The following is a 72,089-nucleotide window of genomic DNA, read 5'->3' as shown; positions in this document are numbered from 1 at the left end:
TGATACTATGCAAGTGCTAGCCTAGACCAAGTCAACCAGGTTCTGCTATCATATAACATATACTAAAACCGTGATACATAGATATCTTATATCATTTATTTTCACATCAATCATATCATTTTGCATATATACATGTATCATGAAAATCATCGGCCCGTACACCGGTATTACACATTTTATCATAGCTCGGCTTGTACGCCGGCAAATCACATCATAGCATAGCCTGTACGTTGGCAAATCACATCATAGCACAGCCCGTACGCTGACAAATCACATCATAGCACGGCCCATACGTCGGCAAACATATCATAGAACAGCCTGTACGCTGGCAAATCACATCATAGCACAACCCGTACGTCGGCAAACATATATAAAAATCTCGGCTCGTACGCCGATTTTCCCATCATAAAAATCAATATCATAATCCCATTCTAGAAAACAGTATTCCTCAACATTTTATACTCATGTCACACAGAACAGATTTTTCACGTATTCAACATATCATCATTTAAACAGTATTTTCCCAAATATAAATTATATATATATGTATATAAATAACATTTTTACTTTCCAGAAATCAAATACTATATATATACATACATTTTCTCAAAAGAACTAGCTTAGTTTATCCCCTTACCTGATTCCTGCAAAGCCCCTAAGAAAATCTTCCCTGCACCCGTAGGGTTCCCAACTCAACAACCCTGGAAATGAAAATCCCCAGTATTAAACTTCAATATTTCTACGTGCATAACACTTCTTATAACTATCGTTAAGTCAAATTCGGCTTAAAACGCCCTACCTTAACTTAGGGATGATTTCCAACGTTCCCAATTCAACTCCCCTGGAAATGAAAACTCTCAGTATTAAAGTTTAGTATTTCTAAGCGTATAACTCTTTTCTTAACTATCAAAAATCCAAATATTGAGTAAAAAACCTTACCCTGGATTTAGGATGGTTTCCACCTAACTTTCACCAACGATCCGCTCTAACAAATTTGGAGAGAACTTCCCCAGGAGCATCGTGGTGACTTCGGATTGTCGATCAGGCGAAGATCTGGCCAAAAATCGACGAAAGAAAGAGGGAGAACCGAAGGCGAGAGAGAGAAAAAGAGGTGGCTTCCTCTGTAAGTCAAAAATTCGGATTTCTTGTATTTATAAAACAGGATTCGTCAACGAGCGACGTCTTTCATCGTTGAATTCTCATTAATTTGAGGATAGAATTTCTAAGTTGTGTTTGTTGTTTCCAGGATGGATTTAGGAGGAAATAGTGCCCATGCTAGTGGCAGTGATGGAGCAGGACCATCAGGTGCAGTTGGGACCGACTCTGATGCGGTATTACGTAGCGTGGCTCAGCAGGTTATGGATGAGATCGCTAGGAGCTCGAGGGAGTAGAGTGGTCCATCTACGGGCTATGGGTGCACCATAGAGAAGTTTATGAAGATGAATCCTCCAGTGTTCTCAGGTGGAGTTGATCCTGTAGCTGCTGAGAACTAGATGCAGGAGACTGAGAAAATCTTGGATGTAATGCAGTGTACTAAGGAACAGAGGGTCCTTTTCGCCACCTATAGACTGACAAGAGAGGCCGAGAGGTGGTGGACTGCGGTGAGACTATTGGAGCAGCAGAGGGTGACTCCGATAACCATGACATGGGACCGATTTAAAGGTTTTTTCTTTGATAGGTATTTTCCAGCTACTGTTTGAGAGGCTAAGGTAGAAGAGTTCCTGAGTCTGAAGCAGGGACTTCTATCTGTCTAGCAGTATGTAATACATTTTATCAAGCTTTCTCGTTTTGCCCCATATATTATTCCTGATGAAGTAAAGAAGGTGAGGCATTTTGAGAGAGGCTTGAAACGGAGCATATTCAAGCAGGTGGTGGTGCTGCGGATCCAAGATTTTGCTAAGTTAGTCGACAGGGCGGCCTTGGCAGAGATTTGTGAGCATTTTGATGCAAAGGAACGGGGACAAAGGAAGAGATCTGCATCTACCGGCTACCAGCAGGGTCATAGACCGGGCCAGTGGAGGAGAGGAAATCATGGCAGAGGACGGAGACAGGAGACGGGAGGACGTGAGGTGCAGACAGGACAGACAGGGTCCTCCAGTCTATCAGACTTGTGGTAGGAGGCACTGGGGAGAGTGTCGAGCTAGTGGTGTAGTGTGCTATCGCTGCGGTAGATCGGGGCACATGGTACGAGACTGCCCTACCCCACCAGATGCAGTTCCAACTCCCAGACCACATCGAGGAGGTTATCAGGTGCCACGTGTGGGCCAGTAGAGGAATACAGCACCAGCTAGGGTGTTTACTTCGACGCCGAGTGAGGCTGAGACGTTAGGTGATGTGGTGACAGGTATGGTCATTATGCTTTCTTTTAAAGTTATTGCATTATTTGATTCAGGAGCTACACACTCGTTCATGTCTTCGGGGTGTGTTAAATTATGTGAGGCTGAAACACAATCACTGGATGTTGAATTGTTGGTATCTACACCGACTGGGTCGGTAGTGAGGTGTAGTAGGGTGCTCTGAGGTTGTCCAGTTGATATTCAAGGAAAGACTTTGTCTGCTAATCTGATAGTGTTAGATATGCACGAGTTCGATGTTATATTTGACATGGATTGGCTAGCAGCTAATTTTTCCAGCATATATTGTCGTGCACGAGAAGTGATATTCAAATCTCCAGGGAAAGCAGAGTTTAAGTTCGTAGGGTTGCGAGTACAATCCCCGCCTCAGCTAGTTTTAGCTATTCAGGCCAGGAGACTACTATTGAGTGTGTGTCAAGGGTTTGTGGTTGTGGTGAAAGAGATGTCCGAAAATGAATCGAAAATTGCTAGCACGTCTGTAGTAAAGGGGTATACATATGTCTTTCCAGACGAGTTACCAGGTTTGCCACTTGATCGAGAGGTAGATTTTTCCATAGATCTACTTCCAGGTACAACATCTATTTCCAAAGTACCTTATCGAATGGCACCAGTAGAGTTGGTAGAATTGAAAAATCAGTTGCAAAATCTGCTTGATAAGGGCTTCATACGACCCAGTGTATCTCCGTGGGGAGCCTCGGTTTTATTTGTGAAGAAGAAAGACGGGACTATGAGGATGTGTATAGACTATAGAGAAATTAATAAAGTAACAATCAAGAACAAGTATCCTCTACCCCGTATCAACGATTTGTTTGACCAGCTCCAGGGTACACGGGTGTATTCGAAGATTGACCTTAGATCCGGCTACCATTAGGTAAAGGTGAAAGTAAAAGACGTCTCGAAGACGGCCTTCGGGACCTGGTACGGGCATTACGAGTTTCTCGTTATGCCGTTTGGATTGACGAATGCTCCTGCGGTATTTATGGACTTGATGAACAGAGTCTTCCACCGATACCTAGACCAATTTGCTGTTATTTTTATTGATGATGTACTAGTCTATTCGAGGAGCTATGAGGAGCATGAGATGCACCTGAGGCAGGTTTTACAGACACTTCGGGAAAAGAAGTTGCACGCCAAGTTCAGTAAATATGAATTTTGGCTTGAGAAGGTCGTGTTCTTGGGGCATGTTATATCTGGAGACGGTTATTCTGTGGATCCTAGCAAGATTGAGGCGGTAGTGAATTGGGCTAGACCGAGAAATGTCCAAGAGATCAGGAGTTTCTTGGGGCTAGCTGATATTACCGTCGTTTCGTTGAGGGATTCTCAGCTTTGTCAGGACCCTTGACACGACTGACAAGGAAGAATGTCAGATTTGAGTGGGACGACTGCTATGAATAGAGTTTTCAAGAACTGAAGCAAAGGTTAGTTACAACACCAATATTGGTTATCCCATCTGGGGGTGAGGGGTACGTCATTTATAGTGATGCGTCCTTGAAGGGACTTGGCTGTGTATTGATGCAGTATGGTAGGGTAGTTGCGTATGCGTCCAGGCAGTTGAAAGAATATGAAAAGAACTACCCTACCCACGATCTTAAATTGGCTGCAATGGTACACGTGTTGAAAATTTGGAGGCATTACATGTACGGTGAGCAATGTGAGATTTTCTCCGACCACAAGAGCTTAAAGTATTTCTTCACACAGAAGGAACTGAACATGAGGCAGAGAACGTGGTTGGAGCTGATAAAGGATTTTGATTGTACCATTAGTTATAACCCAGGGAAAGCAAACGTGGTAGTTGATGCGTTGAGTAGGAAATCCAGGGAACTAGTGTTGACGGCTATGGAGATCCAATATCCGATCATGATGGATCTGGAGAGACTCGGCATAGAGTTGGTGGAGAGTGATCTCCCAGTGTGTATTGCCAGCCTAGTAGTACAACCTACTCTGCAAGAAAGAATTAAAGCCGCCTAGAACGAAGACCCAGAATTAGTAGAGGTGATAGACAGAGTACAGATGGGTTAGGGAGAGAATTTCAGTATTGCAGATGACGAAGCTTTGCAGTTACGTTCTAGATTATGCGTTCCTACTAATACTGAGATCAGGAAGACTATTTTAGAGGAAGCTCACAGATGTTTGTATACAGTTCATCCCGTAGTACGAAGATGTATAGAGATCTGCGAGAGTCATACTGGTGGAGTGGTATGAAGAGAGAGATCGCCGAGTATGTAGCCTAGTGTTTGACGTGCTAGCAAGTAAAGGTTGAGCACCAGAGGTCGGCAGGACAGTTGCAGCCGTTATTTATCCCAGAGTGGAAGTGAGATCATATATCTATAGACTTCGTGTCAGGACTACCGACGACGTTACATGGCCAGAATGTCATCTGGGTGATTGTTGACCGTTTGACGAAGACCGCCCACTCTATTCCTATCAAGATCAACTACTCCCTTAGCCGTTTAGCTGAGATTTACATTTAGGAGATAGTTCATTCTCATGGGGTGCCTGTATATAGTGTGTCAGATCGAGACCCACGATTCACATTACGATTTTGGAGAAGTTTGCAGGAGGCTATGGGATCTTAGTTATCGTTTAGTACAACATTCCATCGTCAATCAGATGGGCAGACTGAGAGGATGATACAGATATTAGAGGATATGCTCCGAGTGTGTGTATTAGACTGTGGGGGTAGTTGGACTCAGTTCATGCCGCTGGTAAAGTTTGCGTATAATAACAGTTATCAGTCCAGCATTGGCATGACACCATTTGAGGCTCTGTACGGTAGGAGATGTCGATCTCCTTTATTTTGGGATGAAGTGGGTAAGCGGCGAGTAGTGGGGCCAGAGCTTGTGCAGCAAGCGTGTGATAAAGTTCGGCTTATCAGGGACAGGATCAGTGTAACTCAGAGCCAACAAAAGAGTTATGCCGACCATTGCCGTAGGAATCTGGAATTTGATGTGGGTAATCATGTGTTTCTGAAGATAGCTCCGATGAAAAGGGTTATGCGATTTGGGGAAAAAAAGGGTAAACTTAGTCTTAGGTTTATCGGTCTATTTGAGATTCTAGATAAAGTAGGCCTCGTAGCCTACAGGCTAGCTTTGCCACCTGTGTTATCCAGGATCCACGACGTATTCCATGTTGCTATGTTGAGGAAATACATCTCAGATCCTTCTCATATCATCAGTTATGATGAGTTGGAGCTTAGTGATTCACTGGTATATGAAGAGGTACTAGTACAGATTCTGGATAGGAAGGTGCAGGAGTTACGTAACAAGAAGATTCCTCAGGTAAAAGTTTTGGGGAGGAATCATGTAGTAGAAGAGGCTTTTTGGGAGTCTGAGGAGCAGATGAGGCAGAAGTATCCACATTTGTTCCAAGAAGTTTAATTGGGTAAAATGTAAGTGGTTAGGTAGTTTTCTTTTGCAGGTACATGTAATGGTTTAATTAGCGTAGCATTTTAGTTTTGGGAGAAATTTTCTTTTATATATGTAATTTCCTAGGACTCGGAATGTAACCACGGTATTCCTCCGCCATAAGTGAGGGTAGGTAATAAAATAAGTAGACCATTTTCTTGTTAAGGGATGACGAATTATGTGAATAGTAAATTTTGAGGACGAAATTTTATAAGGAGGGGAGAATGTAACGATCTAAATTTAAAATGGTATTTAAATAATAGAAGAAAGGGGAATGGAAACCGGAAACAGAAGGAGGTAGTTGACGACATTGCATTTTGGAAGGAATAACGGAAAAGGGGATCATTAGGGCTTCGTCGACGAATACAAGGGATTCGTCGACGAAGGCTTAAGAAGATTCGTCGACGAACACAAGGGATTCGTCAACGAAGCCCTGATGATCTCTTTTTCTGTTATTCCTTTCAAAATGCAATGTCGTCGACTGCCTCCTTCTATTTCTGGTTTCCATTCCCCTTTCTTCTATTATTTAAATACCCTTTTAAATTCAGGTCATTACAATAAAGGTTGAACATTTTCAAAAAGGGATTTACGCACACACACTCACATAAGGTGAGCATGGTAACCATTCATGAGAATGGATGTTTTAGGGCATAATTGTACTCCTGAATCTAATCTCTTTTAAAAAGATTTTTCTTTATTTTACCTTTCAAAAAATTAAAATAAAGTGGCGACTCCATTTCCAAAGATAAAAAAGGACAAGTTAGACTAACAATAGTTTGGTGGTCTATATTTATTTTGATTTCAAAACGATTACCAAATGTTGGCAACCTAAACGGGTCCTCAAAACCAGATGTTGATTGTATGTAAATCCAAATGGAGGATAAAAGAGTGAGATCAGTTATGTAGATTAGTTTGATAATTTGAATACCCAATGTTTACCTCTATCGTTTGCTTGAAAATTGAAAAAAAAAATTAGAAAAGAAAGAAAGAAAGAAAGAAAATATGACATAATCTTTTTTTTCCATTTAATTATTAAGAAAAATAAAAAATAAATATACTAGTAAGCCTATAAACAAATTTTTTATTTTGAACATTATTAACTTTTGATTTCTTTTAGTTTTAATTCGATTAAAATAAATTTTTATTATTAATAATATTTGATGGAAAGAGGAAAATACCATAAAAAAGTATTTATTTATTTTCAAACAAATTATTTAAATTAAAAAAATTTAAAAAAATTAAAAACAAAATGAGAGAGGGGAGATAGAGAGAGACACCCAAATGGGCACTCAGGAGAGAGAGAGAGAGAATTTTTAAAAAAGATGAGAAAAGATAGAAGGGAAAAAAAATTGATGAGCCAGGCACAACAGACCACCTTGACAAAAGAAAAAAAAACCTGAAAAATCCTGATGGCGAAATATGTCCCACCAAAGTTTTAATGGCTATTGAGTCTAGGGATCCATTTGGGTAAAAGGTTTGAGAAAAAAAAAAAAGGAAAGGAAAGTAAGAAAATTAATTTTTTATATTTTCTCTCTATCTCAAATATTACTAGAAATTAAAATTTTTTCTATATGATTAAAAAGGAAAACTCAAATGTTAATAATGTGTCTAAATATTATATTTTCCTTCTCACTTTTCTTCATAACTAAGTATGAAAAATGGATCCCTTCATATTTTTATTCCTTTCTTTAATATTTTTCAAATTCCAAATAAAACCTAAGGGCTTGTTTAGTATTGTTGCTATTTTCTATTTTTTATTCCCATTTTTGTATAGTAAAAAAATAGGTTATAAAAATGCATTTGTCTATGGTATTAGTTTTCTGTTACCATTGTCGGATTTTAGCAATTTGCGAAAAAACTGAAACCAAATTTTATGATTTTCAGTTGTTTTGGTAAACTTATTACTAAATATTTTAATATTTGAGAATAGCTCTTTTAGAATAAACCATTCATTTTTTACATTTTAAAATAAAAATAAAAATAAAATGATCATACAAATTTAAATATAATTAAAATAAAAATGCACATAAATTTAATAAATTAATAATAAAACTAATTACAAACTATTTTTACTATTTTTCAATTGTCATGTCCAAAATTTTTTATTATAAAGTAACTTTTGAAATTATAACAATTAAGTAAAATAATTATAATAAATTTTATTTTTACTATCATTTTTTTAATGTATTATTTGTAATTTTATTATTTTAATCATATTTTTATAATATTAGACAAAAATTGCATTTTAATTAAGTTTTTAAATTGTTTTAGTCTTATAAATATTAACCAAACAGATTGTTGGTTATTGGTTTGTGTTTCTATTTCCGGCTTTTTATATTCATTTTTAATTTTCATTCCTATAATATTTTACAGGAATACCAAATGGGTACTAAATATTTGTTAAGTCTCTGATTGCATTGACATGCATGTTTCATAAGCTAAGGAGTATAAGATTGCACTAAAGAGTACCATATAGTTTTGCTCCTAATACATAATGACTTGTTTGGTTTAGTAGAATACTTATTCCAAATTCTTGGAATAAGATAAAAATATATTCTAAATTTTAAGAATCGAGAGAATAGTTATTCCTATATATTCATAATTTTTTTATTTAAGATGTAATATGAAAGAAATAGACATCTTCTTATTCCTTGTATATACCTTGTTATAAATTTATAAAAAATTGTACATTGTTATTTATTGTATAGTAATAACCTATTAAAATTAATCTATTCTTAAAAATAGACATTCTGCAAATCAAACAACATAAATTTAACCATGAAAATACTTTTTCTTGTCTTCTTTCATGTGAGGAGAAACAACACAAATTTTGAATGAATGAATTGTTTCTGAATTAATTAATTTCAATTTAAATTTAACATTTCTAAATTATTCTTTTTGTATATAAATTTATTACATTCTCATTACATTACATCCGGAACAAATATTACTCAAAAGGAAATATATATATATAAATGTTGTGTTTGTAAAATGAATTTAGAATTTGTTAAATATTGTATTCATTTTTCAATTGGCCAAATTGGTGGAAAATCTTCATAGTTGAGATCCGCACTAGAACATTACCCTTTCACTTGTTTGAATTCAAATGCTAACAAAGTTTTTTAGAGCATTTGTCAACCCGAATCTTATATTGACAAACCATCCTTTACAAGTTTTTCCTCCCACAAAAATTAAAAATAATGAGGCATTTAGGACGTCTGCTAATGTGCATAGCACTTCCCATTTTCAAAAAAATTAGAGAAGAATTTAAAAAATCTAAATTTATTTTATAAAATTTGAAAATTAAAAAAAAAATTGTTAATTTTGTGATTTTTAAACTGAAAATAAAAAATAAAACTATTTCTTTCAAGTGAATAGGCCTTCAAGTTGCATTGGACCATGGGCTAGTGGGCTTGTCCTCTGTCAATGGCCTCAGCCCCACAAATAGGTGGAGTAGGCTTGTTCACATCAAGCCCATTAGGTTGGGCTACACTGGCGCAAGTAGAGTTTTTTCTGATTTTAACTTTTTTTTAAAAAAAATATATTAAATAATACCTCATTTTGGGAAGTATTTCCCAGAATGACTCTGACGTAATCTCGCTATTTCAAATAGCGAGATTTACTTTTGACTGAAGGACTAGTGCTGATGCGTGGCAAATCTCGCTACTCCAAGTAGTGAGATTTTATTCGGATTATTAATGCTCCTCCAACCGCTTTTCGACGCGTGGTAAATCTCTGCCAACCGCCTTTTGACACGTGATAAATCTCGCTACTCCAAGTAGCGAGATTTTCTTGGGATAATTAATGCTCTGCCAACCGCCTTTCGACGCGTGGTAAATCTCGCTACTCGAAGTAGCGAGACTTAAATGACCATCCACCCGGCTTTCCACGCGTGGCAAATCTCGCTACTTGGAGTAGTGAGATTTGCTTCAGAATAATCTCGCCCGTTTTTCCTCCTTTCTTGCACGAACAGACAATACCTTTGTTTTGTTGCAGAGTCGAGCAGGTTACCGTTGAAGGAAAGGAGACTCCGGAGCAGGTGACCGTTGCAGGCTTCATCAAATCGAGAGTTATATAACGATATGGGGTAAGTTATGTTTTCCATGTTCGGTGCATAGATTTTAAAATTATTTTTATTTCATCCAAAGCTTTGATAATCGGAGAGACAGAGTTTGTGATTTGTGTTGAAAGATTCGTGGATAAACACTTTTCTTAAGGTTTGTATTTCATTTTTTTGGTATTTGAATTTAATTTTTTGCCAAGAATATTTTATTTTTTCCATTTAAACTGTTGTTCAATTTTTATTTTTATTTTTTGGATTGTTGTTTCATTGTAAAATGCATTATCATTCCTGCCCTAGAATTTGTTGAAGTTTCCTCCACTCACTAAATTTGTTGAATTTCCTTTTGCTCTTTTTAATATAATTGTGCAATTATAATTAGATCATATGGTTTACCTTCAAAATGGGAAAATTTTTTATTCAATCTTTGAATTTCCTTCTGCTGTTTTTAATATAATTGGGCACATCCACTAAAGTTTTTCAAGAACATGTAAATTGTATGGTTTTAATTGATGCTTTGAGTTAATGTGAGTACACATTGTAATTATAAATTGTATTGTCATTTATCGTATTAAGTGCATATACTTTTCTATGAGTTAACGAAATTTAGAATTTTAATTTTCACTTATTTTATTTCCTACACAATCGTTAATAATTTCAGCTCATTTAAGAATGTAACGCATAGAGTATATATATATACGTGCCTTTGATGTTTCTTATATTTAATTTCAAGCTTTAGTTTTCCTTGAATTTTAGTTTCAATTCCTAATGAATCAAGCTCATACCTTGAACTAACCACATAATAAAGTTCAAGTTGAGCCGCATGTTTGAAACATTTGGAATAGATTAGAATAAAACTTTATAATTATAATATAAGGAGTATCATTTGTGAATTTTTTATTCTCAAATAAGAGGTCCTAGTGACGGGATTAAGTCCCCTCTCCCTCTCTTATGATTACTAGAATACAATAATTAATAGGATAAAAGATATTCATTTTTTTTAAGTTTGCTTAAAAGACAAATATCTTTCCTGAAATTTCAAAAATGTCACAGACGTCTCCTAAAGTATAAAAAATGTTAAAAACCTCATTTGATGTTTGTCAAAAGAAAATGAACTTTCTCTTGAAAAAAAAACTTGTCTTTTTGCAAAATTTAAAGTGAGATTTGTGTATTTTTAACAAATCTCAAGAGAGCTCCTTGAAATTCTTGAAATGTCAGCGGACGTTTTACAAATTCTTAAAACCCCTGGTATCATATTTAAAATTCTTGAAACCTTAGGAAATGTGATTGTTTTTTTATCAAATTTTTGGGAAGATTAGTGTCTTTGCCTAAATTAATATACTTTATTAAAATTACCTAATAATTTAGTTTACCAATCACACTAAAAAATTGAAACTTGCAAAAATTATATTTAAAATAAATAAAAATATCCAAAGGAAGTAAGAGCAAATAAGGTGGGGAATTCATCATGAGACAAGCCCCATATGTATAAGATCCTAGGGGGGGGGGTGCCTGAGGAGGCCACAGTCCACAGAGCACCATTAAAGATCCAACAGTACGAGGGCGAAGCCGGCCTCGACTAGTCACCGTCGATGACGCTGACTGGAAACACCGTAGAGATGATAGCTAAAAGGTCACATTATTATAGGAGAGTAGTAATGAGTTTTTTCCTCCCCGAACTTGTGTATTTTTCACCAATATATCGATATAAATGTAGTGTTCACATTTTAAAGCACTTGCCATAAGACGATCCCATTCCCATTTCATGAATCGGGATGTTATGCGTCCTAAGTAACATTTTTCCAAAAGATCCCTTCAACTCCTTTGAGTATGGCTGTTCGGATTAGCAATGAATCCTCAAAAGGCTACTGAACAAAATTGAATTTCAAATTAAGTGGCAACCCAACCCATAATGAGGCAAAGTATGAAGTACCATTTTGGAAAAATTACTCTTAAGAGCACCATTTCATAGTTCTTTGAATTCTAAGTTGAATTACAATTTTGGGAAAATCCGAAGTATATGTTATATGGGGCAAATCAATACATATTCATGTTGTTTATTCCTAGACATTGAATTCATCTATTTATTTTCTTGGTGGGAAAGTTAGGTCTAAATTCTAAGTTCATTCATTCATTAGAATTTGTATACATCTATTTGGTTTATAGTTATTAGTTATTCGTCTCATTTACACATATCACTTATGCATACAATTTTGTCTTGCGTAGGTTTTTTTTATTTCCCGATCGCCAATCTAAATGGCAGGAAGCTCAAGCAGTGTTCCGGTGACGGTATTTTTATATATAGGGGGGAACATTATAACCGCATTAGATGATGTTAGGTATAGTAGTTGACCAGTTAGACTTATTCGAATTGGCCGTAGGTGTAAATTAAGTAAATTATATACGAAGATATATAAATATTTGCATATTGATTCAGATCAATATGCATTGCGGGTGACCGCAAGATACCCTGCGCGAGAGTTAAATAATTCAGCCTTCTACGAGGCTGTTCCAATATCAGATGATTATGGGTTGCGCATTGTATTGGACGCACACTGTGTCGGTGAGACATATTTAACGATGCAATTGTATGTCGAGACCATTCCTCAAGTGGGTGTAATCACAGTTAGGCAGCCAGACGCGCCCGAGGCCCGCGGAGCAATTGGATGAAGTCGGTGAAGACACCGAACAAACACATCAGGTCGATGTTGGTGGGGAGGTTCGTGCTATGTCCACGGTCGATTTTAACGAATATCCGGGATCGTCATTCTAGCCGTTGGAGTACGAAGCACCTATTCCTCACACGTTTTCGCAGGGAGGTTGCGAAGACATCCCAAGTACGGGACCAGCATCGTTGTTCGCCATTGCGAATGACACATTGGATGAGGGCATGAACATTACAAACGATGTTCATATTGAAGACGAACACATGCACGAGCAGGAAATGGGTGAAGGGTTAAATGATGTCCCCGATGATGTGAACTTACCTCACCATGACACGGACGACGCAACGTTTGACGCGCAATTCATGGGCGAGCTTCCGATGTACAGTCATATTGACCTAGCTGCTGCAGATTTAACTGCGGTCAATGAGCTTCCTATACGCGTCACTCGTTGGGAAGAATCCTTTGAGTTGAGTAAGGGGATGCTCTTCGGATCGAAGGATCAGCTGATCGCCGCAGTGCAAATATATCACGCTCGCACCCACCATGACTTCCACGTGGTGCGATCTACTCCTGAGTTGTGGGTTGCTAGGTGTAAGGACCACGATTGCGCATGGAGATTGCATGCCATGTATTGGATGATACACCATTTTTTCGAAACCACCCAATTTGGTGGTCCGCATACGTGTTTGAATGAACTTATATCGCAAGACCATAACCAAATCACGTCGTCCCTCATTGCTGGGGAGATAGTGAATATGATCGGGGGAGATGCGTATCGCTACATTGAAGGAGTTCATTGATCGTCAATTTGGGTATTCAATCTCTTATAAGAAGGTTTGGTTGGGCAAACAGAAGGCAATAGCCCAAGTATTCAGTGATTGGGAGAAATCATATGAAACGTTACCGAAGTGGATGGAAGCGATGCGCGCGTACAATCCTGTGACTATAGTCAGGTGGAGGTCAACTCCTATTCCAGGTAGCACTAACAGCGCAACCTTTATATCTTTATTTTGGTCATTTGCAGCATCTATTCAGGGTTTTCATCACTGTCCTCCCGTTATATGTGTGGACGGGACACACTTGTATAGTAAGTACAAGGGCAAACTCCTTATTGCGACGTGCCCCGATGCAAATAGGCAAATATTTCCCCTTGCATTCTCTATTGTGTAAGAGGAAAGCCTCGACACATGGAATTGGTTTCTGTGTTCTCTGCGTTTGATTACCGACAGGGACGACATTTGCCTCATATCAGATCGACATCCAGGGATTATCGCTGCGGTGTAGTACAATCCTGATTGGCAACCACCGCGTACGCACCACCAATTCTGCCTTCGACATGTCGTGAGCAACTTTAATACGAAAGTGCGGAGTGTCAATATGAAGCGAATGGCTGAGCGAGCGGGAAGGGAGCATCAGGTGAGAAAATTTGACACATGGATGGAAAGGATATTCGATGAGGGTGGAGAGCCTGCCAAATCGTTCTTTGATCAGATCCCTCCTCATATGTGGACTTAGTGCCACGATGGTGGAAAAAGGTATGGAAACATGACCACCAACCTGGTCGAATGTTTCAACATCGTCCTAAAAGGCGCACGTAGCCTTCCCATAACGATTCTCGTGTAACTAACATTTTATCGCGTTGCACATTACTTTAATAGCTGACGGGAGGCTGCTCGTAACGCAATATCTGGAGGAAATACGTTAACTTCGCATATATTGCTAGCGATGGAAAGAAGGAAGCTGAAGGCGACCGGACAATGAGTCACGACGTTTAAGCGGTCTAGGGGTACTTTTAGCATCACGATTGCGCAGCGGGGATCCCATAAAGGAAACAATGTCCAAACTTTGAGCATCCAGAGGCGCAAATGCTCCTGCGGGAAGTGGCAATCTTTACACTATCCCTGCTCTCACTTGCTTGCAGCCTGTGCCGAGACACGGCTAAATGCGAGCCAGTATGTTGAGCCATATTGGAGCACTGCCGAGCACTATGCAACATATGCTGCCGAATTTTATCCAATCATGCATGAGGCATATTGGCCAACTTGCTCGTTGCCAAAATTGCAGGCAAATCCTGCATACGCTCGACATAAAGGTCGGTCTAGGAGGTCACGTATACAAAACGAGATGGAAGCTTGGGAAGTTCAGAAACATATCACGTGTAGCATATACCGTCAAGAAGGACATAATCACACAAGATGTCCGAGAAGGACACAACTTGGGGATGCAGCTGGATCTTCGCACTGACCTATAACTTATAGGTTAACGCGATTTGCATACTCGTACTCCTCGCATCACGACAAGTTTTCAGTTGCCATTCTACTCCCTCCTTCTGAACAAGGCGATTGTAAATAAGTCAGCCGCATCCATCTACGTGAAGATTCATGAACTTGGGCATGGGTTAGGAGAGTCTTCTTCCTATATTCCAAATGTAAGATCCTCAGATCGCTTTCATTTTTCTGTGAACACGCGAATGCTCTCATGCTCAATTTGGCTCTAAGCAATTGAGTCACTGTGTTCATCAATCGAGAATAGTGCATGTTCAGATGAAAACTTGGTGAGATATTTTCATCTGTACACATATAGGACAAACCCTGAGATTTTTGTTCGGTTCCACCATACAAAGCACTCGTGACAGATACTCAATTCTGATGATTTCTATGTTAATGCTTTCAATATTCTGGCTTGTTTGCAGGATCAATCCAGGGTCGTCCGATACTAGTGTACTGAGTATGGGCGATCGGCACCGGTCCAGTTGGGCATGGACCGATTCGCATGCTGACGTGTGATATTGCCAAGGGGGCAGTCAGAGCGTACAGGATAGGATAGGCGCAGACCCTCGCATTATTGATTGGATACGTGACACGGGTTTTTATGAGATATATCAGATTGGTCATATCCAGTTAGATTGGCATCTTGTGACCACGTTGGTAGAGCGATGAAGGCCAGAGACACACACTTTCCACTTGCCGCACAGGGAGGCGACTATCATATTATAGGATGTCGCGGTGTTGTTCGGGCTACCGATTGATGGGTTGCCCGTCACTAGTCGTACAACTGGACCAGTATAGGATGGAGGCGCCATTCCGGGGGGAGGACTTTGCCATATGTGTGAGAGATTTTTAGGAGTGGTGCCTCCAGATGGTGAGCTTGTTGGTGCCCGCATTCGCATACGGTTTCTATAGGGGGAGATGTTTCGCCAGCTTCCGATTGATGCCGATGATCACACGATAGCGTGTCACGCACGTGCCCACATGCTGCGATTGATATGTGGGATGCTGTTCTGTGACCTATCGAGGAGTTACGCACACTTGATGTTCCTTCCACGAGCAGAAATACACCATTATAGTTGGGGCTCTGCGACGTTAGCTTGGCTGTACCGGGAGATATGCCGCGCCACTGACGTTTCGCACTCACAGATCGAAGGAGCACTCCGCTTATTGCAGGTTTGGGGGTGGGAGAGATTCACGTCGTTAGCTCCTACGCGCCGCGGTCTCCGACGTCTTATTCAGAGGGACGAGGACGGACGGTCGATTGACCCAGCTCCACTCACGTGGAGGTTAGTAACTTTACTTACAATCATTTCCTTCAGTTGTACTACGTACTAGTGGTTACACCTTGTTAACTTATGTTTCATTGTGTACAGGTGGAGGGATCAATTATTGGCGCCTAATGTTGCGCAACACACGCTGCCCTGGTACATATTCGAGCTGGACATGCACCGGGAGCATGAGGTAGTGTCGGTTATGTGTATTGATAGTATTTTTCAATATTTGTATATATTCCCGTCCCACCTCTTACATTTACTATATGTATACGCGCAGTTCGTATAGGTGCCCTACACTGATGACATTGTTGCCGACCTACCTACTATCTATGCAGTTGGGTCGGACCTCTGGGTTGCCCGAGTGCCACTCATATGTTTTCATATTGTCGAGTGGCATCTCTTAGACCGAGTGATGCGCCAGTTTGGATTTCGACAAGGCATCCCTAGTCGCTTTTGTACTTCGGGGGTCGATGTACGTGGGGAGGACTTGCACGAGATTGATGGTCGCGGTCGAGGGAACACAGATTGGGCTGCGGAGCACGTGATGTATGTGAGTATGTGGGGACATAGGTGGGAGTACATCGTCGAGGGAGTGCGGGCAGATGTCCCAATGCGTCTGGAGGATCCGTATTACACGTGGTACAGGTCGATCACACGTCGCTTCGTAGATAGGACTGTGGCGGTCTACATGAGCCTCGTACGCTTACTTAAATGTATACCTAATTTGTTACCGTTTACATTAGCAGTTCAATGTTGTAAGCACTATTTTCGTATGCTCTAGGCTGACGTATTACACCAGGTCGACTTGCTATCATCAGACCCCGCTGTGAGAGATTTAGTGAGAGCTGGTTTGGATATTGTCTACGAGGACGGGCGACGGATCCCTACCCCACGCCGGCCCCTGGCCCCACGAAGTGGTCGAGCAGCTCCAGTACGAGGGGGTCGAGCAGCTACCTCCAGCCATCCATTGAGTTCGACCTTATCACCGCCCATTGTACATGAGGAGTATGTGTTTGGGCCATCTGCACTGTATGCCCCATCGACAACTGTTGATTTTGTAGGACCCTCCAGTAGATCGACGGATTATCGATCTGACTCTGCCGCGACGCCGTCGATGTCGTACTTACTAGATGACCCTCTCGATGCGGAGGAGGTGGACGCATCCGGGTTGCCACCTCGGACTCGTCCAGAGACTACATACGACATAGCTCCTCGTCCGCTTCACCTAGAGATGGATTATCCAGTACGTATGGGCGGAGATGACAGACATGTAGCCCCTCGACGTGACCGGACGCTAGACACGGACGAGCAACCAGGTGAGGGTAGACGCAGACGGCAGCCACCCCGACACCGAAGACGACCTCCATGCGGTACCGAGTAGGCGATATATGTATTTGTTAATTAGTTCATACTTTCATTTGTACATCAGATATATGTTTACAACTTCATTTGTACATAATGTATTTATTCATTATTCATTTGGGCATAATGTATTTATTCATAACTTCATTTGTACAGCATCTATTTGTATAGAATATCATTTGTACATAATGTATTTGTTTGGAGTATCATTTGTACATAATGTAATTGTTTGGAGTATCATTTGTACATAATGTAATTTTCTTAATTCTGAATCTATAGAGCAGCACTAGGTAAAGTGCCAAGCAGGTATCATTTAGTGTAGTAATTTGATACGTTGAATGTATACGAATCTTATGAATGTAACGTTGTGAACATACTGGTATCAATTGTATTTGAATAATGTTTTCTTTGAACAGGTGCGTGGATGGATATTGTCAATTTGTAAACAGGACTCTACCGAAATTAGTATAGTATTTTGATAGGTTTAATGTATATGAATCTTGTGAATGAAACGTCGTAAACATACTGGTATCAATTGTATTTGAATAATGTTTTCTTTGCATAGGTGCATCGATGGAAATGCTCAATTTGTAAACAGGCCTCTGCTGAAATTAGTATAGTAATTTGATAGGTTGAATGTATACAAATCTCGTGAATGTAACGTTGTGAACATAATGGTATCAATTGTATTTGAATAATGTTTTCTTTGCACAGGTGCATGGATGGATATGGTCAATTTGTAAGCAAGACTCTGCCGAAATTAGTATAGTATTTTGATAGGTTTAATGTATACGAATCTCTTGTAACGTTGTGAACATACTGGTATCAATTGTATTTGAATAATGTTTTCTTTGCACAGGTGCATGGATGGATATGCTCAATTTCTAAACAGCACTCTGCCGAAATTAGTATAGTAATTTGATAGGTTGAATGTATACAAATCTCGTGAATGTAACGTTGTGATATATAATTTAGTCTCTCTATGTATGCTTCTTAGGTTTTATTTCTACTTTTATTTTCACAATATTGAAAGTAACACCAAACGGCCCCGAGGAAAAAGGAAAGAATTCAATTAGGTGCAGTTCAACTTGAATAGGGTTGAAATGTATACTCAGTAAAAGAACTGTATGATATGATGATTTATCTTTAGAACTACCCAAAAAAAATAAAATCCTAAAAAGTGTATACCGAGCCTTTTGTATTTCTACAACAGTTGGTTCGTGGCATCATTGTATCCTTTCACTTTCGGATCCTTCAGAATTGTGTTACTCAAGATACAAAATTTTCATGAACATAAGAATTTTAATGTTTTGACCACAAACATATTGCTAATAGATTCTTTGGCATGGAGCATTAATCTTTTGTTCATAATAAGATTGATATGGAAAGGAGGGTATGTCTTATTTTTTTAAATATAAATTAATATTTTTTGTTAATTAATACCAAGTTGCGAATTTAGATATGAATGAACAGCTTCAATGAAAAATCTTTATTCTCGATAATGGAAATCGAACTAAACGAGGGAAAACATTGGAATACTTTGGAATCATTGAATGCACAAACCAAATGCCAAGCAAAGGCACAATAGAACCAATCATTAAATCAGAAATGTAATGACAATCCAAAATGTAGAAAGTTAAACATGAGCCAGACGGAAATAATAACCTATGATCTGTAAAGGAGGAAGTTCTATTAACTCCTATCGATAATGGATACATATATGATGAAGAAGTCAAAGTTAAAAAACATTAAATGCAGGACAGTGTTGTCCCAACTCTATATGCTAGAACATGTTAATAACATAGAAGAAGGAAATAATTTACAAATCTCTAAATTTTGTAGGATTCATGAAGGGTGAAACCGTTTTAACATTCGAAAATGTAAAGACAATCCAAAGGGGGATTGTCGTCTGAAGGAGAAGCATAATCAAAATTCATCTTCTCTCTGCAACTCGCTGCCTTCTCTTCATTACCACCTACCGAACACTGAACTACTCTTCTTTTCTGGTGAAATCCATGGATTCTCTGCAGGCTTCAAAATGTCCGTCAGCAGCTTCTGGCCTACTAGCTGAGGTTGTTGCTTATTATCTTGTCCTATTTTCTTTCATGCAGCTGTTGCGGCCGATTTGGCATTTGTTGCTGCTTGTTTTCTTCTACCCTCAATCTTTCCAAATTTTGGGCCAGCAGCTACCACATCCACCTTAAAATCTTCATCGCTGAAAACATTGTTTTCATCTTCCCCATCAGATATCTTTGTAATAGTTAATGACTTTTCTGTGCTGCATCCTTTGATACTTTCTTCCTCGCTGGCACTTGGGGAATTTCATGTTAATTCCCAACATCAAGATCAATAAGTTTTGAAATGAGCAGAAGACTCGTGAATATAATTGTAGTAGTCATTGGAGGAGTAATGACTAGTCTATCTGATCTGAGATCATCAGGGTGTTCCCTTACTTGGACAAATGGTACGGTTTGGAGCAAATTGGCCAGGGTGATTGCTAATCAGAGATGGAGTCTGGGGGATCTAAGGGCTAAGGTTGAATTCCTTTTCCCTATGATTCTCCCTAATCACTCGTTGTGCCTAATTTCCCTATTTGAAGAGGGGTGTTTGGGAAGACGATCTTTAAATATTTTCAACATGTGGACTCTAAACCATAACTTTCTCGACATTATCAGACAAGGTTGGGATGCGCAGGTCCAGGGCTTTAACCAATTCAAATTGGTGAGGAGAATTCAGGGTCTGAAAAAACCTGTAAAGGCTCTTAATGCATCCCATTTCTCCCAACAAAAACTGCACGACAATCCCTCGGATGGTGACCTGCAACTACTACTGAATAAAAGGAGAGGGACTGTGAAATGATAGATGGGAAAGGAGAGGGAATGTGAAATGATAGGTGGTCTGGGTGTGCTGGATCTGAAAGCCTGGAATCTTTCCTTACTCACAAAAACACTCAGGAATATCCACTCTAAAAAAGACTTTGTCTGGTCCAAATGCATCAATCAAATCTACCTGAAAGGTTCAAGTTTGTGGGAGGCTAGGATAACAAATGATGAATTCTCACTATACAAAAAGTTCATTAGAATTAAGAATCAGATTATGTGAAGATGTGTGAACCACCTGGATGCATTACTTCAGCTTTTTGAGGAATGTGACCTCGATCATTTTAGCTCTTTCATTTGCTATAACTTCTGGATAACTAAAGGAACTACGGTTCCTTGGTCCATGGTGGTTTGGCAGAGTGGAAGTACCCCTATACATGCTTTCATTCTTTCGCTGAGAATTATAAGGAAACTACCTACTTGTGATAGGCTTATTGGGTTTGAAGGAAACTTGTATTGTTCCTTTTGGTTGGTAAAAGAGTTGGTCTGGCCTCTACTGTTTATCTCATATGGAATGCCAGAAATAGGAAAAGGTTTGAAGGGAAATTCATATCCTTAATGGAGTTGATTGTAACCATTCAGAAATATATATATATATATACAGTATTAGGCCAAAAGGCCCCTAGATTTGCTCAGGCTCTCTTAAGATCCTGAGTGTTAACTTTATTGCTTGTAATTTTGATGGGGCTTATTTTCCCCCTATATCTGCCCAATGTTCCGTGTAAATACTCATTTTGATCAATATATTTACTTTTCGATCAAAAAAATAGTATGATAAATTGATAGATCATTGATTCTCTTTGTGCTACAGATAGTGGTAATAAATGGAATATAACATTTAAATATTTCCTACTCAATAATAAAATATATAAAGATTTTCCTATTTAATTAAATATAATTAATGTATATATATTTATAGTGTATGATAATTATATATTACATTTTAACTAAATCACAAAATTATAAATTAAGCAAATCTCGCTGCTTGGAGTAGTGAAATTTAAAGGTGAGACCCTATTCTTGTGGAGACGCGTGGCAGCGAAATCTCGCTACTCCAAATAGTGAGATTTGCTTAATTTATAATTTGTAATTTACAATTTCCAGTCTTAATACACGTGACAAAATCTCGCTACTTGGAGTAGCGAGAGTACGTCAGAGTCATTCTGGGAAATATTTCCGAGAAAGAGGTATTATGTAAAATATTTAAAAAAAAAAAAAAAAAGATAATCCGAGAAAAAACTCGGCGCAAGTTTCATCGGTGTGCTATTGTGTACCATTTGCAGGGAGCAGTCGGAGCAATGGCTGCAGCAATCCCTTCGAGAACAACCGGCGGTGGCGGTGGAAGGAGTTCGAGCAGAGAAGGTGCGGCGAAAGCTACGGTGTCCGATCAGATTTCCCAGGCTGTTCAATCCACATCCAATCTCCTCCATCTCATGCAACAATCGTCTTCTTCTCAGGTATTAGTATTCTCTAATTTATGTGTTTCTTGAAGTTATTGCGTGGCAATTATCTCATCTGACGATGCTTATAGTGATTTTTGCTCGATTAAGAGGCGATTTTGTATGTTTCTGTTTGTGGCTTTGTTTTTTTTTATATTCAGTGGTAGTTCTTCATTTTCCTGGAATTCATGTTACTGTTAGGGACCAGCGTGAGTCATTCATGGTCAATTTAGAGTCTTTTGGGAGCTTTCATGGCTTCAATTTAGTTATTTCTTTTGCACCTTTTTATTTTCCTGAATTCTTTGGAGGATTTGCTGAAGCGTGAGTCATTCATGGTCAATTTAGAGACTTTTTGGAGCTTTCATGGCTTTAATTTAGCTATTTCTTTTGCACCTTTTTGTTTTCCTGAAATTCTTTGGAGGATTTGCTGTTAGGGATCTTAAGGTCCAGCATTTGGTGAGGCACCTCTCTCTCTCTCTCTGCGTGCGTTTGTGTGCTAGGAAAAGAGCGCTAATTTAGGTTATTTTTTGTCAGTAAGATCCTTGCAAGCTCATTTTTGTAAGGAATTGATATTTTCTCTATCATTTTCGATCTTCCTTTCTGGGGGTGCTAACGAGGAAGAAAGTCTGCTCTGCTTGTAGTGTCTTAATAAATTATTAAATTTGTTGTTCCCTAGAATACAAATGGTCAATCTATTTTTACATGACCTTTTTTTTTTTTTTTCAAATAAAAGGCGCTTAATCATTCAAGAGGAGGCCATTTATGTTAGTGGGATTGGGCTTTTGTGATGTCTCCGTTTTTGACATAGCCTCATTCGAGATCACCGATTTCTAGCTCTTAATGTTATGCAAATACGAAAGGGTAACTCAATTTCAATGAACTTCCAAACATGGTCTCGTGATGCATATTGCCTGTATTTACCCAATGCTAATGATATTTTGGGGCATGTTGGACATTTTGTGGAAATAGGATATTGAATGGCTCATTGTATTTATGTGGCATTCAAAGGGACAAATTGTCTTTTAAAATGGAGCCCAACTAAAATATGGTCCGTCAATTGATGATATAGATATTAGGATCCTATGAAATGTCGCTATTGTAGTTTTCAGGTCACCTTTCTTACGATGACTATTGGTGAGTAAATTGGGTTGACTTAAAAATGTGGGTATCTTAGGGATCTACATTGGCCTCATCCATTTCCTATGCATTTCTTATACGACAACAGTTGATGCTCAATTTTGTTGATGTCGGAGAGTAGCCACATTGCTAAAGAAGGTGGCCTCTCTTTTATAGAATTCATTGATGGTTACCTTGAGTTGGTTGAATGAATTATGGAGTTGGGTTGCAATTTGTTGAACAAGGGTTTGATCGTTTTTTACAATCTCAACATCTTTCTTCATGGAAACATGGACCTCTTTTAAATTTTCATTGGTTATGAGGCAAGAAATTAATGCAAGTAGGCAAGGTGGATTGATATTAGACTCCAGAAAACTTCAAGTACTAATAATGTTCATTGCTATAGGTGTGTCCATAAGTATAACAAAAACAACAACAATAATAACAACAACAACGAACTTGGCCTTAAGTCCAACTATGCGGGGTCGCCTGCACTAATCCTTTTACGCCAATTTACATAATCATGAACAATTTCTTCTGACAAATTCAAAGCTATTAAATTTTTACTACCTTATTCCAAGTTATATTAGGTCCACCCTACCCATTCTACTACCTCTTACAATAACTAGCTTAATCATGCTAACTGGTGCACTATTTGGCATACATTGCAGATGCCTAAACCACTTGAGTCATTTCTCCCTTATCTTCTATAGGAGCTATATATAACTTGCCATAAATATGTTCACTCGTAGTTTATCTTTTAATGTTATACCACTTATCCACCTTAGCATCCTCATTTCTACAACTTTTACTTTTTGGATATGTCTTTTCTTAATTGTCAAATATTCTGATCCATATAGCTTAGTTGGTTTTACAACCATCCTGTAGAACTTCATTTTTAATTTTAAGGGTATTCTATGATTACACAGCACACTCGAAGCACTTCCTTTAATTCTATGCATTACATCTTCTTCAATTTCTCCTTCAGCTTGGATTCTAAAGCTTCCCTCCATACTTCTAAATTAAATTCTATTCCACCCCTAGTTTCATCAATCAAGACAATATCATTTGCAAACAACATACGCCATGGAACCTCATTTTAGATACTCCTAGTAAGTTCATCCATCACTAGAGCAAAAAGATAAGGGTTCAAAGTAGATTCTTGATGTAATTGTGATTAGAAATTCCCTAGCCTCTCCACTTGTAGTCTTAATGCTAGTCATAACTCCTTTGTACATATCCGTAATGACATTAGTATATTTACTACATATTTCCCTTTTTTTCAAAACCCATGTAGAATTTTCCTAGATACCCTATCATACACTTTCTCCGAGTCAATAAAAACCATTTGCAAGTCTATTTTATTCTTTCTAAACTTTTCCGTTAATCTTCTTAAAAGATATGTAGATTCTGTAGTGGATCTCTAGCCTAAAAATCAAATTGATTTTCTAAGACCCTCATTTCTATCCTTAATCTTCGTTCAACTATTTATTCCCACAGCTTCATTGTATGACTAATAACTTTAATTCCATGATTGCTATTACAATTTTGTATATCTCTATTATTTTTGTATATAGGCATTAAAGTGCCTTTGAGGATAGACTTTGGATTAACGGTAAGGTTGCTCCTTTGTGACCGGTTGGCCACAAGTTTGAGTCCAAGGAAATAATCTCTTTGCGTAAAAGCAGGGGTAAGACTGCGTACATTGTACCCTACCATCGCAAAGCGGGGAACCTTGTGATTGTTGATGCAAGCATGGTATATTAGATGAGAATTCTTCTGTCATGGCATGGAAGCCTTGGGGCACATTTTGAGAAAGAGAATGGAGAGATTGTTTAAGAAGGGTTTTATCCATGTCTTATATTTTTCTAGTTTCGAGACTTGTGTTGACTATGTAAAAAGGGAAACTTACAGGTAAAGCTAAGTCCAAAGAGACTAAAAGAAGTTAAGAGTATTCTGAAATTAATTTATATTGATATTTGTGGTTTTCTCACTCTTGCTGCGATGAGTGATTATAGATGTTTCATCACTTTATTGATGATTTTTCCCATTGTTGTCTTGTTGAGCTCATTCATGAAAATTTATCTCATTAAAGGCATTCAAGGCATCAGCTAAGCTCAATGCGTGAAAGAGAATAAAAAAAGTGAGATTGAAAGGTATAAGGCTAGATTGTTAACTAATGGCTGAAATCAGCAGAAGGACATTGATCGTAAACAAAGTTTCTCTTTGGTTTCAAAGAATGATTCATTATGTGTTTTGATGGCCCTAATGGCTCATTTTTATTTAAAACTTCACTAGAATGATGTTAAAACAGATTTCCTCAATGGAGATCTATTGGAGGATATGCATATATATATATATATATATATATATAGAGAGAGAGAGAGAGAGAGAGAGAGAGAGAGAGAGAGAGAGAGAACAATTGATTGGTTTTATGGAATCCAGGAAAGAACACTTGGTATGTAAAAAGTTGAAGAATATCTTTTGGTATTAACTGGGGGACCGTAAACTGGGTGACCTGCAGCATGATTGGTTTTTTTGAAAGGAAAAGGATATATGAGATGGGAGCTGCATAGTGTGTGTGTGTGTGTGTGAATACATATTAATGTACAATTTAGGTAAGAGTGTGGTGCCAAATTAAAGGCACCTAAGTCGCCCCTCCCTTATCTTCTACAGGAGTTATGCATAACTTGCCATGAATATGTTAATTTGTGGTTTATCTTTTAATGATATTCCACTCATCCACCTTAGCATTCTCATGTCAATAACTTTTATTTTTTGATATGTTTATTAATTGTTAGCCTTTGATCCATATAGCATAGCTGGTCTTCAACCATCCTATAGAACTTTCTTTTTAATTTTAAGTGTATTCTACGATCACACTACACACTCGAAGCACTTCTCCATTTTACCCAACTTGCTTGAACTCTATGCATTATATCTTCAATTTCTCCTTCAACTTGGATTCTACAACTTCGTTTCATAATTCTAACTTAGATTCTATTCCATCCTTAGTTTCATCAATCAAGACCATATCACTTGCAAACAACATACACCATGGAACCCCATTTTCGATACTCCTAGTAAGTTCATCCATCACTAGAGTAAAAAGATAAGGGTTCTAAGTAGATAGTTGATGTACACCTATTGTGATTGGAACTCCTTAGCCTCTCCACCTATAGTCTTAATGCTTGTCATAACTCCAGTATACATATCCTTAATGACATCAATACACCTACTACATATGCCATTTTTTTTCCATGATCCACATAAAATTTCCATTGATATCCTATCATACACTTTCTTGAAGTCAATAAAAACAATATGCAAGTCTCTTCTTTCCCCTAGACTTTTCCATCAATCTTCTTAAAAGATATATATCTTTTGTAGTAGACCCCTAGGCATACAACCAAATTGATTTTTTGGAATCCTCGTTTCTAACCTTAACTTTTTTTCAACTCCCTTTCCCATAGTTTCATTGTATGACTCATAAGTTTAATTCCACGATAATTATTACAATTTTGAAAATCTCCTTTATTTTTGTGTATGGCTATTAAACTACTTTTGATGATGGACCTCAGATAAACGGTAAGGTTGCTTCTTTGTGACCGGTTGGTCGTGAGTTCGAGTCCAAGGAAATAACTTCTTTGCATAAAAGCAGGGGCAAGGTTGCTACACTATCATGACCCTCCCCCTACCATTGCAAAGTGGGGAACCTTGTGGCCTGGGGATGCATTTTTTTTTTTTTAAGGTATTGAAGTGCTTTGCATTTATTTTTCTGGCATTTTTTTAGTTTTTATAATTGTGTAAATAAATTAGTTAATCATATAATTTTGCTATCACGTAGGCATTTCCAAACTTCAATTGGTATGTTATCCAGTTCTATAGATTTTTCCATTTTTCATCTTTTTTAATACAAGCTTAACTTCATTAACTCTAATTTTGCAAATAAATCTCATATTTTTAGTTTTTTTTCCTAACTTATCAACTCTAATTTAGGTCTTCTACTTGGTTTTCATGAAATAGCTTGCTAAAGTAACTTTGCCACCTTTCTTTTATGTCTTCTTCCTTAACCAAGACAAGATCATCCTCACTTTTAATACATTTTACATTACCTAAGACCTAAGTCCTTGCGCTTTCTTTCTCTAGCTTTAGCAAGTTTAAATATGTCTCTTTATAAATTATTACATGATCCATGTTTAGCTTTAATAACGACCTTTTTTGCATTTTTTCTCGTCTCTGTATATTTTTCAAAGTTTTCCATGTTCTACATTTTTGCCATATTTTATACCACATTCTTTTTGTATTACAGGTTTTTGAACATCTTGATCTAACCATCAATTTTCTTTGCTATCTAAGAATCTTCTTCTTGTTTCATCTAAAACTTCTTTTGCTGTCCTTTTAATAAAACTTATACTACTCCAAAGAGGGTTTTTGTCTACGCCATCTTCTATTGCCGTCACCATCTTTGATCATTTTATCTTTAAATCTTATTGTATTTTCTCCCTTTTGGTTTCGCCATTTAGTTCCCTGACATTAATTTATATTATCCTTTCTCTTCCATCTTTTAATATATATATCTAACACTAAAACTCTATGTTGTGTAGTGAAGCTTTCACCTGGATAACTTTACAATCCTTACATGATAAGCAATCTACGCTCCTAGTTAAAAAAAAAAAATCTGTTGGACTTTACTTTGTCCAATGACTTGACTCTAAAAACACCTTAGAGAATAACTCTCAAGTATAAGAGTGTCAGCAAGTAGTAATTAAGGAAGTCCCTAAGTCATTTCCACAAGGAACGGTATGGTTGAATTCCAAATTTAACTGTTATCCAAAAATGAAGGAAATTAAACCCTATGATCAACTAACATGTTATTAACAATGGAATGGGGTTTCGGAGATGATCCAAAGATGGTTCTTTTTCTTGGTTTTGTGTGAGATTTGTAAGTTATCTACTCAATAGACTAAATGAAATTAAAATGCAGCATGTTTATAAACTCAAGTAAGACGCAAAACTTAGTTACGTAACAAGTTTAAAATTCACGTGTCGACGTCCTTGTCACCAACACTACTTTTGTACCTAAATTATAATAAATTGAGGACGTGTGTTCAATGAATAATGATTATCCTTGCTTCGAGGAGCTAAACCACATTCAACAGCATCATCTAATCCACTATTTCTGACATGGCCAAATTTAATGTTCATGCTCTAAAGGACATTCTATCAAACACCTTGTGTGCAGCCTTGTTACTTAACTAAATCTTAATCTCCTTGTGTTTTAAAACATCTCATAAACACAAATTAAGCTTAACACACTACGCAAACCCAACGCAACAAAGATAACTCATTCAATGATCCACTCAAACAATAAAATAAACGATAACAAAATTAAACGAACAAAATGACCCTACATTTAAACATTCAAACAAAGAATCAAAGATAAGAACTTCATTAATCAAATAAAACATTCAACCATAAAGAGTACTCAATCCAACATTAACTTAAACAAAACAAACTCAATCCAACAATAACTTAAACAAAACAAAGTATTGAAATTAACATTTAAGTAAAGAACACAAAGAACAAAAGCTAGAAGAGTGAAAAGAGAAGAGAAAAGAGAAAGTAGTCTATGGCAGAATGGAGGGGATTCCTCTCTAGGTTCGGCAGCTCCAACTCCTCAATCTGCAGCTGTTCCAACTTCCAACACTTGCGCTCAAAATAAACGTCAAAAGTGAAGAAACAAAGAACAAAAACTAGAAGTGAAGAGAGAAGAGGAGAGAAGAGTAGAAGAGAAGAGTCTATGGCCATGTGGATACACAAGGCTGCTCCCAAATCCCAGCATGCGCTGCCCTCAAGCCCATGGCCTCCAAACCTCCACAAACATAGTGCCATACCTAGCTTAAAACAATCCTTCTCCTTTGCCACAAGCTGCCCTAGCCGTGTTAGACTCCTCCATGCGCATGGGCCTTCTTTGCAAGGCCCATGTGACTTATTTTACTTCTTGCACAGCTGCTCCCTTGCAGCCCACACACATATGCATGGCTAGCACTAAGTTAAAACATGTTTTTCTTCCTTCAAATCTGCCCTAGCTATGTGGACTTCTCCAAGTAGGCGCATGGGCCTACTTTGCTTTGGCCCATGCCTTCTTTTCTCTCAAGCACGGCTGCCCTTGCAGCCCACACACATGCATGCCAGCCCTTGCAACCTTTAAAGCTCTAAATCAACCAATAATTGCCACATGGGCCTTCTTTGCGTGGCCCATGCTCTTGTTTCTCTCTAATCTTCATGGTCCATCAAGTGTGTCCTCCTTATGCATGCCACTTTCCTTGCTTTAAAATGTTTGGGCCTTCACCTTTTATTCCTGAAAATTGCCCTGCAATAATTAAACAAGAATGTTCGTAAATTTACGAGCAAAGAAGGGATAATTATCTTAGTATCACCAATTGTGCACATAACTAGGCATTTAAGTAAAATTGCAATACTTAATTAATGCATTTAAACACCTAATTATACAACTTTGACGGGTAATCATCCACTCGTGAAGGTTATTAAGTGTTCTTCTCTTTTCTTAAAACAGGTATTCATTGTAATAAAATCATATGATAATGCGAAATCTAGGATCATATCCCTAGACTCATTTTTATCTCCATATTTGTTTCCTCTATGTATACTTTCATAGCCTTTAGTATCCTTTCCCATGTATCCATTCAAAGTAGCTCCTATAAATATTTTCTTAATCCCTTATATGCCTTGTATAATAGTATCATTATCTTCACAAAATTGTCTCTTGAGGTCTTCTGCTAAGCTTATTTGAGTAGTATAAATACTAATGACGTTTTTATCTTTTCACCTAAGATCATCTTGATTTTATGACTTTATTCCCTACTCTTTTGACATCTACAATACTATCTTTTAAGTTTTTGTCTATAATGATTCCTACCCATTCTTATGTTTTTCTTTTCTAGTGTATTACCAGGGTTTGAATCCTGATATTTCAATTTCTCTGTTCATTCTGGTTCTTTTCCTTCTTATCTTTCTCTGGTTCTGATCCTATATTCTATTTCAAATCCCTGCTGCCCAGCAGTATCTGCTCTCTTCTTCTTCCGTACCTTTCCTCCTCCTCTTCTTTTGTCTTCTCCTCCTAATTCTCTCCCACAATTCTCTCAAATGTCCCTCTAATTTCTAATTTTCTCCCTTTATTCTCTTTCTTTCTCCTCTGTTCTGTCTAAAACCTGCTTCTGTTTTCTCCTCGTCTACCATTTTACTTTCTTCTTCTTCTTCCTAATTCTTTCCATCTCTTGCTCTCTATTAAAAAAGAAAAAAAATTTAAAAGCATTTCTGAACTTTTCCCAAAATTTCAGGCCCATCCTTGCACCATTAGAAGCAGACACCACCAAAAGGCCTACTAAGAAAATTTCAACATTGTCCAACTAAGAAGCACTAATATATGACACGATACTGACACAATGATACAACAATTTTGAAAAAAAGAGGATGTGACACATTAGGGATACTTTAATTAATTAATATAAAAGTATATATATATAGGCATGTCTTCCTTTTAGATGACAAATATTGTAGTAATTTTGATTTTAAATGAAATAGAAGCACCATTTATGCAAAATTATTAATTACACGTTTTAAAAACTATACTTATACAATCATCAACTACATTCATATTGTTGAGTATTGGTCCAACAACAAAAACACAACTCAAGGGCATGGCTAACAGGGGCAATGAGCATGTCTTATCAAGAAATTAAATATATATATATATATATATATATATATATATATATGAACAGAGAGCGGCAAAAAAACGATGGTTTTATTTTATTTTTTGGAAGAGGGTAGGGGGTTCTAGGGGTCAGGAGGTCTAGCGGCGCTCTACAAGGCTGGCACAGGCACTAGTGCTTCAAATCCTAACCACTCAAATGTCAAAGAACCTCTCGACTCTCAATCTTTCAACTTCTCAATTTTGTTGTGAGATTTTATTTACAGAATTAAAGAGGGCAACCAAACACAGCATTTCAGTGCAAGAAATGTCTTGGAGGTGTCCTAGTTGTATGACAGAGTGTTGGAAAGTGTTTTCGTTGTGTCCAATAACAAAAATAAATAAATAAATTCCTGACACGTGTTGGATACGTCTCGGGGGATGTCGGGCAGGTATCGGTATCCGATACGTGTCGGAGACCGACACTTCAGACTTCCAGGAGTGCCTATGTTTCCTAGCCGTCCGACCAAGCGTATGGGCACACACCAGTGGAAGAAGATTGCCCAGCCATTAGCCTTCATAAAATTCCAACTACTGTGCTTTTTTCTCATCACATAACCACCACCATGCAACCTCCACTCTTTGATCTATCTTCGCTTGAAATCTCATTGCTTGAGGACCCTCTCCAGAAGCTTATGCCCCCAACTCGCCATCGACATGCTTGAGGAACTTTGCCACTCTTTGCAATTTCTTGTCTCGTGATAAATTGTTCCAGCCATGCTATTTTGGGTTTTCTTCATGGTATTTTGAACTGCAGCAAGATATCTTGACTACGGACATGATATTTTGCAAGCAAGTGTGATAATTTGCCACAAAAAGTGAGAAATTGTCGCTGCCAGCACTAAAAATCAGGTTCTATTGCTGCATTTTGTGAATTTTTAAGGTGAATTTGTTTCTTTTTGTGTGACACTCAAGATCTAAAGGTAATTCTTGAAAATTGGGGGGTTAAATTTATGATTTTGCATGAATAGATTGTGAATTATGGGCAATTGTGTTTAAGACTTTTGGTGATATATAGTTGCAGCCTGCGTGTGTGTGTAAATCCAGCAATACGGTGACAAATTATTGGAAAAATGAATGCCTTCCTTGGGCACAATTTTAAGCTTTTGCAAACCTTTCTCAACTACAGAGTAAATGTTTGCAAAATCATCACTAATAGAAGATGCTCATGAATTGGTTTCTACAAATGGGGTCAATCATCTGCAACTTCATCTCGAACCTCACCTATAGCATTATGAGATGTCTTGAAATGATAACACCACCTTTCATGTTTGTGAAAGATGTTCAGTTCCAATCCAGATGGGTGATTATTTTGATTATGTTTGGTGTGATATCATACCTATGAATAATGGCGTGTATTCCTTGATTCTTCTCAGTTAGATGATTTTTGGTGTGACTCAAGGATTTGAACACGTCTTCCACTATAATAGTAAGAACATCATTTTGAAGCACACTCTACCAACCAATTAACCAACCAAGATAAAGTATCTGCTAGAGTTACTCAACTTGAAGACACTACAGGGAATAAAATATATGCATTTGAAGACGTCCAAAGTCTTTCAGACATTCCTATTGTAGAGTTTGTCATCCCTGATGATTTTATTGATGCCAACTCAATTCAAGGCTACGATGCTGTCAAAGAATTGTTGTTTCTTGTATTACTAAAGCATTGGCTTTCAAAGAATCCAAGTTTGCTTCTTATTTCTGATCCTGCAACATTTCAAAATTTGAGGCCGAATTTTTTCTAAGGGAGATTTGACGTAGGACAAGAAGCCAAACCATGAATTGACTCTTGTTTGAGATTAATGGAGAAGAATAGGACATGGATTGATGTATTTAATTAATTAGATTTATTATTGTTGACCTAACATGACTTACTAATCTTATTTTGATGATAACAAAACTAAGGTAATTTAACATGTTTTGTTGAAAGTGATGATACTTAAGGAATCGGTTTTTTTTTTTAAAACTCAAGTTCAAGTAATCATGAAGCTCATTGCAAGACTACGTGAAAAGGACATGAAGGCTTAAAGGACATGAAAGCATAAATTCCAAAGATGACTTGATGAAAGCTTAGAGAATTGAAGCTTAAAGACAAGATGGACTCAGCCAATGACAAGCATGAAGACTCCAAGCTTAGAATATGTTTAAAGTCTTAAGAGAGTCTCTATGTAAGTACTTCATTCAAATGATGATATGATTGGATTTGAAGCTTATTAGGAAACCCATTGACTTAGAGACCATATTTTGCAAAACCTCAGAAAATTTTAAATAATTTTGGGAAAAACAAAAGAGCAAAAAGATTTTGGAAACAAAATGGAAAATCAGTTTTTTTGGTCTGTCTAGGCGCCTAACTGAGATGGCCTAGGCGACTGACAAATAAACAGAAGGAGTTTGAGAGAACCCGAGAGGACCCAGGCGACTGACTTGTAACGACCCAGTCGATTGACACCCTACTGCCTTTGAAATTCTCAGTATTTTTAATGATCCAGGCGACTGACTCTTCGTACCCAGTTGACTGACTCTTAGAGAATTCAAATTTTAAAAATAGCAAGAAGTTTCCAAAATTTAGTTTTTGAATTCTAAACATTATGAAAACTTAGGAAACACTTCAAGTCACTTAGGGAACACGAAATACTCTTTTCTAAACATCTATAAATAACCCCCAAGACAAAGGATTCAATACACAAAAGCAATACACAACAATCAAAGCTTCCTTGCTTACAATACTCTCAAAAGCTCTCTTGCTCACATACATTTTGAAATTATCTACTGAGTTTTGCTTTGAAACTCTCTCAAATTTCTGAGCATATTTTGAATTCTTTCCATCAAGAAAGAAGCTGACGGTGATATACTTCTAAAGTTTCAAATTCTTTCTATTGTTATTTTGAATTGAAGTATATAGAATTGTGCTTTATTGTTGTACTAATCAGCTTTTTCAGAGAGTGTCTTTGTACACCAAATTTGTTCTTGTTTTTGTAGGCGGGTCAGGTTTTGAATCATTGTTGGACCAAGCGTGGGGTATCGTTTGGAGAGGCGAACTCTAGCCTATTGAAAGAGGGATTGTAAAAGGTTGCTCCTACCCGTAAAGGAGTGGTATAGTGGAATCCTTAGGTGTGTTGCCTAAGGCAAGGACGTAGGCTGGGATAGCTGAACCTCGTAAAACTTGCGGTGTCACTCTCTTCCCTACTCTCATTTAATTTCCTGCTCGTATAAACTGCGTGGTTGGATATTTAATTTTTTCCTCATATAAACTACGTAGATTGGATATTAAATAAACTGAAATTAATTTGACTTTGGGATTGCGGAAACCGAAAGGGAGTACGTTGATTGATCAATACTAATTGCAGAAACTGTAAGGGAGTACGTTGATTGATTAATACCCAAGACTCATTCATTAATTGAAAGTTTGTTTAAATTCTTAGTTTTGGAAGAGTAATTGGAAATTTCTATTGTGCTTCATATTGAGAAATCATGTGTATTAATACAGGGCATTTATCAGCTACATACTTAAACTCTACTTTGACTTACTAAATTGCTAAATCTTGGAAGCATTGCTAGAATTATTCTTTATTGTGAATCTTGTCTTGATTATCTTGGTTGGTTAAATTAAATTGCTGAAAGAAGTATTCAAATTGGAATCCTCATTTATAAAGGTTTATAACTAAATTAATTTTCTGCTGAACTTGTGATTATAAACCAACTTTGTATGTGTGTTTGCTGAAACCAAAAAGAGTTAAGAAAGAATTAATTAAAGAGGGTAAAAGGAATTTTTAAAATCCCAATTCACCCCCCCTCTTGGGAGTACACCTTACTTTTCAATTGGTATCGGAGCGAGGTTGTAGCAAATCTTAATCTAGACGCTACATAAGGATTTAAATGGCACATCTAGGTGTATCCCCTTTTGCTGAGGGTCAATCCTCAACTAGACCTCCTATTTTCTGTGGTGTAAACTACACTTTTTGGAAATAATGAATGAGAATCTACCTTCAAAACATGGATTGGAAGGCATGGAAAGTTGTCACACATGATGACCACATCCTTACTAAATTAGTAGATGGTAAAGAAGTGCCTAAGGAAAAAAAAAGATATGATTGATAATGACTTTAAAATGTTGCAAGTTAATTCAAGTGCCATGAATGCACTATATTGTGCCTTAGATGTAAATGAGTTTAATAGGGTCATGACATGTAAGTCAGCCAAAGAAATTTGGGATAAGTTAGAGGTAACCTATGAAGGAACGGTCGATGTTAAAGATAGTAGAATCGACATGCACACAAGTGAGTATGAGGCATCTAGGATGAACCCAGAAGAAATTATCACTAACATGTATACTAGGTTTACCCACATAATCAATTCCTTAAATGCTTTAGGGAAAAATTACTCAACATATGAAATGATTCGAAAAATCCTTAAAGGACTTTCTTCGATATGGGAACCTAAAGTCACAGCAATCACGGAAGGAAGAAACCTGAAAAATACTTCTTTTGATGAGTTAATCGGTCCCTTCTCACATATGAGATGACAATGAACGAAAGATTTTCGAGAATAATAATAAAAATAAGAAACCAATAGCCCTTAAGGCTGCCAAAGAAAGCTCTAGTGATGAAGACGAAGAAAAGGAATTAGATGATGAAGAACTAGCCTTCATTACTAGAAGACTTGGAAAATTTTTCAGAAAGAATTCCCTTGGAAGTTTAAAGGATAAAAAACTGACAAAGGAAAAACAAACAAAAAGGAAACTAAAAATGAACCTCCTACGTGTTATAATTGCAAAAAGGTTGGACATATTAAACCTGATTGTCCACAGCTGAAGAAAGATAAGAAAAAGAAAAAAAGGCAATGAAGGCTACATGGGATGATACAAGCTCAAGCGAATCGGAGAACGAATCAAGTGAACAAAAAGTGGCCAACATATGCTTCATGGCTCACAATGCTGAGGTAAACTCCTACTATAGTTCATCAGAAGAGTCTAGTGAAAAGTCATGTAATGATTCATGTGATAGTATGCCTTCATACAAAAAAATCTAGGCTGAATTATTTGTCTTATACAATAGGTTCATAAAAGTAACTAAAAGGAATATAGCTTTGAAAGAACAAAATGAAAATCTGAAAAATTAGCTGAAATAGAAAAGGACTCTCATATTGATGATCTCATGAAGAAAATAAACAACATGTCCCAAGATTTGGTAAAACTACAAGTAAATGGTGAAAGTAAGAAAGACTTAGAAATAAGGAACCTTAAAAGTAAAATTGAAGATAAAGACAAGATCATTTACAATTTTATTAGAGGAAAAGAAAATTTTGAAAAGATGGTTGGACAACAAAGGATGATTAGTGATAAAGAAGGAATTGAATACAATGGAATTGAAAGCAAAAAGAAGAACCTATTTATGGGATATTTCGTAAAAGAAGCTAAATACTTTGCTAGTACATCTTCTACAAATATTTATGAACACACTACTTGCTTCTTATGTAGGAATAAGGGACACATAAAGTTTAATTGTCCACTCAAAAGAAATATGTCAAAATAAAAAAAGAATGGAAAGTAAACACTAAAAATAGATTGACTTAAAAAGAATTAAGAAGGTTTGGATTCCAAAAATAACACCTTGAATCCTTCCTTGTAAGTATGCTTTAGGACCACTCCATCAAAGGAAAAATGGTATTTGGACAGCGGGTGTTCAAAACACATGACCGGAGATAAAACCAAGTTCACCACCCTAGCTCAAAAAGATGAACGGTATGTCACTTTCGGCGACAACGCTAAAGGTGAAATCATTGGAATTGGAAAAATAGGTAAAGAACCTTCCTTACCATAGATGATGTTTTACTAGTGGATGGGTTTAAACATAATCTTTTAAGCATAAGTCAACTTAGTGATAAGGGGTTTGACATAGTCTTTAAACAAGATAAGTGCATAGTTCAAAATCCAATAAAACATGAAGTTCTATTACAACTTATAGAGTCAATAATGTATATTGTATAAATCTTGAAAATCTAATCTCTCGAGAAGTAACATGTTTGGCTGCCATGAATGAAGCCAGTTGGCTTTGACATAGAAGAATAGGACATGCAAGCATGGATTTGATATCAAACTTATTTAGAAAGAAGTTATTCAAAGGTTTATCAAGCACAAAATTCATAAAAGACAAAATTTGTGATGCTTGCCAACTTGGGAAGCAAATTAAGACAAACTCTAAAAAGAAGAAACATATTTCTACTAGTAGACCTTTAGAACTTATTCATTTAAATTTGTTTGGTCCTACTAGAATACAAAGTATAGGAGGAAAGCAATATGCTTTTGTCATAGTTGATGACTACTCCAGGTTTACCTAGGTACTCTTTTTAGCCTCCAAGGATGAAACATATGTTAATAAATTTGTGCAAGAGACTTCAAAATGAGAAAGGATATGGTGTCTCAAATATTAGGAGTGATCAAGGAAGAGAATTTAACAACAAAGAAGTTGCAAAATTTTGTAATGAATATGGAATAAGTCATAATTTTCAGCACCTAGAACTCCCCAACAAAATGGTGTTGTTGAAAGAAAGAATTGAGCTCTTCAAGAAATGGCAAGAACAATGCTCAATGAGCATAAGCTACCTAAGTACTTTTGGGTTGAGGCGGTAAATACCGCGTGCTATGTAATAAATAGAGTATCCATAAGATCAAGCCTAAACAAGACTCCCTATGAATTATGGAGAGGTAAAAGGCCTAACATATCTTACTTTCATGTATTTGGATGCAAATGTTTTGTACTAAATGATAAAGATGATTTAGGTAAATTTGATGCAAAAGCTGATGAAGGAATATTTTTAGGATATGCATTAAATAGTAAAGCATTTAGAATCTATAATAAAAGAACTCTTACAATTGTGGAATCAATTCATGTAACATTTGATGAAGAAAATCCATTTAATAAAACTATAAATGTTGAAGTAGTTCAAACCACTCAAAAATGAGAAGACTTAGAAATTATAGAAGTGAAAGAAGAGAAAAATGAATTAACTTCAAATGATGATACTACAGAAAATTCTGAGTTACCCAAAGAATGAAAATTTGTAAGAAATCTTCCTAGAGATCATATCATAGGAGAACCATCACGAGGTGTATCTACTAGATCTTCGTTGAAAAATCTATGTAATCATTATGCATTCTTATCTCAAAATGAACCTAAGAACGTTGGAAAAGCTCTAAGTGATGATTCATGGATAGTGGCTATGCAAGAAAAATTAAATCAATTTGAAAGAAATAAAGTATGGAAATTAGTTCCTAGACCAGATGACCATTCAATTATTGGAATAAAGTGGGTATTTAGGAATAAAAAGGATGAAAATGGAATTGTGGTAAGAAATAAAGCTAGACTTGTGGCTCAAGGATATAACTAAGAAGAAGGAATAGACTATAATGAGATTTTTGCTCCTATAGCTAGAATGGAAGCCATAAGAATGCTATTAGCCTATGCATCTCACAAAGAATTCAAACTTTATCAAATGGATGTGAAGAGTGCATTTCTAAATGGTTTTATAAATGAAGAAGCATATGTAGCACAACCTCCAGACTTTGAGGATATTCAAAATCCTGATTATGTGTTTAAGTTAACAAAAGTCTTGTATGGATTAAAACAAGCCCCTAGGACTTGGTATGAAAGGTTTAGTGGATTTTTACTAGAAAAGGGATTTTCTAGAGGAAAGGTAGATAGCACATTATTTATCAAAACTAAGAAGGAAGACATGCTCATTATCCAAATCTATGTGAATGGTATCATATTTGGTGCAACAAATAATGTTTTATGTAAGGAATTTGCTAAGTGTATGCAAGAGGAATTTGAAATGAGCATGATGGGAGAATTGAACTACTTCCTAGGACTACAAATTAAGCAAGCCAAGAATGAAATTTTTATAAATCAATCCAAATATATAAAAGACATGCTTAAGAAATTTGACGTGGAAAGTAGCAAGCCTATAAGAACTCCAATGAGTATTTCCATAAGTCTTGGTAAGGATGAAAAAGGAAGACCAGTAGATATGAAAAACTATAGAGGTATGATAGGAAGTTTGTTATACTTGACAGCTAGTAGATCGGATATAATGTTTAGCATATGCATGTGTGCACGATTTCAATTAGCTCCTAAAGAATCTCATCAAATAGTTGTAAAAAGGATCTTAAGATACTTAATAGGTACTATTGACTTAGGACTTTGGTATCCTAAGGACATTGGATTCGAATTGATTAGTTATTCAGATGTTGATTACACTAGATGTAAAATTGATGGAAAAAGTACAAGTGGTACGTGTCATTTTCTAGGACGATCTCTAGTATCTTGGTTCTCTAAGAAACAAAATTTCGTAGCCTTATGTACTGCTAAAGCTGAGTATGTGGTAGCAGGGAGTTGTTGTGCACAAGCACTCTACATGAAGCAACAATTAAAGGGCTATAATCTAGAATATTTTGTCATACCAATAAAGTGTGATAATACAAGTGCTATAAACATTTCCAAAAATCCAATATCACACTCAAGAACCAAACATATAGACATTAGACATCATTTTCTAAGAGATCATGTGCAAAAAGAAGATATCATACTAGAATTTGTAAATACAAGTGATCAATGGGCGAATATTTTTACCAAACCTCTTTCAGAAGAAAGGTTTATATCAATAAGAAGATAACTTGACCTATTACACAATAGGGAAGTGGTTTAGAAAGAATACAAGAAGAGAAAAGAAGAAAAATTGAAATTTTTGGGAAGTTAGGTGACTGAGTTCAGTGATCCCAGTCGATTGACGAGCCACTGACTTGCAGGAATTTAGTTTCTCAGTTAGTCAAGCGACTGACTTCTGAGACCCAGTTGACTGGATCATTGGGGCTTTATATATTTTGAGCGCGAGACCCTAATTTCTTTTATTCTAGTCAACTGGACTTGGTTCCTCAACTCACCCGAATTCGTTTTCTTCCATTCCCCTTGCTCCTAAACCCAAAATCTTTCATTGAAAGAGTGGAAATCATCTCCCCACATCTTCCACATACGAATTTCTAGGGCTTTCAATTCGTTCATCAAAATGCCACGAACCAAATGAGCAGTGAATCAAGGCTCTACCTCCAGACAAGAAGTAGACAACATTGATCAATGGCTTGTTACTTCTAACACCAAACAACGATATAGGATTCATCTTCGAGCAACCAATCCAATACTTGGTAAGATCATCGACACAACTTTCTTTACGGTAGATTTCCGAACATACTACCAATGTTTAGCGCAATAGGTTGAAAAAATCTTGTGGTTTATCAAGCAAAGGGCCTATACCCAAATCTCATTAAGATATTTTATGCGAATATGGTTCAGAGTCAAACGGTACTCACTACTGAAGTCAGAGGACAAAGAATAGTATTAACACCACAAACCTTGGCCCCTATTCTTCGTATTGACCAAGGTGATTTTGAGTGTCCTGCATGCTCACGTACTTGGATCATGGACCAAGGATTCACCCTCGAGGAATTTTTACCGTTAATTATGGTTGAAGTACCTGAACAATTTAGGACTCCTCTTAAGTATACATAGTTGAACCTTCAAGCACAAATACTTCAGAAAATCATAGCTTACGATATCGTACCCTAGGCCGGCTCACACGATTACATGTCATTTGTGGACTGCTTTATTATGTGGTGTCTTTTGTAAGGGAAGAAACTTGACTTGTCTAGTTTGATTCTGAAATGGATGTGGACAAGATTGGAAGCAAGACGGGTTACTCTTCCATATGGAGGCATCCTTAATATTCTGTTTTCTCTTCTTAGTATTATCAGTCCAAATGAGTTGTTCATAAAGAGTACTCGATATGATCTTTTCGACTCTACAACTCTAAAACAGATGGGATATGAGAAACATGAGTAGGGTTGGTTTCTGAGAGGCAAAAGACCACCTTGGCCAGCTCCTGAGCAAGCTCCACCTCCTGATCAGCAGCCAGAACCTCAGAGTGATGCTCCTTCATGGTTCATACCATTTCATCATCAGTTTACTACTTTTACTAGTGATGTACACTTAGGACTTCAATCTCTTAAGGAAAGTAATACCTCACTTCAGTCTAGTATCTGCTCACTTGATCAAAGACTTAGCCGTTTGGAACAATATCAGGCTAGTTCCTCACGTTATCCTTGTGATGATGCATTAGATGAGAAATTTGAGGAAGAGAAAGATGAAGGAAATGATGAAGGATCTGAAGATGATGATGCAGCTGATGTTGATGCTTGATGTTTTTGTTGCTATGATGTGTATTTCAGTGCTATATCAGTCCTTTTGTTGTGCATCTCATTACTATATATATATATATATATATATATATGTAATTAGTTCACTATGTTTCAGATTGTATCTCAGTTTATTTATTTATTCATTTTCTACTTATGACACTGTACAATTATGGTTCTATATGAATGTCTTGTTGTGTATGAATTTGTGTCTACTTTGGACTTTGCCTTGTTATTTCCTTTCTTTTTTTGATTGATGTCAAAAAGGGGAGAAGGATTGAGCAAAATTGAGAGTAAAGTTGCAAAGCAAAAATTGAGGATGTTGCAAAATTGAGAATACTATTGATATGTTGGTATATGTTGGTATATGAAATGGATATTATTGAACTAAGATCTTGCAGTACATATGATATGCTGATATATGTCGATATATGAAATGAATATTATTGAAATGAGATCTTGCAATATGAACTTTCATAAAACTGAAGTTGATACTATTTGAAAAACTATCATATGGATGATTATTGTACTTTCAAAACATTGTTAAAAATATGCTTATTGTAAGGGGGAGCCTTATCAAGGTTCACTTACCTTTGCTCCTTATTTGTCATCATCAAAATGGGGGAGATTGTTGGCCTAATATGACTTACTAATCTTATTTTGATGATAACCAAATTAATGTAATTTAACATGTTTTGTTGAAAGTGATGATACTTAAGGAATCGGTTTTTTTTTTTTAAACTTAAGTTCAAGTAATCATGAAGCTCATTACAAGACTACGTGAAAAGGAAATGAAAGCTTAAAGGACATGAAAGCATAAATTCTAAAAATGACTTGATGAAAGCTTAGAGAATTGAAGCTTAAAGACAGGATAGACTCAGCCAATGACAAGCATGAAGACTCCAAGCTTAGAATATGTTTAAAGTCTTAAGAGAGTCTCTATGTAAGTACTTCATTCAAATGATGATATTTTGGATTTGAAGCTTATTAGGAAACTCATTGACCTAGAGACCACATTTTGCGAAACCCTGGAAAATATTTTTCAAAAGTTTTAAATTACTTTGGGGAAAACAAAAGAGCAAAAAGTTTTTGAAAACAAAATGGAAAATCAGTTTTTTTGGTTTGTCCAGACGCCTAACTGAGATGGACCAGGTAACTGACAAATAAACAAAATGAATTTGAGAGAACCTGAGAGGACCCAGGCGATTGACTTGTAACGACCAAGTCAACTGACACCCTACTGCATTTGAAATTCTCAGTGTTTTTAATGATCTAGGCGACTGATTCTTCGTACCCAGTCGACTAACTCTTAGAGAATTCTAATTTTAAAAATAACGGGAAGTTTCCAAATTTTAGTTTTTGAATTCTAAATGTTATGAAAACTTGAGAAACACTTCAAGTTACTTGGGGAACACGAAATACTTTTTTCTAAACATCTATAAATACCCCCCAAGACAAAGGATTCAATACGCAAAAGTAATACACAGCAATCAAAGCTTCCTTGCTTACAATACTCTCAAAAGCTTTTTTGCTCACATACGTTCTGAAATTCTCTACTGAGATTTGCTGTAACACTCTCTCAAATTTCTGAGCATATTTTGAATCTTTCCATCAAGAAAGAAGCTCATGGTGATATACTTCTAAAGCTTCAAATTCTTTCTATTGTTATTTTGAATTGAAGTATATAGAATTGTGTTTTATTGTTGTACTAATCAATTCTTGTAGTGAGTGTCTTTGTATGCCAAATTTGTTCTTGTTTTTGTAGACGGTTCAAGTTTTGAATCGTTGTTGGGCCAAGCGTGGGGTATCGTTTGAAGAGGCGAACTCTAGCCTATTGAAGGAGGGATTGTATAAGGTTGCTCCTACTCGTAAAGGAGTGGTATAGTGGAATCCTTAGGTGTGTTGTCCAAGGCGAGGACGTAGGCCGGGATAGCCAAGCCTCGTAAAACTCGCGGTGTCACTCTCTTCCCTACTCTCATTTAATTTCCTACCCATATAAACTGCATGGTTGGATATTTAATTTTCTACTCATAAACTACGTGGATTGGATATTAAATAAACTGAAAATTAATTTGACTTTGGGATTGCGGAAACCGAAAGGGAGTATGTTGATTGATTAATACTAATTGCGGAAACCGTAAGGGAGTACATTGATTGATTAATACCCAAGATTCATTAATTAATTGAAAGTTTGTTTAAATTCTGAGTTTTGGAAGAGTGATTGGAAATTTCTATCGTGCTTCATATTGAGAAATCAAGTCTATTAATATAGGGCATTTATTAGCTACATGCTTAAATTCGACTTTGACTTACTAAATTGCTGAATCTTGGAAGCATTGCTGGAATTATTCTTCATTGTGAATCTTGTCTTGATTATCTTGGTTGGTTAAATTAAATTGCTGAAAAAAAAGTATTCAAATTGGAATCCTCATTCATAAAGGTTTATAACTAAATTAATTTTCCACTGAACTTGTGATTGTAAACCAACTTTGTATGTGTGTTTGCTGAAACCAAAAAGAGTTAAGAAAGAATTAATTAAAGAAAATAAAAAGAATTTTTAAAATCCCAATTCACCCCCTCTCTTGGGAGTACACGTTACTTTGCAATTATGTTTGTTTAGTATTAACTGGAATAGGATGTGTATTTGGGGACTTGTTTGTAATATTTGTGTATTATAGAGGTATGTTTCTAATGTAATGTAGTTTTAGGAGCATATGCGAAATTTCATATGAGGGGGCTTTTTTTTATAAATAGTGTGTGAAAGCCATGTTGTAAGTAGGTCGATGAATTTGAATTTGAAGTGAGCATGTGATTACCTCCCACCCACCCCCGGTATCTCCTCTTTCTCCCTTCCCCTTCCTTCTTCTCTTCAATTTCTTCTCTCTCCCATGGCTTTAGATCCTTGATGCTGCCCCTGCATAATTTTGGCTATGAATTATCAATAAAATTGAGCAATAGTCAATTCTCAAAATTGCAACTTGTATCTTTTCCCGAAGTTTCAAATCCTACCAGTTGAATTACTATAATACTGCAGATGATATGGCTGACAGACCACAGCAATCGGAAGAATTAATTTTGAAGCCCTTAAGTTGCTAATGAGCTTACTGAGAAGCTAGCACAAACCAACAAGCCAAAAAGTTGTCTAGAAGGTTCAATTCCATGAAGAAGATATGCCAAAAAGGGAGAACAATTGTCTAATTAAGAGATTTCTCTTTGTGTGTGTGTGTGTGTCTGTCTGTCTGTCTGTCTGTCTGTTTTGCTTAGCTCAGCTTGACACATGGTTGGGCTTGGGCTGGAACCGAGCTGAGAAGAAGAAATGGAGGTTGGGGGATGAAATGGCGGTTTGGGGTTTCTTGATGAGAGGAAGAGGAGAAGAAACCTATGCTAGTAGTGACAGCTTGCTGCAGTTGATGGTGATGTAGCAACCTTCTTATTTGCAAGAGAAAGGAAGGAAACTGACATTTCAGATTCTGGCAGAGTATATCTGAGTTGAGTTTTTTCTCTTTTGATTTTTTTTGTTGTGCTTATTTTTGTTATTGTTGTTGTTGGTAAACAAAGAATAATGTTAAGGGAGATGGAAAAAGAACAGCCAAAGAAAAGTAGAACAAGATAAGAGGAGGACAAGGAAACAAAGAAGAAAAACACTGCAGAACAAGTCAAATGTTGTGAAGTGGTACAACATCTCTGCAAATTTTCTAAAGAAACATTTCTAATGAGCAGCACATCATAATGAGGCAAGGAAATCAACTCTGCTCCAAACCAACTGAGAAGAAGTACCAGCCCCCCTGCAAGTTCTTGCATTCCTAGTCTTGAGCCAAATACACCAGATAATAGCAAGAACTGCAAAATGCAATAGAGCTATCCTCTCTTTTTACCCACAATATCCTCTAGAAGTAACAACACAGAAAGCATAAGAATAAAAATAAAAATAAAACATGGAGTAACCCAAATTACCGTCTCCCCAGTCTAACGATCTGTTTCAAAGAGTCTAAGCAAATGGGCCATATAAGAAGAAATGAGCACAGTTCTCCTCACTCCTAAAGCGAAGGACACCAACATCAAATGGTCCTTAATTATGGAACAAGGGTATTTAAATTAGTGACTACATTGTTTTACTTTGTTGTTTAATATTTTTCTTTTATGGTGGACTGTCCATAAACTCTTTAAAATTGTTGCTATTATCTCCATTGCAGGCACAAATAATAAAGCTCCCAAAAAACCTTTTGGCGAAAACCTCTACAATCAGGAATACTGGGCAAGTATGTTGATTTTTGTATACAGAAACAAATATGAGCATTGGATACTCCCGCAAAACATTTAGTTCTCTGATCATCTTGCTCTTTCTGTTGTCTGAGCCAGGTATTGGAGCATATGCCTCGGGTAATTTCAGCTTTAGATGCACACATGGAAAATGGATTGCAAAGGTTCCCCGTCCAAGCCCCTCTTTGCCCTCATATGGCTTTAACTTTTTGTGGAATTAAATATTTATTTTTCAAATAAGTAAATAAATAAAATAGAACAAACAGAAAAGAAAAAAAAAAAAAAAATTACAGCTTATTGTCTTAATACAAAGTAATTTTTGGAAAGTTTATGCCTTTTTTTTTTTGAATAAAAGAATACAACATTATTAAAACCAAGAATCAGAGTTCATGATTTAGATGACAAGGAGTTCCCACAAAATTAGAAATGCAGAAAAGCTATAATACATCAAAGGAAAGCAGAAAAAACAATGGAAGTAACCAATACAAAAGCGCTGCCCTCCAGTATCTTATGAGGTCAGACAGTGATATTCTCTAAAAGAAGTCAAAGAGTGCACCCATAAGGAGGCAAGGAAAGTTGCTCTATCCCATAAAGGCCATGAGCAGGTTGAGCAACCTTTAAAAGTCCTGGCATTCCTCTCAATCCACAACAAGGTCCAAAGGATGGTGAAAACAGCCGCACGCCAAAGAGCTCTACCATTTCTATTCTTTCCAAAACTCCTGAAAGTTGCTCTGATTTTACAAGAAATGTCCAAAATATGCTGCAATCATAGGTTATGATTAGATAAACATACTATTCATGGGTTAGGTAGCTAAAAATTTTCAAATGACATATTTCTGTTCAGGTATGACAGCGTTCCCAGAAAATGTTGAATTTAACAATTGTATAATTATGAAATATTTACTTGTATTCTTTGGAGGATGACTGGAGATAAATGAGGTAGGAATACCAAAAAATGGTCTGCATGAGACTAAAGATAGTGGAAAATTTAAACCCAAAAAAAATCTGTTTGTGTTGTGTATATACCTTTTGTGGCCTACAACTATGATTTGAAGTAATCATAAATCCGTGTGTGATATGACTTCCCAACATTTTTTATGGATTTTTTTGGTCAAATAGAAATTTTAGTGTCTGAGGATACCAACTAAACTTTTGAAAATTGTGGAATTTACAAGTTTGCGCTGCCATGTTTCATGGACTTGCTTTTAACTTTGGTCTGATTGATGTATTTAATACCAGCATATGCATTTGATGTTGGAGTTTCAGCAATTTTTTCCAGCTGCCTATTGGCCTACTAATGCATGAGCATGCCTGCATATTAGTGGAAATTTTTGTTTTTGTGCATGCCAGCCTGCAAGCATTTTCTGTGTGCATGCTTGTGTGAGTGCATGTGTTTGAGTGTGAGAGAGAAAGAGAGGGATCAATAGAGATTTTTGTGTGTCTATTGGTTGGAGCACCAGTCTCCAATTCAGTGGTCCTCATTTTTTTTCACTAAGATTCTCATGTTTGTTGATGATGCTGCTAAAAGGATGCATTTGCACCTTCAGATAATAAATAGACAGCCACGTGGACTTATTACCCATGAGAGGTGCAAACTTTCTCCAGAGCCTCAACTATTCAACATGATAAAACATCCCCCTTGAGATGGATGTTTTTTTTTTTGCTTTTCCTGTGTTAGGAACCCCCAGTAAGAGTGTCCCATAAAGCAGCCGATACCATTCTTTGCGAATGAATCTATTGATGGATCCATGGGATTAGGTTTTAAAATGAAGTTGATTTATTGATGGATTGATGAGAATAGGGTTTAAAATGATAGTGCAGAGGCCAGAGTGGGCCTTGGAACATTAAACTACACGTCAAACATTGGAGTACATTTCATTGCTCGGAGTAAAAATAAAAAATGGAGCACTAGTAGTTTTAAGTAGCCGATACCATTTTGAATGAATCTATTGATGGATCCATGGGATTAGGTTTTAAAATGAAGTTGATTTATTGATGGATTGATGAGAATAGGGTTTAAAATGATAGTGCCGAGGCCAGAGTGGGCCTTGGAACATTAAACTACACCTCAAACATTGGAGTACATTTCATTGCTCAGAGTAAAAAAATAAAAATAAAAATGGAGCACTAGTAGTTTAAAGCGGCCAATACCATTCTTTGTGAATGAATCTATTGATGGATCCATGCCATTAGGTTTTAAAATGAAGTTGATTTATTGATGGATTGATGAGAATAGGGTTTAAAATGATAGTGCAGAGGTCGGAGTGGTCCTTGGAACATGAAACTACACCTCAAACATTGGAGTACATTTCATTGCTCGGAGTGAAAAAAAATGGAGCACTAGTAGTTTAAAGCAGCCGATACCATACTTTGTGAATGAATCTATTGATGGATCCATGGGATTAGGTTTTAAAATGAAATTGACTTATTGATGGATTGATGAGAATAGGGTTTAAAATGATAGTGCAGAGGCCGGAATGGGCCTTGGAACATTAAACTACACCTTAAACATTGGAGTACATTTCATTGCTCTGAGTAAAAAAAAAAAAATGGAGCACTAGTAGAACCCATCTGTGCTTACTAAACCAAAGTCATATTTGTTTATTATTTGGATTTTGGGCCTTCCATTCTCTGGTGCCCTTAAAAAATTTCTTTTTGTGGTCCTTCCAGTGTTCCTCATCTGAAGACAGTAAGTCAGTTGCTTGTAAATATGGAAAGCTGCCAGCTAAGTGCTCTGTCTCAAGCCCATCGTTCCCAAGAGGTAAAAACTCTCCTCCCTCCTTCCCACCCAGTTAATATCTAACTTGTCGAACAAGGTTGCAAACAATTTTGATAATTTGTGTAGTTTGATAAAATCACTCTGAATGATTAGTTAAGACTGCATTGAGCTTCTTTCTAAAATTGAAAGCTTTAGTGTCAGTTTGATTTAATTCTCTTTCTAATTTTTTAGTTGGAGGAAACCTAATCACAGAGAGCTTTAGTGATCTTTATTTCATTTACTTCTTTCTCTTTATATATATATTTGTTTTGTAGGAACCTCATGAAGTGGACCAACCTCCAGTGGCAGACTAGCAGACCAACCTTTGGGACAATGTCGATACGAACCCAAAACAACAGGTATACTTCGTATAATTCAAGCAAGCAAGAAGCTAAAGCCTTGTCAAATGTGTGCAAATTAGGAGGCAGGCAGACAGGATATTTTTTCAGCTGGGCAGTGCCATAGAGATCAGATGTGTGATTTTTTAATGCATTTTGAGTGCTTTTAGCATCTCTGCTATACACCCTATAGGGTAGGCTGGACATTTAATATGATATTATCCATTGTGCAAAGAATCCATCTTCAATTAAGTAATATCTGCCGTTCAATGAATCTAGAGAGTATCTGATTCTCTCTCTCTCTCTCTCTCTCTCTCTCTCTGTGTGGCAAGTATCAAACCTTCACTGGCTTCACCTCAAGAACTGCATTATTAGCTAATGTTTAAAATGGAAACAATTGGTTTAGCATGCAGTTTTTTTGTATGGATCTTTCCGAAAAGGCGCATGATGCAGGCAATGAAACCTGAAGTATTAGGAACCGAAGGCATGCTGAGTCATGCTCTCTCTCTCTCTCTCTCTCTCTCTCTCTCTCTCTCTCTCTCTCTCTCTCTCTCTCTCCTGCTTCTTGTTGCCTAACATGATTGCTTGCTTGTGTTGTCATCCCTAACATGATTGGAACCGAGAGAGCCGTGTCTGGGAAGGCGGCACGGAGGCTACTGCACTCCCAAAATTGTCTTTTACATTAACATTTGAAAAAAGCTCACCAGGGTTAAGAGGTATGCATGGGTGTAGCTTCATACCATTCTTAACGTTTTAAATCTTAATATAACATTTTATGATTAATAGGTTACAAATTTGGTACGTTGTACCTTGTAAGTGTTTCTCCATAATGACTTGCGAGGTTTTTGTTTAGTTGGCTTTGTAAATGTTTTTACGCCACGTTTTGGTAGCATGGATTTCATGTTTGGGATTTAGATTTTGATAGATTTAGATAAATTTTAACAATATTTTGTATTACTGTCTTTTAAAATCAACTCAAATCCAAATTGAAGGGATCTCCCAAACATAGGGTAAGAGCATTTTCAATGTTTTTTCAGAATAACAGTGCCTAATTTTTTTAAACTGCTGTGCATTTTATCATATATTCTTGATTACTGGGGAAGTTGATCGCAACAGTTCAAAATTCGTTTTTGAATTTCAAAGTTTATTTCCATAAGCCATATCAAAATGATCCTAGTTTATGTGTCGCATCATTGGGTCTATTCTCTATCCTGAAAACTCTGTAAATGAAATTCAAAAACGAAAAAATAAATATGGAAAACAAAACAAAAATATAAGAGTTAAAAACTGGTAACAGACTTGTTGAAATTCAAACATATCAAAAACTTGATTGTGAACGTGTTCATTTTTGCCTTTTTTATCAAATAATAATTATCATACTGATCTTCAATTGCCATGAAATTGTTCATCTTCAATTACAAATTATTAAATCTCCACAAATTATGCAGTTAGAAAAAATTTTAAACTTGTATCGTCTATAACAATGAAAATGTAAATTAGATACTTTACTAGAATGGCCTAATGACTATTTTACTGAATAATTATATTTTCAAATTATTTTTTTAATATTCCAAGAACAATCTTATGTTACATATGGAGGTTGAAAATCATGAAAAAATTTTGTAGAGATTTCTTTTGTAGAAAAATGTGTACACAGTTACTTTGTTAACACAAGTGAATTGGGGATACTAATAGAGGTAGAGAAATTGAAAATTGACAGTATAATAAAAAATGTTACCAATGTAACCTTGTTGGAGTTAAAAGATAAGAATAGTGATTGAATTTATCACTCAAAGTTTAATTTCATCACACTTTAATTTTGCAATTGTAATCATTCACTTTTGGAATTGTTTTAATGTCATCTTTTCAATCAATCAATGTCATCCAAAAGTCATAACCATTAGAAAAATTAGAAGGAATGCTTTGTTGATGTCCTAGTCTAAATTTCTGCTTCAACTTGTTGAGCATATCATTATGTTTAGAGGGGTTATGGGTGACTCGTTATTATACTTTAGGAGGTTATGGGTGACTCGTCATTATGCTTAAAGGGATTTTAGGCGACTCAAGGCGATTATATAGAATATCAATAGTAGCTCTTCTTACCGCATTAAGGGTCATGGATAACCTGAAGATGGTTATGCAAGTCATCAAATGTTATCCAATGTACAATTATTGAAGGACATTAATTATTGTTTTTGTAAGATGAGTTGTCATTATCTTAACAAAAATCAAAATATTTATGTTTGTGAAATAAAATTTTATCATTTTAAACTTCTTCAATGCTATCTTTAGAAACATGTGCTTTATTTTAAAATTTTTCCATGTCAAACAAAATTTAATACATATTTATACCATAATTTATTTAAATTCACAAGAATTTAAGCATAAATAGTGAATTTTGAGCTTTCAAACAAAGAAAAACTATTTTCTATTTTCAAAATTATTATTGAAAAATTATAATTATAAATTTGAACCTTCTTAACTTGATAGTTAAGACCAACTTAAGATGGAATGCTTAAATCATAGTAGCATCGCATGTATTTTAATAACACAAGGACAAAAATTTCATGCATTGCTTAAAAAGTACATAATTTTAACACCAAAATAAGATCAAAATTAAGAATGTCTCAAATTTCAGTTTAAATTTTATTATCTCAAAAAATAAATGAAGATCTCAAAAATATTATAAAAAAATTAATTAAACTTAGCCGACCCCACCTAGTGGGACTTAAGACTTGATTTTTTGTTGAAAAAAAATTAAACTACATCTACTAAAAAGAAAAATCACAAAAAGACATTAAAAAAATATGGATTTAGAAAAAAAAGAAAAAAGAAAAGGAAACATAATGTATTCCTAAGGGACTTGTATTTTTACCATCTCTCGGGAAGATATAAATGGTGGAATTTACTTTTAACTAGTCTATTTCCTAGGAAGATACAAAGAATAGAGCCAAATTATAGGACACGAAAAAATAAATGCAAGTGGATTTCACACCTTTTGTGTCTTCACGAAATTCTCGCAATTAAATTTTAAAAAGCCTAACTAATTTAGGGTTGTTTAGTATCACTGTCAAAACTTACAAAAATAAAAACTAAAGATGAAAATTAAAAATCATAAATAGAAACCGAAAATCAAAAACCAACAACCTATTTGGTTAATATTTATAACAATAAGACAAATTAAAAATTAATTAAAAGTATTCATTTTTGTCTTTAAATCAAATAATTTTATAAAAATATAATTAAAACAATAAATGCAAAATAGTATACATTAAAGAAATACTATAATAAAAAAAATTATAATTATTTTACTTAATTGTTGTACTTTAAATTCTTACTTTACAACAATAATTTTTTTAGACATGAAATTGAAAAATAGTAAAATGTTTTGTAATTAGCTTTATTATTATTTTTTAAAATTTATGTATGTTTTTATTTTAGTTATATCTAAACTCATATGATCATTTTATTTTTATTTTAATTTGAAAGTCTATAAAATGAATTATTTCTGGATATTAAAATTCTATGGCAACTGGTTACTTAAACAAATAAAAATCATAAAATTTATTTTCAATTTTTTAAAATAATTGAAAATTAATAATAAAAATAGAAAACTGGCAACATAAATAAACATTCTTATATATTTTATTTTTTCACTGTACAAAAATATAAGTAAAAAAAAATAACAACAAAATTAAACAAGCACTAAAAAAAAAAAAGAATTGGTTTTGATTTTCCATTTTTGTTGATTAACATAAATGTGCACCTTCATTTGTAAATGGAGAGGCTGCATAGGGCACTAGACACGTGTTACACATGGGGAAATCCAATTTAAAGCAATTAATATCGTCCATGTCTTGTAACGATCCAAAAAATAATAAATAAATAAATAAAATAAAAATTTATTAATTAAAAAAAATTTATTATTATTATTATTATTAATTAATTATTATTAAGAAAATTAATTAAATTAATAAATTTAAGGATTTTGGATATATATATATATATATATATATATATATATATATATATATATAAAAATGGATAAAGGAGAAAGAAAGGATAAAGGAAAGAAGAAAAGAAAAAAAAAGAAAAGAAAAAAAAAACGAAAACTTAGTGTGTAAGTTTTCTCGCTGGAACAAAACAGAAGGAAAGAGGAGAAAAAAAAATTCACGCGCACAGAACAGATAAGAAAGGAAAGAAAGAAAGAGAAAGAAAAAAATTAAATATATTCTCTCACTCTCCACTCCTCTTTCTTTTACGATTTTACGGTCGATTCTCACCCAATTGGAAATCCGAAGATATCATCGAACTCCATTCTTCGCCACCGACATATCTACCGAAGTGGATTTATCGTAGGAGTAACGTGGGAATATTTCGTGGGGTAAGCCAAATTCTCATTCTTATCTCAATTTTTCCTAAATTTTAAGCCAAATGGGCGATCGGACACCACCACGAGAATCTAGGGATGATTCTCTACAAGTCTAGCGGAGTGAAATTCTCGTGGGGTTATTGTAGAAATAGTCCAAAATTAGGATAAATGTGTTATTTAGAAATTAATTATCATTTAATTATTATAAATTAGGAAATGTTAAAATAATATTTTATTGGGGTTAATTTGATTGAATCAGGGTTCGGGTGAGCGTCGCGAGTATAAGTTTGGGAGCCCTGCAAGCGTAATTCAGGGAATTAGGTAAGGGGGAATAAAATTATATCAGTATTTTATTAAAGTGAACCAATTATTTACGAGCATACGAAATTTATTATTTATTTATATGATTTTCAGAATAGTTTGATTACTGGAAAAAAAAATGATTATTTGGTTTACGGTTATATTTGGGATAATTGTTTATGATATTAAATTCGTGTGACATGGGAGTAATTTTCCTAATAAATTGGATATGAATTACTGTGGTATTTGGGTTTGCATGTGGGGGTGTTTGAAATGATTATGGTAAGATGAATGAGTTGTTATGTTTGACTCTTGTGTGGAAATGATTTAATGCGTTTGTGTGAACTAACTGTGTGGTTATTCATATGCATCTCAATATAACGTTGGCATGAGGAGGTTGTTATATTGCCTAGATGTAAATGATGATGTGACGTTGGCAGGTCGAGGAGCTCGTCGTATTGTTATTTATATGGGGTAGGACATTGGCAGGTCGAGGAGCTTGTTCTACTGATGTATGACGGGTAGGTCATGGGGATTGGATACTGGTGAATAATGGCGCCTGTGTGGGCCATGTTATATACCCTGTGTGGGTAGTGGTGCCTGTGTGGGCCACGTTATATCCTGTGTGGATAATGGCACTTGTGTGGGCCATGTTATGTACCCTGTGCGGTTAGTGGTACCTGTGTGGGCCATGTGTAGATAAGAAGTACGTAGGTGCCTGTGTGGGCCACGTACTGACATGTACGCAGTTGCTCTGTGTGGGCCACGTACTGAGGACATTGGAAGATAAAGTATGAGATGCATGATTCCTGTGTGGATGTGTTGTGTGCATGTGAATTTAATTATAGCATAAAAATAATGGTATAGCATATTGTGAATGCATGTGTGTGCATGCGGCGAGGTAAACATACCACCGGGAGCTTGCTGAGAAAGGCGAGTGCTCTGTTAGGTAGTTTCTTGGTATCAGTGCAAAGGGATGCTACTTGTATGGGCGGGTAGACATCTCGATCCTCGGAAACCTTCGCCTTTAAAATAATAATTATCTGTGGACTAGCGGCGAGGTAATACTTCACCTAAGGGCTTACTGAGTAAGGTGAGTGCTTTGGTAGGTAGTTTTTAGTACCAGAGCAGAGGGAAGCTACTTGTATGGGCGGGTAATCTTCCCTATCCTTGGGGACTTTCGCTTGCATAAAAATTATGTACTTGTGCATATTGAATGTGTGTGTGATATTGGATGTCGGGAATGTTGTTAATGGTACATTTTCTCAGTTGTTATTGATGTTATATAAGAAGCAATTTATTTTGAGTTATAAATATTAAAACTCATTTGTCACACACTGTTATAATTTATTCCACCCTTACTGAGAAGTGTCTCACCCTAGTGGATTAACAATTTTTCAGGTTCTTCTGGAGACCGGGTTTGAAGGCCTAGGCTGGGACTGTTTGTGATAGTTTCTTTTTGGGGTATTGTGAGATACTAATATATGTATAGATATATTTGTAAGGAATTACGTTTTAAATGCTGGTTGTGGATACAGTTATTTGGATGTTATAGTGTTGATTTTTGGTTGTTATATAGAACTCTGGTATTTATTTGAGATTATTTATTCATGTGACGCTGCGTGTATGTTAATTATGGTATCAGATACAGGTGATTGAAACACCTGGCACTCGGGCCCCACTTGGCGGGTCAGGGCGTCACATGTCTTCCGGTTGCTTTCCGTATAACGCCTTCACTATGCCCTACTACACTTACAAATCATTGACCCTCCTCTACCATAAACCAAAATTTCCAAATTCGTCGAACTTGACCATGTCGAATTTCACAGAAGAAATCCCAGCCATCGTAACCTATACTCTGATACTAATTGTTCAGAAAACGTGCAACAATTATGATGAATAATATGAAAAAATAAAGAGATAAAGAAAGCAAAGAAAACACACAAATTTAACGTGGTTCGATAATATGCCTACATCCACGGGAGCAAGCGGCAGTTGAATATCATTATCTTCAAACTAGGGTTACATCATATGTATTTATACTAACCCTAGTCATACATAAATATTAGAAAAATTCCTCAAATATTCTTGTACCGTATCGCAGGGGCATTGCCCCCGCACCCGCAACCTATTAATCGTCCTAACTAATGAAATAATAAATTTCAAACAGATGTCAAAAAAAAAATCATCGATAGATCTCTTCAAACTAGCTTCCTAATTTTCTTTAGCCCGCTTTCTCTCTACACGTGTTCCACTCGATATGAGCCACATACTACAACAAAAACCTCCAATGTTTGAAACATTGATACCACAACTGGACATCACTATCCAAGTGGTAACCAGTCATGGGAAGTTTCTCTGCCTCTTCCATGTGTTGGAAATTAAAAATAGCTTCACTCAACAAATCCACTCGGTTGGATCTTCCATGCCACCATAGCGTGGAAAGTCCAACTTTGTGATTTTGAGTGTGAGAGAGCCTCCTCTCGAGGGGCTACGATGGGGCCCATGAGAAGACTCGATATCGTCGCCATGTCCCTCGTCATGCATAAAAATATGTGCAAACATGTTTTCCAAATGCTTCAAGAGGCTCTTCACTAGCCCTCATGGCTTGTTGTAGTTCCTTTTAGCCCACAGCCAATGAGCTAAGCTCATTCTCCACTTGCTCGAGGTGGTGGTCGAACATGCCTAGCTCAGATACCAAATTTTTATGTGCCTTTAAGGGAGGAAAAATGGGTCGAACCTCGATGGGTGACCCGTGATCCGCCCATTTAAACCAAGTTAGGGTTTAACACCAACTGGCACATTTATAAGCTAGTCAACACGGACCCGACCTGTAACGACCTACTTAATTAACTGGGTATATTTTTTATTTTTTTTATTTTTTACACTAATAGTCTACATGCTTTGATACCGTTCTGGGGGTAAACCCAACCAAAACCTAAGCAGCAAGAAGCGGAAATCGTGTAACATAACCATAAATCATTACATACAATACCAGAGTTTAGAAAGGTTTTCCCCAAAATATATGCATATATCACTGTTCCCAAAATAACCTCAAATGGTGAGGGCTATACAAAAATGTTTCCAAAAATGATACTCACTCTCTGACAGGGCACTACTGACGCCCCTCTACTTGCGAGTCTGATCTGCTCGCCTACCTGAATCACTTGAAAAATGTTTCAACATTGGGATGAGCCAACACTCAGTAAGAAGAAATATGCTATTACTAGTGTGTGACAAAGTTTTCATATAAACATGAATAACTGAATACAAAAGTATAGTACAAATAATAAAATACATCACCCCTTTCCATGTTGTTTAACATAGCAGCATTATAGGTTATAATTCAAAGTACTTCTAGTGTACATAAATATGGTCCCTGTTTCTGTAAATCCGTACATATGTAATAATAACTAAAACTGTTCCCCATGGCTATCTGTGTGTCATGACTTGCCCCCCTTATGACAGGGTTGTGTGGCTCGTAGGCTGGATTTACCCTGGCTGGCCAACCAAGAATAAATCACTGAATTCCGTCAGTTGACCTGCCCACCTCAACCCATATCTGGATGGAGAGCCTAACCTCTTCAAGGGCCTAGGTGATCGACCTTACCACGTATTATCTGAATAGGTGGTTGCACTAAATAAGTAACATAGTATCTGTAGCAACGGTACCGTGCTCTGTAGCTGCAAGTCCAACAGGGTCTGATATCATATAATATATTTCTATATATATATATATATATATATATCTGATTTGTCATGATTCTGAAGTATTGAAATAATCATGATGTTGTATAAACTGTAACTGTAATTCATACGTAATTCTGAAAACTGAATAATCATAATACTGAAGCTGCATGATCATAATACTGAAATTCTTGTAATCATGGTACTGAGATCCGTATAATCATGATACTAAAATCCATAAAATCATGGTACTGAAATTTGCATAATCATAATACTGAAATTCATAAAATCATGAAACTAAATTCGTAAAACATATCCTCGTACCATACACATATTCACAAGCCACATCATACTAAATACATAATTTTTGTAATTAAATAAACGGTATCATATTTTAGGAAATGCCTAGCATAGCATATTTTCCTTCCCTGACTACTGGAAAGCCCCTAGGGAATACAAGCCTAACACCCGCAGGGCCTCCTTCAAAACACCCTGAAACCAACATATGTCAGAACATAATATTAGTATTTTTTTCGTCTATATCATTTCCTATAACTGCCAGAAAGCCAAAAACTAGCTAAAAGGCCTTACCCTGATTTGGGATGAAATCTAACTCTGTTTTCCCGACGATCCGCTTTGGCAGATTCGCAGAGAACTCCACCAAAAGTGTCGTGGTAGCTTCATATTGTCGATCCGGTGACTGGTGGGGCCGAAATCGAAGAGAGAAGGGAGAGGGAGACGTAGAGAGAGAGAGAGAGAGAGAGAGAGAGAGAGGGGAAAGAGAGAGCTCGATGAAAAATGATAAAAATCCCGGGTTTCCACTATTTATAGGGTCAGGTTCGTCGACGAGCCCTTCATAAAATTCGTCGACGAGACCCTGTGTTCGTCAACGAAATTTAGAGCAGCTCGAACCGTCTCTCAGCATTTTCTCGTTGATGAAGTCGTGTGTTCATCGACGAAATCCTTATACCTTCATCGACGAAACCCTGTGTTCGTCGATGAAGTCTACGACCTCCTTCTGTTTCTATATCTATTTTCTCTCCCTTTTATTATTATTAAAATGCTATTATTCTTCCGGTCACTACACGACCTATTTATTAACGGGTTAAATGGGTTCAGGTTGGGTCACTCGACAGGTGACCTATTTACCTTCCTATATATATAAAATAATTAAATAAAACCTAAATCTACCCTAACCCACTCTCAGCCTATCTCTGCCTAAGCCCTTAGGTCCCTCACGCATGACACAACTGTTGTCGCCCCTGCCCCTCCCTCTACTACGGTGCTATCTAGAGTCCAGACGGCACTCGGATCAGCAAGATAAATGCCTCATGGCCCTCGCCCCCTCTGGCCCTCCCTTGTTGGTTGCTATGGTGCTACCCTCCCCAGACGAGAGACCTCTGCCTCCACGAAACAATGCAGCATTGGCCGAGAGACTTGATGTCGCTGATCTTGTTGAAGACAAAGAGTAGAGAATCTGGCAATCGATCGAAATGCCCAGTGGTGCCATGAGCTATCGGAGGGCTTGAGCTAGATATTAGATGTGAGATCTGGGTGTAGTTTCATAGAGAAGTTGGAGAAGACATTGGATGGGGCATGGGGGAAAGAGGATAGGGAGAGAGAGGAGGATTTGGGGGAATCATGAGGGAGAGTAGGCGAGTAGCTACAGAGGTCAGAGAGAGTGAGAAAGGGATAAAATGGGGGAACGATATCTTCACTTTTTATTTAAAAAATTTTAAAATAAATAAATAATTTTTTAAACAGGTCACCTGTTTATGACGTGTTTATTAAACGGGCGAGTGCGAGTTTACCCATTAGTGACCTGTTTATTAACGAGCCAACCCGAACCTGAACCCGTTTAACCCTAACCTATTCTTGACTTGCCCAAACTGACCCATTAACCCATTTTGCCACCCCTACGTTGTAACGACCCACTTAACTTAATATAAGAATGAAACATAATAAATCGAAAAGTCAACTTGAACCCGTGGATAATGGGGACACCAGTCATTCACAGTAGAAACCTACGCAACAGTAAATATAAAATTACAACCATCCAATCATAAAAACATAATACCAGAGTCTACTTACTCCAAAATGACATATTTATATATATATTTTTTCAATCTCCCATAACATTCCAAATATAACTAGGATCTCACAACAAAATAGTCCTGATTCTAGTACAAACTCTTACCCTCCTAGTGGGGTAACTCAATAAGCTCAACGGCGGCCACGACCCGCTGGTCTCTCAAGGTCTCCTGAAAAATTAATTAGGTTCGGGGATAAGACACTTCTCAATAAGAGAAAATAAACTAAATACAGCTGTGTGGTAACATGAATATTTATTTCAGTTATACATACTCAGTACATTTCATATATCTAAAAACATACATCATAACATGGTGGAATAATCATATACTTTCATATTTTCTAATAATTCATACTAATAATGAAATGTCTGTTATAGCTATTAATACTGAAAACACACCCAGGATGAGTAGTTAGCTGATGTCATGTATTACCCCCCATGACAGGTTGTGTAGCTCGAAGGCGGGACCCGACAATGGCTGGCCGACCACTGCCGATTCAAAAATGTCTGTAAGTAAGATGGGCCCGCCACACCCTGGTCCGGACTTCCAGATAGACGTCCACACTCTACTGAAAGTCACATCGACTATCCATCTCCCACCCCCTCGTGGGGTGGTTAGCACCAATCTGATCATAAATATCTGATCTATAAGTTACGGTACTGTGCTCTTGAACTAAACTAAACTAACATCCGGGTTCTGATAACATATAATACATGATATTATAACATTTTTCATCATTTCATAAATACAGTCTCGCATAAAAAATTATTTCATAAATACGGCCTCGCGCCAAAATCATTCCATATATACGGTCTCGCGCCATACATTTCATAAATACGGCCTCGCGCTAAAATTATTTCATATATATCATTCTGAAAATAAATCAATTATCATGTATTTTCAACATCATTTGTATTGTAACATTTCATATTCCTGAAAACATGCTTCATTCGTAACAAAGTCACATCATAATACATTTCACGTAAAGTAATATTCATATCACACATTTGTTGTATAAAGTCATACATTGTATTCTAAAAATCATAATTTCTGGCATCTCATACATATATACACATTTCAATATAATAGCAGTATTTTCCTAAACATGCATTTCCTTTGTAATATACAGATATAATACATGCTTTCCTGAAAATAAATTTACTCATATATAATAATAATTTGCATGGAAAATAACTGCTTTAGTTTATTCCCTTACTTGGCTACTGAGAAAAGCCCCTATAAATTCTGGACTCACACCCATAGGATTTCCTAATCAATATCCTGAAAATGAAAACTCTCAGTACTAAACTTCAATATTTTCATGCGAATATCATTTCCTATAACTATAGTAGGACCAAATTCGACATAAAAAGTCTTACCTCAACTCAGGGATTATTTTCAACGAAGTTCTACAGACGATCCGCTCCGACAGATTTGGAGAGAACTTCCCCAAGAGTGTTGTGGTGGCTTCAGATCCTCAAACCGGCGAAAATCCAACCTAAAATCGAAGGGAGAAGAGGAGGGAGCCGAAGGGAGGGAGGGAGAGAGAGAGAGAGAGAGAGAGAGAAGAGAGAGAGAGAGAGAGAGAGAGAGAGAGAGAGAGAGAGAGAGTGAGTGATCTCTTAATTTTGAAGATTACATCTGGGTTTTTGGTATTTATAGGACTAGATTAGTCGACGAGACACGTTTCGTCGACGAGACACGTCACCTCATCGATGAGTCCTGTAGAAGGTTCGTCGATGAACCTGCACCTTTGTCGATGAATTTCAGACTTCCCTAAAACCCCCTCTCTGTATCTTCTCGTCGACGAATCTTGTCTTCGTCGACGAGGTCCTCTTATACCCTCGTCGACGAATCCCCTGTGTTCGTCGACAAAGTTGACTTCCTCCTTTTGTTACTGTTTCCACTTCCCTTCCTCTTTATTATTTACATCCCATTATTATTCCGGTTGTCACATACGTGCCTTAGTTTGTGAACTCGTGGTGTGTTTATGAACGGGTAGAGAACAAGGATCATCCTTGCATTTTCTACCTATGATGGTAAGTTTATAGGATACTTCGAGGGATCCTAGGCCTCATTAGGTTGGTTTAATTTGAGGAAAACCACGACTCCAAGTCAACTATAGGTTGAGAATAATAATCATGTGATACTTTTATTCATGACCTCAAGTTATTAAATAGTCGAACGACTCTTGATGTAATAGACAATAACCATTTCTTAGGGAAAGGAAAATTACACTTGCATAATTCTAGTATAAATTTATTGAAAGGAAATAACATTGATTTTAATTGATTGATGGTAAGCATCAATAACTCTTATCCCATGATGTTTGGTCCCTGACAGCGTTGTTCAAGCTTGGTTCATTTAGCATATGAAAAATTCTAGTTTAGGTTGAGCACGATTCGACTAAGGTTCATTTCACACTAATAAACAAGTCAAGTTTGATAGTTTGAGTCGAAGTTTAAGCTCAACTCGACTAAAGCTTATTTCAAATTAATAAATGAGTTGAGTTAGCAAATAAGTTAAAAATAATTAGTATCTAATAAAGATAATTTTAGGAAAAATATATTTCAAAATTTGGAAATCAAGGATTTAACAAGCCTAATATCAAAATAATTCATAAGCCAGTGATGAGCTACTTCAACAAGCCAGTAAACCAGTTGCGTCACAAGCTTAATATGTTAAGCTGAAATGGAAACGGAGAAAATATGGAAACAAAGAAAATGGAAATGCCTTGAAGAGGATGTGCAGCAACAGAGGAGAATGAGCGTGCCAAATTCATTCCATCAAAAAACACAATTATCACGTGCTCAAATAATCCATTAAAAACAATGTGCTCATTATCCATTAGAATGCAATAACTCCTTTTCTTCTATATCTATCCTATGTATCTATAAATAAGAACATTTGTATTGTGTGAAGAGTGCAAGTGAAGTGAGTGAGCGACGAGTGTGAGAGTGCTCAAGGTGAGAGAGAGCAAAGTGTGAGAAGAGTTGAGTTGAGTGTGTGTCTACTCCTCTTGTTTTTGTGGCGACCTGCTTAATTTTCATTTTTTTTCCATAATACCAATATCACAAAACTCAGCAGATCATAATCCACCTAGATCCATGGGTACCAGGGATACATCAGAACACATATCGGAAGTCTAAGCAGCAGGAAACATACAATCATAATATCATAAATACAAAATCATCCATCACAATACCAGAGTTACTACATCCATTATATTTATATATAAATCCCAAAAATAAAAACCTAGGGACATTTCCCACAAAAATCCAACCGTTCCCATCAAAACTTACCCTTCAGAGAGGGCAGATCAACAGAACTATATCAGCGGAGCTTTACCCGCTCTCCTATCAGGGGCTCCTGAAATGTTTATAAAATTCGGGGTGAGATATCTCTCGGTAAGGGAAATAAACTAACACTAGTGTGTGGCAACTTGAGCATTTCTGTGGTATACATATAATCATAAACATAACCAGTAAAACTGTATATATATCATTTCTGGAAAACATTTATAATCAAAACATGACAGAACATAATGGTTTCCGCATAATTCATCTCATATGAATAATAATACAAAAGCAATCCTGGTGGGTTAGCTGGTTGTTGTCATGTATTACCCCCATATGATTAGGTTGTGTGGCCCGAAGGCAAGACCTGACAATAGTTGGCTGACCACTGCCAAGTCAAAAGTACAGTCTGTAAGTCTGGTGGGTCTGCCAGACCTGGTCGGTACACCAGAGGCGCTCACACACTTCTTAAAACCACATCGATCATCCAATCTCACACCACTCCGTACAGCGGTGTTAACACAAATATCATGATAAATCATGAACACATAGTATCGGTACCATGCAAGTGCTAGCCTAGACCAAGCCAACCAGGTTCTGATATCATATAGCATATACTGAAATTGTGATACATGGATATTTCATACCATTAATTATCAAATCAATCATATCATTTTGCATATATACGTATATTATGAAAATCATCGGCCCATACGCCAGTATTTCACATTTTACCATAGTTCGGCGCGTACGCTGGCAAATCATATCCATAGCTCAGCCCGTACATCGACAAATAATATACATAGCATGGCCCGTACGCCGAAAAATCATATACATAGCTTAACCTGTACGCTGGCAAAACATATAAAAATCTTGGCCCGTATGCCTATTTTCCATTATAAAAATCCATATCTTTATCATATTCTCAAAAAAAAATATTTCATATTAATTTCAACTCATGCCACACGAAACAGGTTTTTCGTATATTTAACATACCATCATTTTCAGCAGTATTTCCAAAATATAAATCATATATAAATATATTTATTTTCCTAAAATCATATGCTGTAACAATATACATATTTTTCATAAAATTACTAGCTTACTTTATCCCCTTACCTGAGTCCTGAAAAGCCCCTAAAATAAATAGCCCCGCACCCACAAGGTTCCCCGTTCAACACCCTGAAAATGACATTTTCTAGAACTAAAGTTCAGTATTACTACGTGTACTACACTTTCTACAACTGTCAAATAACTAAATAGTGAGTAGAAATCCTTACCCTGGATTTGGGACGGTTTCCAACTCAGCCCCACCGATGATCCGTTCCAGTAGACTTGCAAAGAACTTTTCCAGGAGCATCATGGCAGCTTTAGATCATCAAATCAGCGAAAATTTGGCCCAAAAACTTAGAGAGAAGGATGAGAGAGAGATTTCTGCGCACAATTGGGTTGAAAAATCACGCTTATGTAGTAACCAGGAAAAAAAATAAAATTTAAAAAATATATATATAATAAAAAAATAATAAAATAAAATTAATTAATTAAATTAACAAGTAAAATGAATAGTATGATAAGGAGCAAATATATATATATATATATATATATATATAAGTAAGTTATTATGATATACATTTAATATATAGGTTAAAGGTATATATATATAAGTGTGAAAACTTCTTCAAGAAGTTTTACTTTAATTAATGATTATTATGATATTAATATATATATACAAAATGGTGTGCAAGCTTCTTCAAGAAGCTTGCTTAGATCTTTTTTTGGAAGTACTCTCTCTCTCTCCTCTCTCTCTCTCCTACGACTCTCTCTTTCTTCGATTCCGAGCTACTTTTACGCCGGATCGACAAACCGAAGCCACCACGAAGCTCCTGGCGAAGTTCTCTACAAGTCTGCCGGAGTGGATCATCAGGGAAACGAAGTTGGATTTCATCCCAAATCCAAGGTAAGGCTTTATATTCAATATTTGGATTTTTGACAGTTGAAGAAAGTGATATACTCGTAAAAATACTGAACCTAAATACTGGAAATTTTCAGTTCCAGGGTGTTGATTGGAAACGTTAGGAATCATCCCTAAGTTGAGGTAAGACATTTTAAGTCGAATTTGACTTAGTGGTAGTTATAGAAAATGTTGTACGTACGAAAATACTAAACTTTAATTCTGCGAGTTTTCATTTTCAAGGTATTGAGTTGAGAACCTTGTGGGTACGAGGAAGATTTTCTTAGGGGCTTTTCAGGAATCAGGTAAGGGGATAAACTAAGCTAGTTTTGTTTTGAGAAAATGTATGTATATATATATATATATAGCATCTGGTTTCAGGAAAAATAAATATATTTATATATATGATTTATATTTGGAAAATACTGTTTAAATGATGATATGTTGAATACGTAGAAAATTTGTTTAGTGTGGCATGAGTATAAAAATGTTGTGAAATACTGTTTTTTTTGGAATGGGGACGATATGGATTTCTATGATGGAAAATCGGCGTACGGGCCGAGATATTTTTATATGTATATGTGATTTGCCGGCGTATGGGCCGTGCTATGTGGATGAGATTTGCCGGCGTACGGGCCGTGCTATGTGATTTGCCGGCGTATGGGCCGTGCTATGTGGTTTGCCGGCGTACGGGCTGTGCTATGTGATTTGCCGGCGTACGGGCCGAGCTATGATAAAATGTGTAATACCGGCGTACGGGCCGATGATTTTCATGATACACGTATATATGTGAAATGATATGATTGATGTGAAAATAAATGATATGAGATATTTATGTATCACGATTTTAGTATATGTATATGATATCAGAACCTGGTTGGCTTGGTTTAGGCTAACACTTGCACGGTACCGTTGCTATGTGTCCATGGTCCTCGTGATCATGATATCTATGTTAACGCCACTGTACAGAGTGGTGTGAGATTGGATGGTCGATGTGGTTATTTTCAAGAAGTGTGCTGTTATCGCCCTTGGTGTACGGACCAGTCTGGGTAGACCCATCGGACCTACAGACTACTGTTTGATTTGGCAGTGGTCGGCCAACCATTGTCAGGTCCCGCCTTCGGGCCACACAACCCAGTCATGTGGGGGTAATATATGACAACAGCCAGCTAACCTACCAGGATTGTTTTTATGTTATTATTATTATGATGTGAGATGAAAAATGTTTATGAAAATGCAGTATGTTCTGTCATGTTTTGATATGCATATGTTTTCCCAGATTTGATAAACAGTATTGAATATGTTATGTATGGTATATGTAGAACACAGAATACTCATGTTGCCACACACTGGTATTAGTTTATTTCCCTTACTGAGAGGTGTCTCACCCCTAAATCTTATACATTTTTTAGGAGCCCTTGATAGGAGAGCAGAAAAAGCCCCGCTAATTTAGATCAGTTGTTTGCCCTATTTAGAAGGGTAAGTTTTTGGTAGGGACAGTTAGGTTTTGTAGGGATTGTCCCTAGATTTCATTTTTGAGATGTATATATTGTGAGATAGTAATGGTAGTGACTCTAGTATATGTTATGCACATTATGATGAGATGTATATGATTTTATACTTTCTGCTGCGTAGGCTTCTGCTGTATGTTTTGTTATATCCCTGGTGCCCACGGGCCCAGGTGGATTGTGACCTGCTGAGCTGGAATGTATGATGTGATGATAATTTATTTATATAAAAAAAATTATGTGAAAAAGGAGCAGGTCGTTACAGCTTAGCACTATTTATACTGCGGGATTCGTCGACGAGCCATGTCACCTCGTCAACGAGCCCCGTAGAAAATTCATCGATGAACCTGAACCCTCGTCAACGAAATTCAGACTTCCAAAAATCCTCTCTCGATATCTTCTCGTTGACGAGATGGAACTTCGTCAACGAGATCCTGAAGAACCCTCGCCAACGAAACCCCTGTGTTCGTTTACGAGGCCTAGAAAATTTCTTAAGATTATCCCATCCAAAATGCAACGTCGTCAACAAACTCTTCGCGTTCGTCGATGAAGTCGGCTGCCTCCTTCTGTTCCTGTTTCCATTTTCTTTTCTTTTTATTATTTAAATACCATTATTCTTCGAGTCATTATAGTTTTTCTCCTAGATTATAGTATATTCGGTGTGCTCCATAGACGTGGGTCAGATTAGACCAAACCATGTAAATCTGGTGTTCTTATTTTGTGTGATTATTTTGCTTGTGTGTGTGATTATTGTTTATAGATCCCTAACAAGTGGTATTAGAACCAGGTTGGAGCAAAGTCACCAAATCAGAGCAAGATTTCTAGATCAGAACAGATTAGAGGTCTCAGGAGCTATATTGTGCTAATTACGTGTCTAAGGAAAAATCTGTCTAGGAAAGTGAGACTTAAGCAGTCTATCGTGACCCCCCACTTTCCTGGAAATTTACCTGGTATAATTTAGCACAATCATCACTAGGCTCCACTGCCATGTCAGCAGGCACATCAGTACTAGGCTCCACAGCCACGTCAGCACTAGGCTCCACTGCCACGTCAACAGATACATCAGCACTAGGTCCCATTGCCACATCATCATTGGCCCCCATTTGCCACGTTAGCTCCACATCATCATCGGGTATCACCTATCACATCAACAATTTGTTAACAACGTTAATTAACGTTGTCAGTAACGGCGTTAGAATATTTTGTTAAGTGGGAGTATATTCTGTTAAGTTTAACGGAAAGTTAACCAATTTTGACCAGAAGGTTTGACCAGATTTTCTTTGAACGACTTGAACCATTTCTAAGGTTTTCAGCCGTTACGAATCTAACCGTACTGTCCATTTGAGTTGATTTCATCTCTAGATTAATGAATCGAGATGTCAAACGAAAATAGCTCAAAGATCGAGATGTTTAACGACACCAACTTCGGTTTCTAGAAAATGTAGATCGAAGACTACTTGTTTGGTACGGAGTCGCACTTACCATTGAAGGGAAAGTCAGATTCCATTAAGGAGGACGAGTGGAAGTTGCTTGATCGAAAAGCTCTCGGAGCTATCAGGATGACATTGGCAAAGTATGTTGCCTTTAATATCAAGCACATGACAACCACCAAGTCTCTTATGGATGCGCTCTCCACCATCAGCCGCCAATAAGGTACACTTAATGAAGAAGTTATTTACCATGAACATGTCCAAAGGTGAAAGTTTTGGACATTTAAATAATTTCAACGAGCTATCAGATCAACTCGCCTCAGTTGAAATCAAGTTCTATAGTGAGATCCGTGTCTTACTGATTCTTACTCAGTTGTCTGAGAGTTGGAAAGGTATTGTTATTGCGATCAGTAGTTCTGTAGGAAAATCAAAGCTAAATTTTGATGAAGTCGTCAGCATGATTTTGACGAAAGAGATCAGGATGTCAAACACTACTTCCACTTCAAGTTCAACATTGAATGTGGAAAGCCGAGGAAGAGATTCATGGAAAGGAAGCAGGCATGGCCGATCAAACAATCACGACAGATCTAGGTCCAAGTGATCCAAATATAGAAATCTCAAAGATTCCCAAGGCACAAAGAACATTGAGTGCTGGAAATGTGGAAAGTTTGGTCATTTCAGAAACCAGTGCAAAGGTCCAAATAAGGAATATGAGGAGAAGACAGAAGAAAATGTTACTTCAGAAGAAGGTGATATGTTGATATGCTTTTTGGAGAGCAAGAAGGAGTCTTGGGTCTTAAATTCTAGAGCCTCATTTCATGCTACTTACACTAAAGATTGCCTAGAGGAGTATATACCAGGTGACTTTGGTAAAGTATACCTTGACAATGATCAACCTTGCAACATAACTAGCAAGAGACTTGTGAAGATCAAGATGAACGAGTCAGTATAGAAGCTAAAGGATGTCAGATATATTCTAGACCTAAGAAAGAACTTGATCTCAGTTGGTCAACTGGCAGATGAGGGATACATCACAACATTCATTGGCGATGAATGAAAGATTTCAAAGGGTGCATTGACGATTGCACGAGGTAAGAAAAGTGGGGTGCTTTATATGACTTCTAATGCATGTATGTCTATTTTAGTTGCTACAGGAAATGTTGATAGCAACATTTGGCATCAACGACTTGGTCACATTAGTGAGAAGGGACTCAAGGTGATGCACTCAAAGGGAAAGTTGAGTGATCTACGGTCAACAGAGATTGATATGTGCGAAGATTGTATACTCAGGAAACAAAAGAGGGTTAGTTTCCAGACATTCACTAGTACCCCAAAGAAGGAGAGACTTGAACTAGTTCATTTAGATGTATGGGGACCGAGGACCGTCTCATCCCTAGGTGGAAGGAATTACTTCGTGACATTTATTGACGATCATTCTCGAAAGGTATGAGTTTACTTCCTAAAATACAAATCTGATGTCTTTGATGCTTTTAAAATTTGAAAAGCAATGGTTGAAAATGAAACTGGTTTGAAAATCAAGAAGCTGAGAACCGATAACGGTGGTGAATATGATGACACCGAGTTCAAGAAATTCTACTATGAGCATGGCATCAAGATGGAAAGAACTGTGTTAAGTACGCCTCAGCACAATAGCGTAACTGAGCAGATGAACCGAACATTGACTGAAAGAGCCAGAAGCATGTGTATGCAGTCAGGCTTACCAAAGCAGTTCTGGGCAGAAGCAGTCAATACAATAGCATACTTGATTAACAGGAGCCCATCAGTACCATTGGACAACAATCTACCAGAAGAGATATAGAGCAATAAATAGGTAAGACTTTCATATTTGAAAGTTTTTGGTTGTGTAGCATATGTACATGTTAATGATTATGTCAGAAACAAGCTTGATCCAAAGTCCCGAAAATGCACCTTCGTCGGTTATAGTGAAGATGAGTATGGGTATCGCATTTGGGATGATGAAAACAAGAAGGTGATCAGAAGCAGAGATGTGATCTTTAATGAAAAGGTGATGTACAAAGACAAATACACAACAGAACCAATAGAACCTGCAGAACTAGACCATACATTAGTCAAGTAGTGGGAGCTGTCAGTAGGTTTATGTAGCGTCCCTCAATTTGTTAATATAAAATGTCACATAATAGATCAAATGGTCAACTCGAACCCGTGGGAAGTGGGGACACCTATCAAACACAGCGGAATTCTACGCAGCAGTAAACATAAAATCTAAACATCCATCCATAAAGCATAATACCAAAGCTTTCTATAACATTATAAAACTATACTTCTATACGTCCTCATATACATCAAAATATCTCTATGGTCGAATACAAAATAACTCTGACCCTATTACAAAATCTTACCCTTCTCACAGGGTAATCTCACTAGTTCAACGGCGGCCTTGACCCGCCGATCTCTTAGGGGCTCCTGAAAAATTAATTAAGTTTGGGGGTGAGACACTTCTCAGTAAGGGAAAATAAACTAAATACAGCTGTGTGGCAACATGAATATTTAATGTAATTATATATATACAGTACATTTCAGATTTCGTAAACATTCATCATATCATACTGAATAATCACATGTTTTCATATTTTCTAGTAAGTCATATCATACATAAAACATCTATTATACTAGTAATACTGAAAACATATACCCAGGATGAATAGCTAGCTGGTGTCATGTATTACCCCCCATGACGAGTTGTGCAGCCCGAAGGCGGGACCCAACAATGGCTAGCTGACCACTGCCTAGTCAAATATGTCTGTAAGTACGATGAGCCCGCCACACCCTGGTCCGGACTACCAGGTGGATGTCCACACTCTACTGAAAGCCACATCGACTATTCATCTTCCATCCCCTCGTGGGATGGTTAGCACTAATCTGACGTAGATATCTAATCTACAATATAGCTTTCGTACTGAGCTCCTGAACTGAACTAAACTAACATCCTGGTTGTGATAACATATAATACATGATCATATATATAACATCATTACGGCCTCGTGCCGAAAATATAGTAATTATGGCCTCGTTCCAAAATCATACATAAATACGGCCTCGCGCCAATATAAAAAATACGGCCTCGTGTCGATAACATAAATACGGCCTCGTGCTGATAACATAAATACAGCCTCGTGCCGATAACATAAATACGGTCTCGTGCTGATAACATAAATACATGGCCTCGCGCCAAAATTGTTTCAGGTATATATATATTCTGAAAATAAATCATTTATCATATATTCGTCAAATTCATCACAACATAACTCATTTTTTTATAATACCTGATATCATGCTTTGTTCGTAAAATCTTTTACATCATATTACACTTCACATAAAATAATATTCATGCCACACATATGCTGTTAAAAGTCATACTTCATATTCTAAAATTATGATTTTCCGGCATCTCATACATACATATATATTTTAATCATCATAGCAGTATTTTCCCAATCGCACATTTCATTCATAATAAACAATATAGCATATGCTTTTCTGAAAATAAATTTACTCATAATTAATAATAATTTGCATGGAAAATAAATGCTTTAGTTTATTCCCTTACCTGACTACTGAGAAATTCGTTAGGACCCAAAATTTCACGCCTTTGGCGCCCGAAATTTAACTCCTGCAATTTACATTTTCCTCTGATTAATTAATCTATTTCTCTAAAATAATACTCATCTAGCCTTCCCTAGGTTCCATATATCTCAAATTAATATTTAAACTATTACTTAACATCCCCACTTAATTTTCCAAAATTTGCCTGCGGGTCTCAAAATTACACCCGCGGTGCTCACCCGGGCCCTAAATTCTAGAAATCCTACTTCAGTCCCAGATGTTTAATATTTTAGCATTTCTAAATTAATACTGATTAATTAAAAATAAGCCCTTTAATAACCCCCACACCCCAAATTTGGGGTTTTGGTTCGACACCCCCACGAGAATTTCATCCCACTAAACTTGTAGAGAATCATCCCTAGATTCTCGTGGTGGTGTCCGTTCATCAATTGGGCTTATATTTTACAAGAAATTAAAGAAAAATGAGAACATGGCTTACCCCAGGGAATACGCCTACGCTGCTCCTACCATCGATCCGCTCCGGTAGAAATGACGGCAGCGGCGAATGGAGTCCAGTGGTATCTTTGGGTTTTCGATCGAGTAAAAATTTGTCACGAAATCGAGGAGAGAGGGAGAGAGAACGCGAGGAGAGAGAGAGCTGCGTTGCAGCAAACAGAGAAAAGAAAAGAAAAGTGCAGAAGAAGAAGAAGGAGAAGAAAAAGAATGAATGAATCTTTTTATAAAAAGGTCTCTTGAAGCTTCTTTAAGCTTCAGGAGATAACTATAATAATAATAATAATAATAATAATAATAATAATAATAATAATAATAATAATATATTTTATTAATAAATTAAAATAAATTTTAATTAATTTTTTTTCTTATTTTTTTTCTTATTATTATTTTTAAATATGATTAATTAATTAATATATATTCATATATTTTATGAATCAATCCACTAATCCTTTATATCTCTTTTTGGGGTTTTTACAGTTTATGTCAAATCCATGGAAGACTCATTGGGAAGTAGTGAAGTGAATTTTGAGATATCTACGTGACACTATTGATAAGTGTCTATGTTTTAGCAAAGGAGATATGAAAATTCAAGGATATGTTGATGCTGATTTTGCAGGTGAAATTTATCATCGCAGAAGCACTACCGGATATGTGTTCACTGTTGGCACAACATATGTTAGTTGGATGTCACCGATACAGAAGATTGTTATTTTATCCACTACAAAAGCTGAGTATGGAGCAGTGACAGAAGTCAGTAAAGAGATGATTTGACTTCAAGGTTTGTTAACAGCACTTGGAATAAAGCAGGAAAGAAATGTTTTGCACAACGACAGTCAGAGTGTGATACATCTGGAAAAGAACTTTGTATTTCATTCCAGAACCAAAGACATTGGCTTACGTTATCATTTCGTCAGATCTCTATTAGAGGATGGAGTGTTGACACTGGAAAAAATCCAAGGTAGTAGGAATCTGGCAAATATGTTGACAAAGGTGGTGACTACAGAAAAGCTGAAGTTGTGCTCAACTTCAGTTGGTCTTTATACTTGAAGACAGATTTAAGCACATCATTATCTATATATTGGTTGAGATAGTAGCTTTGTCTCCAAGTGGGAGATTGTTAAGCTGAAATGGAAACGGAGAAAATATGG

The 72,089-nt window shown here is 36.5% G+C and overlaps 1 protein-coding gene across 2 annotated transcripts; it reads left to right on the top strand.

Moving 5' to 3' along the window:
- Nucleotides 1-21,505: 21,505 nt before the first annotated feature.
- LOC131163889 (tobamovirus multiplication protein 2B) lies at nucleotides 21,506-48,477 on the top strand. Of its 2 annotated transcripts, XM_058120701.1 has the most exons (5): nucleotides 21,506-21,726; nucleotides 45,041-45,106; nucleotides 45,207-45,271; nucleotides 47,778-47,868; nucleotides 48,141-48,477. In XM_058120701.1, the coding sequence occupies exons 1-5, from the start codon at nucleotides 21,568-21,570 to the stop codon at nucleotides 48,177-48,179; spliced, it is 420 nt and encodes a 139-aa protein (XP_057976684.1). In that variant the 5' UTR covers nucleotides 21,506-21,567; the 3' UTR covers nucleotides 48,180-48,477. The 2 variants fall into 2 exon arrangements, with proteins under 2 accessions (XP_057976684.1, XP_057976683.1); XM_058120700.1 differs by having other exon boundaries at nucleotides 21,508-21,726; nucleotides 47,778-48,477.
- The last annotated feature ends 23,612 nt before the right edge of the window (nucleotides 48,478-72,089 follow it).

The sequence above is a fragment of the Malania oleifera genome, chromosome 9, assembly GCF_029873635.1.
Source record: "Malania oleifera isolate guangnan ecotype guangnan chromosome 9, ASM2987363v1, whole genome shotgun sequence".
Classification (NCBI taxonomy): Eukaryota; Viridiplantae; Streptophyta; class Magnoliopsida; order Santalales; family Ximeniaceae; genus Malania; species Malania oleifera.
The sequence above is the reverse complement of the archived record's forward strand: the minus strand, read 5'-3'. Positions and strand labels throughout refer to the sequence as shown.

Coding starts and splice junctions, on each gene's coding strand:
- LOC131163889 (XM_058120700.1), top strand. CDS start 21,568: ATGGCTGCAGCAATCCCTTCGAGAACAACCGGCGGTGGCGGTGGAAGG. Junction 21,727..45,040: donor AACAATCGTCTTCTTCTCAG/GTATTAGTATTC, acceptor TCTCCATTGCAG/GCACAAATAATAAAGCTCCC. Junction 45,107..45,206: donor CAATCAGGAATACTGGGCAA/GTATGTTGATTT, acceptor TGTCTGAGCCAG/GTATTGGAGCATATGCCTCG.